Consider the following 72,089-nt stretch of genomic DNA (forward strand, 5'->3'; position numbering starts at 1 on the left):
TTCTTGTAAAAAAAGCATGGTGGTTGTTTTGTGAATCCAACCATGAAGTTTGAAATTTCCATTTTTCAATCAATAATTGGTACTATATTCATCTTTATGAAGGTGCTTCAACGCCGATGATTACATCTACTTCAAGGTCTTTGCGAGTTTTTATGTTCTTTCGATCTTTTACTCAGATACATAAACCGACATACGGGTGTTTATCGGTAATGGATTTTTAGGTTGATGTTAATTGTATCATGTGTAAACCATAATATGCTCAATAACTTGCAATTATTGATGAAATAATCATGCATTGATTGGCTTGATTCTTTGTTTTGCAGCTTCTCGATATGTGTGTGAATGCTAACTCAGGTTATTCCTTCATTTGATAAACCTAGTGTGTTTAGTCTTAAAGAGAAATATTATATACTCACTCAGGTGATGCCTTCATTTCATCTTATGACTTATATTTCATCTCACATCTGTTTTAAGGTTGCTAGAAGTTACATTTCTGGTATAAAGGGTGTCCCTGGTTGTACTTGCATACTTTGTTAGTCAGTATTAGATACACACCATATATAGGTTATGTTGTAATTTAGTTGCTACCTACAGTCAAAGTCAAACCATTCTTGTTCCATTCATATATGTTTTTTTACAATTAAGTTTCATCACGTGCATTGTAGCAATTATTCTAATAAACATTTATGGGTTGTGTTCTTTAATGCTTGCAGATCTCGAAGTGGTGGTTCGATGGACTCACAAAGTGGGAAACGAAAGGAAGAACAAACGAAGAGACCGATAAGGGTAACAAAGTGGGCGTGATAAACTCATTAGGACATCGCTTTATTTATATAAGGGGGTGTCCAATCTTGGGGAACAAGGGTTGACTGTGGACCAGAGTCAATTGCCACATCAGCTGTGACTAGGCAGCCACCTCACTGTTTTTTTTTACTGATTTGTCATAGAAACTTTTTATTACAGGTCAAGGGACCATTTCAACTGGTCAATGTATATGTCGTTCCCTTAATGTACAAAAAAGATTAATTGGGTGACCTTTTAAAAACAAACTTGACAAGTTCGTTAGGATAAGATGACATTTTCCCTTTTCCTATTAACAAATCCACAAGTTCGTGTATCTCATTTCCGACTTAGATATATCGTAATCATAATATCGGTATTTAAATTTACAATTTCGTGTATCATTTCAAGAGATTCTAAGTATTAGATTACACTTTGGATAAGTTTCAACGTGCTCCCAACTTGTTTGTTTCATTGTCACTTTAGCCCAACCAATTTATCGTTTTATTTTAAAATGTTTGTCATCTTATTATTTATTTATTTATATATTTTGCGTATGAAGGGAACCAACTTGTGTTTTACCGCTAATTTATGTAACAAACCCATTATAATCGGTTAGTTTGTTATTTGCCTTTTTTATTTGGCTAGAAAGTGTTGACATGTAGCTTCGTCATTCTAATTTCTTCCCATCTGTCAAACTTTCATCTACATATCAATCATATGGCGGTTGGTTTAGTGATAAACCGATAACAATTAAAAAGTCTTCCCATATGTGGAGATAGAGGCAAGAGAAAGGCGCGCACAAACACACATACACATTGCTGAGTTTCATCCCCCGCCTCCCCATTACCAAAACTCTAGTGCATACAAAGAAGATCAATGGAGAAGTACTTAGGAAACGAGTACACAAGAGACGCATGTGTTTATACACATCTCTTTCCTTTTCAATTTCAGTTATTTCTAACATTTTTCTCAATTTCTCGACGCCTTCCTTTGATTGTGTGTTTTGTCCGTTTAGTTTCTCATCGAACATAATAACTCTATTTCTATTTTAGGTATAAACAAATTGAGATTTTCTATTAGGGATTTTGATCATCAAATTTTACAGAAATGTTTTTCGTTTCATGTTTTAGAGTCCCATGGAAATTTAACTTGAAGTTCGATATATAAAAAGAATCGCTTGATATAAATTATGTGTTCTTTCTGCTTGTCAGTTTTCAAGATGAATTTGGGAATGGTTTCTGGTCGGTGGTCAGCCAACTTCAGGAAAATTGATTATTATGTTCAGAACCGTCAGAGCTCCTCCCATGTGTGTTACTTGAAGGAGGTTAATGTTGTCCAAACACGATGGCGATTGAGTTGAGTTACACACAACAGTGATAAACGACCCCTACAAAGAATCTGGTAACTCCACCCTATACTAGGCTTTTGTAATCGTAGGAGGTGGTGGTTAGATAAGAGGGCGACATCGATGGTGGTTGTCGGAGATGATAACAAGGAGACATTGTTTTTTGAGAAGATTGATCACAAGCAAAGCAATTTCGAGTAGTTGATGATCTACAACGAGTATTTTGGTCTCAGAGTGTGTGAGAATGGTTGTTGACGGTGTAGAGGACATATCTGGTCATCAGAATAGCAAAATAAAGTTCTTACATCGTCGGAACATTTGGTGTCAGCGTTGCTACCTGCAGTGGCAGCCAGGATACAAAGAATCATTGTGGTTCTCGTGTAAAGAACAATATGCAGAGGAGTAAGATGTTGGTGATTTTAGTTTCACCATGTCATTTTATGTAAATTGAATTATCATGTAAGCTAAGGGGCATCTTAATTTGTTTTCTAATATGTGTACGGGTTGGTACGGAGTGCACGCATGTATAAGATCAACTTAGTAGCCGGTTCGACGACTAGTCGGGGGTCTAGAGGCAGCGCCCCTGGGTCCGGGGTTTCCAAAGGGGCAACACCCCTTTGGCGGGGTCTAGGGGCAGCGCCCCTAGCGGGGTCCAAGGGGCATAGCCCTTGGCTGGTGTCCCGCTAGTGTGATATTTCGATTCTTGAGAGTGATTATGGTAAAACTAACGAAACTCGTTAGTTTTGGTAACCCTAAATCCTCATTAAAATCCAGATTACCCTAACTTCCTTCCAAAGGAATCCGTAGCGGCCCAACCCTAATGAAACCCTAATATCGTTTATTATATAAACGACTCTTCTTTTCAGAAAAATGGGACGATCTTAAGCTCTCGTTTTCATCATACTTTCAAAAATCCTCTAGCATACTGGCTTACGATTTCTGTGCCTAGAATCGTAAGTGTCCACTATGATTATCCTAGGATGAATTTCTTGTAACCCAGGCATAGGGTAGAAATATCAGTTCGGAAAGTAATATTACGATCCAAGTTGGTATCCAGATCTCCACCATAAACCCTAAATTTCCCACCATTCAAACTGATATTTACTATTCTTGGAGATGGGTGACTCAATCCGCGAGATGACCACCAAGTTTGCAAAGCTGGAGAAGTTCGAAGGCGTCGACTTCAGGAGCTGGAAGAAGAAGATGCACTTCATGCTGACAACTCTGAAAGCAGCATACGTGCTGGTACTCCAAGACCAGCAGAGCCAGAGGAAGGTGTTGTTGAGACTATTGAAGAGATAAGAAGGAGATAGAAGTGGGACAACAATGACTACATCTGTAAAGGTCACATTCTTAACGGTATGTCTGATGCTTTATTTGATATCCATAGTGAAGCCTTGTGTGCCAAGGAGTTGTGGGGCACCCTTGAGTTGAAGTATATCACCGAGGATTCTTCTAGCAAGAAGTTTCTGGTAAGTAACTTTAACAATTATAAGATGGACGACTCAAGGTCTGTTAGTGAACAATTCAATGAACTCCTTGACATATACAGTTACTTTAAACTGCACCATATGAATACGGATGAGTCCATTGTTGTGTCAACCATCATTGACAAACTGCATCCATCCTGGAAAGACTTCAAACACAACTTGAAACTGATGGGTTTATACAAACAATCCTATGTGTGCATGCAACCCTAGAGTTGGATCTATGTTTTCACTATTAGTTATACAACTTTATGAACACAAAAAGAAACCTAGCATGCTACTATTATTTTTGAAATCCATATAAAAGAATAGAATACATACCTTTTGTTGTTATATAGTAATAACAACTAGTTCCTTGAATTTCCTTAGCTCTTAAAAGCAAGTACCACAATTATAGTACCTCTAATGGCTCACAAACACACTAGGTGAAAGGATGAATATTGTTGAGAGGAGAAAAGGGTATCTTGCCCTAGATTTCGTCCCATTTAGGGTTTCCCAAAGCTTGGATGAAATCTTAGTGCCTTAGGGTGCTATTTATACTTAAGGCTAACTAGGGTTTCCAGGTGTAAACCCTAATCCCTTAGCTTAGGGCCTAAACAAGTCGATGGACTCCTTTCCTTAAGCCCTTGGACGAAAACTCCTAGATCCTTCTAGTATTTTCGTTCAAGCCTTAATAAAGGTGATCCAGTGGCCCAAAGCCTCAACTATTGAATAATTACAAAATGGCCCCTACACTTTCAGTCAGTTCCTTTAATCCCAAAATTAATTCCTAATTAATTTCTGATTAAATACTAATTAATAATATGATTCCAAATTAATATATTAATCATATAATATATTAACAAATCATATTTATACCCTAATTTATTATTCTTAACAATAAACCAGCCTCTCTCCTCAACAATCATCATGTCTAGTCGCCGGTGTGAAGGCAACCCAAAAGGACCATGCACCATCGGGTCAAGTACATACCAAAATAGTTATGGACTTAGACACTAATCCAACAGTCTCCCACTTTGATAAGTCTAATAACTATTCTGCATATGACTTCAGATCCTGGTCTGCAATCGTAGCTTTGAAAAGCCGCTGTCAACTCTGATCTTATCAGAAGCATGTCCTTTAGATAAGGGATCATATATTCCTCCATTCTAGATATCGTATAGACTGAGACATGGATTTAAACCATTCTCTCTATACTGTTCCCCGATTTATGACAAATGATAACAGACTACAATTGAACACATCAAATTAGTCTCAGTTTGGCCAAGCGCTTATGTGTCATCACTAAATCATCGAGGGGCCCATAGATATCGCTTTCATCCTACTTTGGATAAAAGGAACGAATAAACTTTGATTCAGTGCTTGCTTGCACTCACTTACCGAATCACACACAACAATATGTTTTATAACACCAAGTTACTGGTGCGTTTACATATTATCAATGTGTATCCGACTCGCAAGATACAACTCACACATCTCGGTTTCAAGAATATAAGATGTTATCGTCTCACCAATCACTCATGATACAATTCATGAAGTGATCCAAGTGAGCGTGGGTTTAATCCAATGCTCAAATCATATTCATAAGCACTCATGAACGTTGCAGCAAACATTTGCTTATGTTTAATACACTTTAGACAATCCACACACCAATTTACGACAGTCTTCGTTCATACCTACTTCCAACATATGAACCACTGTGGTCCGTTCGAATAATTTGAATATTCTGAAATAATTAATTATTCAGGAAGTCAAAACATGCAAAGTGAAACACAAGAATAATACTAATCCCATATGGCCCCAAACTCTGGGTATAAATAAAAACATTTTATTTAATCACCATATTGATTACTCATTATTTGTTGTTACGGGTAATCAACTTCTTTCTTGAATTATTACTACACTTGTCCCATGCTCTTAGCATGCACACACTGTTTACTTATGGTCCTTACTTTGTGAAACAGATCAAATGAACACATTTCCAATCATACTCATTTCACAACTCCCAATCCTTATCACAAATGTAAGAATATCAAATTCTTGCCACTTATAGAATATGCTAGATTCTAACATTTTATGCAATGATCCTTTCGTAAAGTCATATCTCAAAATCATCAAGACTTGGCCAATCTCTATGATGTCTCTCACTCAAAGTACATTCCTTTGAATATCCTTCTTGCATAAAAGTTTCTAATCTAGACATAGATTCTCAATATTCAGCTCCCAATATGGAAACATTTCCATATTTGTCACATGACAACTTATTCTTAATAGAATCTTATCTATTCATAATAATGTCGATATGGTCCATCCAATACCATACTTCCAACTACTCACAAGCGACCAATTCTCAGCGAGCTTTGGATCGTCCTTTGATAGTTGTTTAATTATCTTAGTCAAAATGGATTCTTGTCCTTTTTCCCTCTTAATGCGCTAGACATTTGGAAAATTTTAGAATGGTCAAATATTATAGCATTTGCAATCGATCCTATACCCGAAGCGTATGAGACACGATGCATAATGTCTTACATAAAGATACGATACTTTATTAATCTGCTGCCATAATATCTTATGTGTCACGTTCTTATAATTCGAATTATGAAGAGGGATGCCATAATCATAATCGAAATTTTGAGAACGCACTATGTATCGTTGACTAAATTTATTAACATTCCACAATCTAAGCCTTTAGATTTGAAATGAAGCATAATATTCTCTCCCTTAATTATAGCAAAACAACTATTTAACCCTTACGACTTTGCAAAGTATAACTCTTGTTTTCTATAATTAATATTGTTAACTTGCAATACTTGCCTTAATAATCATACAATCACAACATTTATGCTCCCACTATCATGATGATTATTATCATATAAGCATAACACTTATGCTCCCACTAGCTTTGACGTGTATTCAGAAACCAACTTAACTTCCAGAAAAACAATACCTATTGAATTTCTTAAGTTCATATTTATAATACCTAATGCTTTGATAATCCTTTATCTAAGCTTCTTAATCTTATACACCTTTGCCTTAGATAGCTCATATGTGTATCTAAACAATTCAGACTAATTGCCAAATCTCACAATTCAAATCATGGAAAGGGATACCGTAACCATAATCGAATTTAAGAATGCAATTTTCAAAATCACTATCTTCTTAAAATCCCTCTTAGTGAAAGCATTTCCTCACAGTCATTTTCATGAAGGAGGGAATCTTATGACACTTAGATTTTAATGGTGTATATGTTCCTATCCATGCGAATTTGTCAAAACCAAAGTTTGCGCAAATCCAAACTCATATGAACCGAACTTTCTCAATCTTGATTTCTTGCCTTATGGTAACACGAGTGCCCACCATGTCTTCCAAGTAGTTAAGCAGCTCACCCTTTCCTATCAATGTACTTTTCATTGATCAAGGTGCTTGCCTTTTATGCGTATAATTGAGAACTCATAGAACTCACATGCATAATTAACTCAATTGGAATGGCATAGAAACAAAATAATGTCAACACGATAGGTTATAAACCTCAAATTGTGTGCTAGTGATGACCGATAAGGTTTATTCTTGATTTGTTCTTGAGACCTTTCAAGACCATTGAGACTCCCACTGACTCCTTGACATATAAGATTCTCTTGTCAATAAACATTTCTCGACAAACAAATATTCAAGAGTTAGTGTAGCTTTTATCAAGACAAAACACTTCACAAAATTGGTCCTAGTTGGTCTTTGTCTTCTCCAAGACATCACAACTTTCCAATTTCAAATGTGCAAGAATAAGAAAACCTTTTCAAATTCCACATTTGATGAATGTTATAAACCTTCTTAAGACTTGTCACTCAATGTCACAATCTTAACTCTAAGACTTGTTTTTGGAACGAAGTATGATTGACTTCTTGATTTAACCATTTCTTCAATTCTTGATTCCTCTTCTCAGACATACAATTGTACTAAGATTCATTTAGAGGATCAATTGAGATACGGTTCTTAATCATAAAGACCTATCATAAAACATAATAAAAGGTACTCTCCCTTCTTCTTAGAATAGAGAAACTTTTATCTTTCTGCCTACTTGATTTTTCTTATCCGTTCTGCTATTGATTGAAACTCTTTCAATCAATTCAGAATTACACTTAATCTTATAAGTATAATCATATTTACTAAACCTTTAGTAAATCATGACGAATATCTTTGACACTCTTGTGGTGGACTTGATCAACACACAACTTTGTGTACTTGATCTCATAGTCCTTCACTTGACATTTTGTCAACGAATTAGTCTAATTTCCAAATATGAAATTTCTCATTAATCATGCAACCAAGTTGCATGATTCCAAGTTTCTGTCCAATTGAAACTTGGGCGATGAGAAACTCTCCCTATTTGGTAAATTCTTGACATTTCCACAAATAACATAATCCATTATTGCTAATAACTGAAACATTCAAACATCAATTTTTCATACACGCCATTGCAAGGATAAATAAATAATATAAAATCAAAATTTATTTTATTGCGGAAAAATTTGTCCTTACAATGCAATTCAATTGAAAACTATGTTAATACATATTTCATAGCAATCTATTCTAACTCCAAGTAGTAGCTCAAAATTCTAATCTTCAAGCAATGCAATCGAAATCCATTTCTTCACAATTAGATTCAGTTCGCGTCTTCCCTTAAGCTTCCTCTCTTTTCTTCAATTCTATAAAACATCAAAATGTAATCTTATCACATCATGTATTAAGAATCTAGAATAAGAACTTAAAAGAGTTAGTTAATGGATTTCTAACTATACTAAAAATTCACAAAACTATCAAAAAAACATATACATATGACAATTCACTTGCAATAACATACTATGAAATGCTAAGGTACAACCTTAAGATGCATCGTAAATAAGTTTTATAACATAAATCATATTTATATCACAATTGTCTAACATATTCACATAATACTTGCACTTGCATCAAAAATCATTTGGCTACAAATATAAATTATGAAAACCAACTGTACAGCCTTACAAATGGCAAATGTACAACTTGAAGATGCATCAGAAAATCTGTTTACTAAAAATATAATGCATGAAAACCAAATATACAGCCTCACAATGCACGATTTATGCATCATGTACTTGTACAATCACATATCTGCAATATACTAACAATACCAAGGCTACCGATGCATCAAAACCACAATGCTACTTATGAAATGCTCTAAATATCGGATATAACTTATACATCTACGAAAATCAGAAAGGCAACACCTTCGATTTATGTTTTTTTTCGTACTTTTTATGAATAAGTCATAAACAAACATACCCTAAACATGATAAATGATGATTATAACACCAAAATAGTAAAGATCTTACCATGTTTTCAGGAGAGTACATACGATCGTCTATAGCTTCCTCTGAGAGACTTGAGAGAGTTTCCCAAACAAAAGTGAAGAAAAATGAGGGTTCTAAAAAAAATTTAGGAATTTATATTCTTAAAAAGAGAAAATTGCAGATGGTCGCAGATGGACAGGGTTAATCTACGAACATACAACTTACAATGCACGCCTATGCTTTAAACGCTTATATATTCAAAGATGAGAAGAGAAAATCGCAAATTACCCTAATCCATCTGGGATTTTAGTGGCTATCTTACATACTTATAAAGCTTGCATTTTCCCTTGAATCTCATGCATTTGAAACCCCCACAATAATTTGCTAAAACCTCATGCATTTGAAACCCCCAAACCTTTTCACCTTCTTAATAATTAATCACACATAATCAATGGTAATTCATATGAGATAATAATTTGCTAAAACCTCATGCATTTGTATGGTATTAGAACATGTTTGAGTTTTTGGGTTTTAGACTTTAGTAAATGGGTAATCCGTTTGATACGTTGGATTTGAACCTATCTTATTTGAATTACCCAAACTCTTATTTTCCTTATTCAAATGTTACATCAATGCCAAACAAAAGATAAATTAATAATATATGCTCATGCATGTTTTGTACAAGCCCCAATCTAAATACAAAATATCATGATCATATAATTAAGTATGTCTTTTATTCCATTTTTGGCTTTATAACAAAAGTTTGTTTACGTGTCGAAGAAAGAAAACTTGAAGATGAATATTTAGGTTGGATGTTTATATAAGATTTGTTTTAAATATATAATAAGCAACGATTATAAATAATAAAATCAAATTACATGGATATGTCATATTATCCATGCAAGTCTTTTTTGAAATGCAAATTGTCTATCTTATCACTTTATTATTTAGTGTATGTTTCAAATTTTAATAATAATATTAAGTGTTTCTTAAAAGTCTTATTTAACTTATTATTAATAATAAGTGGTTTAAAATTAATGAATAACAATTTTAAATGATAATAACATCAAATTATAAACTACATTTAGCTATAAATAAATTGTATTTTAAATGAACATCATTATTGAAATTAAAAAATGATCGCATAAGTAAAAATATAATTAATCAATAATAATAATTGTTAAAAATAATACTAAATAGATAATTATATTTAATTATATTAATAAGGAATGTGGGTTGATGTCAATTAATATTATTGTTCAAAATAATTATATATATATATATATATATATATATATATATATATATATATATATATATATATATATATATATATATATATATATATATATATATATATATTAGTGTAAAAATATTATCTCAAAGTTAATGTCAATAGCATAACCATTTTAAACATATATCTTTTAATATTTTAACAATATATTTTTAAACTTCGCTGCGCAATGCACGAGAATTCGTCTAGTTTTTATAATTATAGGTTATTTTTAGCTATTTTCTGCAAAGGGATTAGAAAATTTGTTATATCTATAATTCAAAACCACCGATTAATTTTAACATAGTCCGTTTTAGCAATCTCTAAATATTATTAAAAGAGAACCTTTAATTCACCAATTAAGCAATCAAGGCCCTTGATTGTATTTCAATCATAGGATTTTCACCATTAGATCAAATTGATGACATCATCTTCTCAAAATAGAATTCAAACATCTAATTATAGAATCTTTAAATTTACCAATTACATTTCAAACACAATTACATTAAGTTATGGAATCCTTAATTATAGAATCTACTCATATTTAATTATAGAATCTATTCGTACTTTCGAAAATATATTTCACAATTCAAGCATAATTACATTTAATTGTAGAATCTTTAAATTCAGCAATTATGTTATCAATTAAAGCATATCATTCTATTTATATATGAGACATCGGTTTCTCCATAAATCTGGCCAAAAACATGAATAACCGCCTCCATCTTTCTCCTCTATTTTTCTCTTAAACCAGAATTCCCTAATCCTCTTCTTCTTCATGTCAATGGTTGTGCTTCAATTGATGTTTTGTGTGTTCATAACAGAATGTAGCACCATAAGGTGGTTCATTTTTCTCCTGGATTCTTAGAATTTGCGTATTGCCTCTTCCTTGCATCTCCAATTATCACACCTCTGTTTTGGCTTCACACAAATCTCTACAAACTAAAGCAAGCATCTCCTTCAAGACATCTTTTGACGATCTATGTCATCATTAACCCTAATTAATATTGTTCATAATTTAATTCCATTATTTATAGTTTTTGGCTTCAAAATTTAAACATGATTAGTTTTTTCTTTAAAAAAAAACTCATTAAATAAGCATATCAATAATTATGTTATCTTTAATATATATTAAAACAAAAATCTTATGATATCATCTGAAACAATCTAGGTCATTGATTGTATTTCAATCTTATGTTTTCCACCCTTAGATCAAATTGGTGACATCATCTTCCCTAAATGGAATGTATTTAATTCTAATAAAAGCTTTCCAATTGTCAAACAAAATTAACTTAAATCCATTGAAATAGAATGTATTTAATTTTAATAAATTTCCCCTATTTTAAATCTTGAATTTTCGGTTATAAAGGTTTTAACATAGTCAACTTTAAAAACATATTACTAAAAACCATTTCAATTAAGACATTAAATATCAACCATTAATATAAATTTGTTTATATTAGCAAACCATTAATATAAAATCCATTTATATTAGGAAACGATTAATTTCTAAATATTATTAAAAGAGAACCTTTAATTCACCAATGAAGCAATCAAGGCCATTGATTGTATTTCAATCATATGATTTTCACCATTAGATCAAATTGATGACATCATCTTCTCAAAATAGAATTTAAACATCTAATTATAGAATCTTTAAATTTATCAATTACATTTCATACACAATTACATTAAATTATGGTATCTTTAATTATAGAATCTACTCATATTTAATTATAGAATCTATTCATACTTTCGAAAATATATTTCATAATTCGGGCATAATTACATTTAATTGTAGAATCTTTAAAATCAACAATTATGTTATCAATTAAAACATATCATTCTATTTATATATGAGACATCGGTTTCTCCATAAATCTGGCCAAAAACATGAATAACCGCCTACATCTTTCTCCTCTATTTTTCTCTTAAACTAGAATTCCCTAATCCTCTTCTTCTTCTTCATGTCAATGGTTGTGCTCCAATTGATGTTTTGTGTGTTCATAACAGAATGTAGCACCATAAGGTGATTACTTTTTCTCATGGATTCTTAGAATTTGCGTATTGCCTCTTCCTTGCATCTCCAATTATCACACCTCTTTTTTGGCTTCACACAAATCTCTACAAACTAAAGCAAGCATCTCCTTCAAAACACCTTTTGACGATCTATGTCATCATTAACCCTAATTAATATTGTTCATAATTTAATTCCATTATTTATAGTTTTTGGCTTCAAAATTTAAACCCGATTAGTATCAAGAAATGAGAAATTGCAACTAACTTCTAAAAACTATCAAGAATGTATAATATATGATGATAATAATGCTTAAAAACACCGAGTTTGGTCTGATTTGAAAAAAGTAATTTTATATGAAAGTAGGATTGCAGTAATACTAAAAGAACCTATATGTTTTTTATCTGATGCAAAAGTGGTCGAAACATACTTCTAAATTGGCAAGAAATAGCAATGACCTTGTAATTCATTTTGAATAACCATTTAATAGATATATGTGAAAGATATGAATACTCAGTAGTTAAGACCATAGACCTTACTCAAACGTCCGCAAATGTCTTGAAGTAAGCATTCATTTTTCAATTATTTTATCATTGTCATAAAATAAAAGTAAAAAATCATCATTTGTTTAAATTGTTTAATTCGTCTCATAATAACAAATAAGTTATGTGCCAATTATGTATTTTGACATTTTTAATGAGTTATGGGCAATATCTAAATTGAGGAAGCATAAATGCTTTTATATTTCTTTGTTAGAGTTTTTTTTTTATATTTAATATTGTATGTGTGTGTGTGTGGGGGGGGGGGGGGGTGTGGTGGGTGGGGAGGAGGGGGTTATGTGGTTCATTTCAAATAAACATAAATAAGTTGCTATTTTTAAAATAAAAAATTCTATTTCGTAATATAATCATAAAATAACAATGTATTTTGAAAGTACATTGTCAAACGTTGGATTATACTTGCGTAGACCCGTTTTGCGCATTGTTAACTATATGTTGCTGTTTCCGGTGTCACAGGTAAAAAAGGTTTAAATGTACTTTGTGGCGATGAAGGTCGTTCAACTAATAAAACAAAAAATATTGTCTACAAAGAGGTCCTTCAACGACTATATATATTTACCAACCTCAGTGTATTTTATACACATTTCAATAATATCAATAATCCTAATTTTTTTTTATAATTTTTTTATAATTGAGACACATGGAAAGTGTTGTGGATCTGACTAAGCTCCTCAGGAAGATCTAACCGATAAGCAACCCGACCCACCCGGGCCAAAACCCTGAAAGGACCAATAAATCTGGGGCCCAACTTGCCCCTCTTCCGGAACCTGATGACACCCTTCCAAGGTGAGACCTTCAGAAGGACCATATCTCCCACCTGGAACTCCAAGTCCGAATGCCTCCTGTTGGCGTAGCTCTTCTGCCGACTCTGCGCAGTCTGCAGTCTATTACGGACCTGCTGGATCAACTCAGTCGTCTTGAGCACCACTTCTGTGCTCCCGATGACCCGCTGACCGACCTCACCCCAACAAATCGGGGTCCTACACTTCCTCCCATACAGCATCTCAAAGGGAGGTCGATCAATGCTCGCATGATAACTGTTGTTATACGAGAATTCCGCTAACGGAAGATACGTATCCCAACTGCCACCGAAATCTAGAACACATGCCCTAAGCATGTCCTCGAGAGTCTGAATCGTCCTCTCGCTCTGCCCGTCCGTCTGAGGGTGGAAAGCGGTGCTGAAATGGAGACGAGTACCCATCTCGTCGTGGAACCGCTTCCAGAATCTGGATGTAAAACGGACATCTCGGTCTGACACCACCGATACCGGCACTCCATGACGTGCCACAATCTCCCGCACATAGATATCGGCTAACTTCTCCACCGATATACTCTCCTGGATCGGGATGAAATGGGCACTCTTCGTCAACCGATCCACTACTACCCATATCGAATCCACTCCTCGTGCGGTCCTGGGAAGCTTGGTGACAAAATCCATGGTGATGTCCTCCCATTTCCACACGGGAATGTCTAACGGCTGCATCTTGCCGTGAGGTCTCTGGTGCTCCGCCTTGACCTTCCGGCAGGTCAGGCATCTCTCAACGTACCAGGCGACGTCCCGCTTCATGCAGGGCCACCAATAATCAGGTCGAAGATCTCGATACATCTTCGTCGCCCCTGGGTGGATAGAGACTTATGAGCCTCGTCCATCAATACTTGCCGTACTCCACCCCAGTACGGTACCCACACCCTCCCGTGAAGCATCAGCAATCCCCGACTGTCATAATCAAACGAGGCTACTCGACCCACTATCCTCTCACACTTCTGCCTCTCCTCCTTGAGGCCCTCCACCTGAGCCTCCTTGATCCGCTCCAACAACGGAGTGATCACTGTCATCCTCAAACACAGATCTCTGATAGGGGCCGCCGACACTTTGCGGCTTAGGGCGTCGGCCACCACATTGGCCTTCCCTGGATGGTAAAGGATCTCACAATCATAATCCTTTAGCACATCCAACCATCTCCTCTGCCTCATGTTCAGACTCGGCTGATCCATAAGGTACCTCAAACTCTTGTGATCCGTGTAAATAGTACAACGACCCCATAAAGGTAATGCCTCCAAATCTTGAGGGCAAACACAACTGCCCCCAGCTCCAAATCATGGGTAGGATAATTAGCCTCGTGAGGCTTCAACTGTCTCGAGGCATAAGCTATCACATGGACTCGCTGCATCAATACTGCTCTTGTACCTGTGATCGAAGCATCACAGTAGACTACGAAGTCCTCTACTCCCTCTGGCAAGGTAAGGATCGGAGCCTTGCACAATCTCTGTCTGAGGGTCTCGAACGCTGCCTGCTGCTCAGGCCCCCAACGAAATACCACCGACTTCTTGGTCAGTCGGGTGAGCGGCACTGCTATCTTGGAGAAGTCCTGAATAAATCTCCGATAATACCCTGCCAACCCTAGGAAGCTCCGAATCTCAGATGGAGACTTCGGGACCTCCCACTGCATCACGGCCTCTATCTTGGCCAGATCTACCAAAATACCCTTTTGGTTGACGAGGTGACCAAGGAACTGCACCCCGCGCAACCAGAACTCACATTTGGAGAACTTTTCGTAAAGTCTCTCCCTCCTCAAAGCCTCCAGCACCTCCCGCAGGTGCTCCTCGTGCTTCTCCTGCATCTTGGAATATACCAAGATATCATCGATGAATACTATCACTGACCGATCCAGCATCGGCCTGCACACGCGATTCATGAGATCCATGAACGCGGCTGGAGCATTGGTGAGCCCAAATGGCATCACCACAAACTCATAATGACCATACCTGGTCCTGAAAGCAGTCTTCTGTACATCCTCATCTCTAACCCGCAACTGATGATAACCGGAGCGTAGGTCGATCTTGGAGAACCAAGACGCTCCCTGAAGCTGATCAAACAAATCATCTATCCTCAGAAGTGGGTAACGGTTCTTCACCGTTACCTTATTCAACTCCCGATAATCTATACAGATACGATGCGACCCATCCTTCTTCCTCACAAACAGGATCGGCGCTCCCCAAGGCGAACTGCTCGGCCGAATGAAACCCTTGTCTAACAGCTCCTGCAGCTGTGTAGACAACTCCTGCATCTCAGGGGGAGCTAGTCGATACGGTGCCTTGGCTATCGGAGCCGCACCAGGAATTAGGTCGATCCTGAACTCAACCTGTCTCTCAGGAGGTATCCCCGGCAAATCCTCGGGAAACACATCCGGGTAGTCTCGCACTATAGGAACATCATCAACTGTCGTCTTGCCCTTCTCCTGGGCATCCAAGACGTAAGCTACGAAGCCGGCGCAACCCTGCTGAACATAGCGCCTCGCCCTTGCGGCGGAACAAAAGGTCGGTCCATGCTGTGGCCTCTCGCCCTGAATCACTAACTCTCCCCCACTGGGAGTGCGAACCCTCACTAGATGAAGCCCACAATCAATCACCGCCCCATTGGGGCTTAGCCAATCCATGCCCACAATAACCTTATTCCCTCGCAGGGGAATAGGTACCAGGTCCACTGAAAACTGCTCATCAAACAACTGAAGGGAACACCCTCTATGCACTCTGCCGACCCTCACGGTCCTATCATCTGCTATCTCAACCTCTAATGGACAATCCAGCTCCCCAGGAGCTCTACTAAATCTCTTGCTAAGCGCAAGTGATACGAATGATCGGGTAGCCCCGGAATCGAACAATACCATAGCAGAAATGCCGTTCATAAAGAACGACCCTAAATAAAACATACAATCATAAGCAATATTCAAACGATAATAATAATAAAGAGATGAAGGGAAGATACATACCCGTCACCACATCAGGAGTCGCTCGTGCCTCCTCTGTTGTCATCTGAAACGCCCTACTCTTCGCCACTGGCGAATCAGCTCGGCCCTGCCGACCATCTGTAATCCTCAAAGTAGCAGGGGCAGGTGCAGCCACCTTCCCTGCTGCGGCTAAGCTCGGACACTGGGGCTTTTTATGTCCCCTCTGATTACACTGAAAGCAAATCAGATCTGATGCTGCAACGGCAGTAGCAGGGGCCGTACAATCCCTACTCAAATGCCCAATCCGACCGCACTTGTAGCAGCCGGAACTTCCTGCCTTGCACGCCCCCTCGTGCAATCTCCCACACTTGCCACATCGACCGTGGCTCTGCTGACTCCTAGATCTGTGATCTTAAACCTTGGGCTTTTTGCCCGAACCGCCTGAACCCGAAACCGCCTCCGGTTTCCTCTTCTTCTCCATCTCGAGATCAATCTCCCTCTCCCGAGCCCTACCAATCATATCTTCCAGCGTTTTATAGCTGGACCGGCTCACAAACTGGCGGATATCGCTCCGCAACATCTCATGATAACGGGCCTTCTTCATTTCCTCATCAGCCACGTACTGAGGAACGAGAAGAGCCCTCTCCCTGAACTTGGCGGTGATCTCCGCCACTGCCTCTGTAGTCTGGGTGAGGTCCTGAAACTCCCTAGCTAACTGCTGCACCTCAATAACCGGTGCAAATTCCGCCCTGAACCTGGTAGAGAAATCAGCCCAAGTCATGGCGTCCAATGCTGCGTCATCTCCAATGGAGTGTCCGACCTCCTCCCACCAATCCCGTGCCTTGTCCTTCAGAAGACAGGATGCCAATCTGACCTTGTCCCCCTCGGGACACCTGCTAGTGCGGAAAGCGTTGGCCATTTCCGCCAACCATCTGGTACTCGCTATGGGGTCCCGCGCCCCATGATAGTCCGGAGCTCCACATGCCCTGAACTCCCTGAAAGTAAGGGTGCGCGACCCCATCATGGCCGCCACCTCGGCACGGAAGGTGCCCAATCTCTCATCCATCAACTCCAGAATCCCCTCCTTGATCGAACCGAAGATCACAGGAGTCTGCTCTAAAATGATGCGCGTAATCTCCGAAGAAAGAAACTCTCGGGTCTGCTCATCCATGCGCTCGTCCCCCGAGCCTGAACCTGATCCCTCCCCGGCACCTCCGCTGCCGACTGCTGGTCTGGAACGCAAAACCACCATTCTGAAACACATCACAACTACATCAGAAAACGGGAATATCTCAAGGGATCATTGATACTACAACTAGCTCCCTGGTCTTGTCTCAGCCTTTCTTGATTCGAGTACGTCTCCTCTGCTTTCAGTAGTACGGGCCCATACTACCTTCCACATCTATCCGTACTTTCTTCAAGAACTGCCTTGATTCCACCAAGTCACTTCTACTACTACTGATCTCTGCTACTCTCATCCTAGGCTTGCCATAGGGAAACCTCAGACTCAACTCAACTAGTCCTCAGCTGCTGAAGGTCTCCTTATAATGCTAATTAGCCACCACCTGAACACCATCACATGTGACGAGGATCAGATAATCCTTCAAGTAAAAGACCCGTCCCTATAACGGTTAGACTCAAACAAGAGCTGCGCAATAGGGCCAGTTCCAGCACTGTGGGATTATTTAACCCTGATCACATGTGGTGTGACGTGTTCACTTAATGGCTAACTCCCATCACTCAGAACCCCACAAAGCACGAAGCAAGCAGCATTCGGATAAAGGAAACATACTCAGGCAGAACTATTCTCATAACGAGAAACTGTACTAGCATACAATGCTAAGCTCATACTATCAGGCATGACCTAAACAGGCTATCCTACTGCTGTCTACTCAATACTAGCATGCAATACTCATACAGTTGTAACACATAAAGCAGGCACATAAGGCATCCTCCTAGATCCTTAGTCCTATACTAGCATGCTGTTCTACTGAAACTGAAACTGAACAAATAACTTGTATGGGTAATTTGGGAGTACATACTTGAGCTCGGCTGATCGCATGCACCACACCTTTATCTCGTTTAAAAATTTCTTTCTTTCTAAGTGCTTTCAAAATTCTTTTAGAAAACATTTTCCTTTTTTTTTAAAAAAAAAAATCTTTTTATCTTCCCCTTAGTTTGAATTTAGATACACCCGGAAGTGTATCCGAATCCCTCAAACCAAGGCTCTGATACCAACTTGAAACAACCCAAAAATACGACCCAAAAATTTCATTTTTCAATATAACTAAAAACCATAATCTGAGTGTCATATCATAAAACCATACGTGATATATCTCAAACATGATAAAAACACTGTGCAGAAAAACTGTCTCATATCTATGACATATCAAAATCAAGAACTAAATCAACTCCTAGGATAAAAGCTGAAGCTGTGGTGTGTGCGATGCCATCATCCCGAGCTCTTCCCTCTACTTGCGGAAGTACCTGAAACCAAAACTGAAACTGTAAGCACGAAGCTTAGTGAGCTCCCCCAAACTACCACATACCATACAATATATATAAAGCACATACTGGGCCTTGCCCACTGCATCAGACCGAAGTCTGGAACTAGCTGCATCGGATCGAAGTCCGGAACTGACTGGGACCTTGTCCCCTGCATCGGACCAGAGTCCAGAACTAACTGCATCGGACCGAAGTCCGGAACTGACTGCATCGGACCGAAGTCCGGAACTGACTGCATCGGACCGAAGTCCGGAACTAACTGCATCGGACCGAAGTCCGAAACTGACTGATCATGGCATAGCATAAAACATAACAACTATTATAATCACATATACTGCATACTGCATCGGAACAGAGTCCGGAACACATAACACAAATATGCTTGAATCACAAAGACATCAAGCACTCTAGCTACTGCATCAGACCAAAGTCCGGGACTACTGCTAATTAAACGGGCCGACATTGTGGATGTAGACCCGTTCCTACTGAAAGGAAACTCACCTCGTGAACTGGCTGCTGTGTGTATGGCTCTGGAAGCTAACTGCTGTTGCTCCGGTATCTCTCCGGCTACAAGTCCATAAACGCACTCAATCAAATACTAAACACTGCACTGGGTAAAATGACTCTTTTACCCTTGGTCAAAGTCAACTCTAGGTCAAAGTCAACTCTTGGTCAAAGTCAACCCACAGTTGACCTGACTCGCCGAGTTGGGCCGCCAACTCGCCGAGTCTCTAATCTCGCTTCTCAATCCTACGCGCTGCTACTCGCCGAGTATGGCATCGACTCTACGAGTACCCTCTCGATCCAAAAACTCAGAAAATCTTCATCCGACTTGCCGAGTCATATGAACAACTCGACGGGTTTTTCTTGAGCTTAAGAAGATTGCCTTGGACTCGCCGAGTTGTATGAACAACTCGCCGAGTCCCTCAATTATTGAGTCTACCCTCAAACTCGCTGAGTCCACTCCACTACTCACTGGTCCCACTCGACACCGCTCAAAAGGAAGAAATCGGGGACTCGCGACTCGACTCGCCGAGTCGTTCTTCCGACTCGCCGAGTCACGGCCATGCAACTATTCTACACTCGATTCTGCTCGAATCCAAAACATACAAATGATAGATCTGAGTCCAATAAGCTGATTTACCACGTAAAGTTTCCAACTTTACGTGTACAAACACATGAACAAGGGAGTAAAGGCTAAAAGATGCTTAAAAGGGGTAGATCTAGGGTTAATATGCAAAATAGCTCCATAAAGGCAATACATCTGGGCTCTACAACTCCTAAATGAACAGATCTAAAGATATCTCGGCATAATAGGGCTTCCATATCAACATAAGGCTTGAGAAAAGCATCAACTAGATCTAGAAAGGGTTTTAAAGCATAAAAGGGAAGGAAATCTGAAGAATACCTCAAAGAGCTCTTGCTTTCCCTTGAATCTCTGCTCTACAATCCTTCTCCTTGCTCCCTTTCTTCTTCTCCTTCTTCAAGCCTTCACAAATGCACACAAGATCACTTAAAACACTCAAGATCGAATTAGGGTTTTCTCACAGTTTTTGAGGGTGAAGGAGACGAGATTGGGGGCTATAAGGTGGCTTAAATAGTGGGCAACCCGGGGATTTAGGGTTTCTCCCAGACGGACAGACTCGCCGAGTCCAGAATGTGGACTCGCCGAGTCGCCAGCTAACACGTGCTCGAAATCCCGACCCTACTCGGCGAGTCAGGCTATGAACTCGCCGAGTCCCTCTTGCAAAACTTCAAAATAAATACCAAGGAATTATCATACCGGAGACGGGTCGTTACAATCTTTTTATTAATTTATTATCGAGGGAACCAACCTATTTGTCAAATTTTGCATTTACACAAATAAAGAAATTTGTAGCTTTTTTTTTTCGTAAATGTTGGTGATTTAATCACCAAATATATTTTAGTGTAACGGATTTAACAAGTGTTTCAAGAAAAGTGTTTTAGTTATAATACAAGTTAGGAGGTGTGGGAGTGCACACTTGTATTTACTAAATATTGTTAGTACCGAACCCTGATCTACTGTGTCAAGTCTGAAAGTTGAAAACTGTTCTCGTTTTATCCGTTGTGTGGATAAGTCCGGGAAACACAACGACTTCATTGAAACACAGAAAAATAGAAATCGATTTCTTCTTCATTCTCTCTCAAAATTGATTCTGTGTTTTGTGCCTAAAATCAGAATTGCTTTTCAAGAATTATCCTAGTTTGGATTTCGTGATACCCAAGACAATTAGGGTCGAAATATCAAACAAGGAAAGTGTATAACACGATTCCTGTTTGTGATCCAGATTTCTTATAACCCAAATTTTCGAAATTCCCCAATAGTAAATGGAATAAGCATACAAGTATTGAAGTAAATATAAAAACATGTTTAATATATAAAGAAACATGAATGTTGTAATATTATCTTGAGGAAAAAAAATCGACCCGTAGTTTTAATTACAAGATGAGGGTGAAAGTGGGAGACATGCATACGGAAATGTCATTTAATGTTAATAATGATGTATGACGAAACCCCTCAATAAGTTGTATTCTGAGCAATTAATCTGTTGCAACTTTTGTTGTTTGAATTTTAATTTATGGCAAAATGAGGTAGAGTGTGGTATTGCTGACATCACTCCCTCAAGTCTAAGAGCTCAGATATAACACAATCGTTGTGATACTCTTGTACGATTTCAGGATTGAAGGTCCTGCTGAAAGCTTCTACCAACCTTTGGCTGTTCCAATGGTCACTATCTCTGTGTGGCAATACTTTTTCAGTTTTCCGACCATAAAAACTGGATCAACGTCCCCAGTGACAGTCAGTGTCTTGTCTTTCATGCTGAAAGCTATGGACTCAACCCCTGTATGTATATATTTCAAAACGAGCTTTAGTCAAACATATGGTTTCACATGAAAATAGAAGGAAAACAAAACAAACATAATATATTATTAACCTGAAAGGCTGGAAACTGCTTTCATAACCTTCCGTTTTCCTTTATCATCGTGTACATCCACTTTGACAACCACTTTCTGCAATTGAATACAAAGTAATAACAATTAATTTAAACGAGGCTAAAAAGAGTAAGCTTGGTACTTTGGTTTTATTTTTGCAGCATGGTTTTAGGCTTTCTTCTGCAGATATAGACAACATATCCATGTTCTCATCTGTAATAGTTAGCTAGGTTCAGCAGCAATTTTATTTTACCTTTCCTAATTTCTTACTTCATTTTTTGGACCATAGGTATATATATGATTCCACGAGTCAACAATCTTTTCAATGACATATCCCATTGAATATGTAGAGAATTAATTCACAAAAGTATTATATGCTGGAATGATATTTTACAAGAATCATTCTTTTATTTTTTTTGAAGTATGTATGCAGTTTCTGTAGAAAATCAATTTTCAGAAAAGTAATTACAATTTTTATAATTATCTAAAATGATTAATGAAACAGATAAGATAATTACTTATGCAGTTCCTATGACAAATTCTGAATCCGGCAACCCAAATTCCCCCTAAAGAGGTAAATGATGGTAGAAGAAACTGCCGACAGGAAATTAATAGGCGTTAAAAAAAAAAAAAAAAATAGCAAAACAATCATACAAAGAGAAAAAACCACTACAGTAGAAGGCAAAGTAGGGGGAAATTCCATAATGGTGGAGTAAGGGTATACCGAGACTAATCGCATTTACCTAATCATAATGTAGAATCAGGGGGAAAGTGGGAGACGGATGGAAATGTTATTTTGTAGACTTTGGTTTTCAAAAACACACGTTATACCACTGGTTATCAAATGAGAACATGCAAAAGAAGAAGTTTCAGAAAGTGAGTTAACACTACAAGAAAAATCCTAAATAGCTACGGAAAATTACACGGAATCAAAATCCGTAGCCATTCTACTACGGAATAGGCTACTGAATAGCTTACCGTAGCTATTTTGTTATGAAAATTGCTATGAAATTGCATTTTGTAGCTAAATCTAGAATAGCTATGGAAGTTGCTATATAATCAAAATTTGTAGCTGATTTACTATGGAATATGCAACAAAATGGCTTGTCATAGCTATTTTGCTACAGAAATAATTACGGAATTGCATTCCATAGTTAAATCCTAAATAATTGTTATAGAATCGAAAGCCATAGCTATTTTACTATAAAATATGCTATGAAATTTTGGTTGTACCTAGTTTGCTATGGAACTGGTTATAAAATTTATATTCGTAGTTACTTGGGTAGAGAATTGGCTACGGAATCAAATCCGTTGCTAGTTGGCTACTAAATATTCCGTGGTCAAGTAGTTATAAAATATATTTCCCTTGCAAAATATATAAAATTGTTTTAAAGACAAGCTAGTAATATATTTAAAAGAAAAAAAGGTATCCATGATAATTTAAAGAGGAAAATGATCAACACAAACTAGTAATTTCAAATAAAGATACTGGACACTTTTTTTATTAATATAATATTACCGTTACTAAGCGATCCAATTATATATATTATTTGTAACTTATATTAATAAAAACTACATATATTTAGTAATAATGAATAATTAATTTATATAATACTTTTAGGAAAAAATTAATTAACTCTTATTAAATTTTTTTGACCTAAACTAGGATCCCCTAATCATCTTCGTGCCCCTGTTCCCCTAGTCTCCACTTCCGCCATAGTCGTAGGACTTTTATCATTTTTCAGATAATTGGCGTGCTCCGTGTGTGCTCTGTGTGCTTCGACATATTCTGCAGTCCTCTCACTCTTCTTGTCTACTCCGGCGCCATGCGCCACCTGCTCCGGAATCAGTAGGTACGTTTCTCGATTCTCCGTCAATCGCTAAGTAATATATTTTGAATCAATACTATATTGAATTTCATTTTTGTTAGCGGTAACTTTCGTTTTTTTATTAGGCTATGATGATCTATATCAATGTTTCATAATGGATGCGTAACAGTGATCACTAAACCTTTAAGTTTGAAGCTTAAGATGTTGCTTATCTGATTTGTGATAGTAAAACATTTTTAAGCTAATCGTACTGTAAGGTTCAACTTCAGATGCAATTTCTTTGCTCATATCATCTCTTTTCATAATAATTTTGAGTTTCTATGAATTTTGTTTCGATTCATCTTGTTTTTGGATTGAAATCATTGTGTGTAGATTGATCTAGTTGTTACAGTAGCTGGCAAAGTAAATTAGCTTATAATTAACCATCAATTTCTTCTTTTTTCAATTTTCAGTTCGGTTGGTGATAATGTTGAAAGGAGCGATTCGCTTTGTTTAATAAGATAGTGCTATTGTTATGGCTAAAGAAGAAGCTGCAAAGCTACTAACGACCTACTTTAGCAGATGTTCGTTTTATCAACCCAAAAGTCAGTTTCTCTGAAATTCTCATAAAAATAAAAATTGGCTTACCTCTAAAAATAATTACAGTCATAGTGGATGCATCAATTAATAACATTGATCCATTGACTTTGTTAAAAGAAAAGAAGTTCTTCAGTAATCATCGGATGATGGATCACTATCATTCTTGAATATAGCATCACATCAACCATATTAAGGTACTAACACATACAAGATTTTGAATTCATGCATTTATCTATTGTAACAAAAGTTTGTATATTTTCTTTAGGCATACATTGATTGTCACTTGTAGATATATGAAAAATATGTTTTTGGCATTAATAGATGTAATCGGAGAGATGGTTTTCAATATACTCTATATGGCATGCATTATTTAAAAGTTAGTGAGAATATTAATAACGCTTACCAATAAGATTTTTCGGACTGTTTTATTAAATTAAGCTATTTGATTTTCAAGAACTGTATGGTAGACCTAGTCCTGTAATTTGCTTTACCTTGAAAGACATGATGGTTCTTGGGTTGGTTATCATGAAGTTGAAAATTTAGCTTCTTTATTTGGAATTTAGCTATGGGTAACACTTATAACTTCACAAATTTGTTATTCATGTGTAAAATTTTTAGCTAAATATGGATTTATAAATACAATATAAGTTCTTACATTTTTTATACTTTGTGTAGACATATGGTTTTGTAATAGGAGTGCATGTGCCAAGTATCTTGGCTTTGCAATAGGAGTGCATGAGTTGGACAGTAGAACTCCATGAATTCTTTGTTGAAAGAGTCAACAAACTTGGTGGTAGTGAAAGTGTGTATTAATTAATGTTTTTGTTGTAGTATTTATTTTACATATAAATTTTAAAAATATTTTTATTAAGAAGTCATGAGTGTATGCTTATAATTTTTGCTGACTTTTGTCTTTAACCTTGAAGGAGCTATACCAAAAGGAGTTTTGAAGCTCATGAATATTGAATGTTTTACAATTCATCATGTGAAAAGTCATCCGCAGGTATGTGAGCAATTGATTGGTTAAGAACTTAATTTGGATATTTATTTATAGTTGTTTCTTTTTTACTCAATCTGGACAATGACTTAATGGTTAAGTTGGAAAATACTTGGTTTAATGTATTAAGACACTATTGTGAAATTTGTCTCTAGAACGTATGGGTAAAATGGTCAATTAGTCTCATCCAGACAAAAATATTCTAACTTTATGTATACAACACTTTATCCAAACTAACATCATTACTCATAAACAACCCCTAAAAAGGAAATCTTGGCCTTTAGAGTGTGACATGTTGACATTTTAGGATAAAGGTGTTCAAAATAGTCGGTTTGACCACCAGAGTCAAAGTTCATCTTTGATGTTTTTGTGTTGCTTTGATTTCAGAAATATAGAACAAACAACATGTACAAACCAAAGATAAAGAGTTATCTGAAGGTAGTAATATTATATCATTATTAGTTGTTTCTTCAAAATATATTTTTTAGAAAAAAAATTCATGATCTTTTGTGGGTTAAAAGCTTTGTGGTCCTTGAAGGCTTGAACAACTTATTATAAAAACAATACAATGTCTATTGTTTTTCTGAACTTGTAGATTGACACTACTTTCTTTATTCTTTTTTTTATCAAGAAAGTTTTAATACTTGGTTTAGTTGACATGTTGTCATTAAAGCTCATTAAAGGGTAGTTTTGTAATTATGATTTAGAAGCGATTTATGGTTTTTTACATGATATGTTTTACCCTTGTATAAACAAAAGCCTCAGTGTGGACTAAGTACAAACTAATAGTAAGTTTATAGACCAAAAAGTGTTTAATATCAACAGTTTGACTCTATAGCACATTTAGTGATCATGTATTTTAGTTTTGACATGTTATTGATATTTGTAATCTTTCAAAATCTATCTTGGATGTCTATAATATTTTAATGTATATCTTATAAACACAATACATATTATTTATAGATTTATACATTTTTGTTTACTGTCTTCAATATTTTGTCTAAGATTGTAGATTCCAAGATGCTTAATGCATTGTTCAACAAAAGTATGAGGACGGTTAACAAAAATACGAGGATGCTCAACAAAACAATGTGAAGATTCAACATAAAAATATGGATGCTCAAGCAAATTTTGAATAACAACTTGCACGAACAATGAACAATGACTTTAATTAATACTTTGAGCTAACAAGTCAAAACTTTTATTAATCAATGATAGAATATTATGTATCGAACAACGTTTTAATTTGTAGTGACTTTTGATTTTGATGTATGTATCTTTTGATGTGTTGGATATTTCTCTTAGTTTCCATAAAAATATTATGTTCACTACAAGAAAAAGACACTTTTACGACTCGTAAACCATAACACTCATTGATTTATGTTATGCAAAAGAGAGTGACATTAAAAAAGTGTCACCTCTTCTATAAATTTAAGGATTTAGGTCACGCATTATTGTGTGCCCTTAAATTAGTGTCATAAGAAAAAAATTAAAAACACGGAGGGCACTATATCTTAAATGTGCATCCTCTATAAGTGTGGCTTTATACTTTTAATAAACACGCATTTAGTAGATAGGGGGAAAATGATATCCCCAAAATTTTGAAAACCCGCCTTGTTCTTTTCTACCTTCTTTCTATCTTTCATCTTCTCAATCGATTCTCCCCTTTCCCTCCTCTCCGATACGCTTCTCCGCTACTCGTGACCTTACTTGTTAATCGTCTCATCGGATCTCTACTCTAGTGGAACTCTGAAAATCAAGAAATTTCAAGCCCTAGTCTCCCTCTGAGACAGAGACGAAAAGAGAAGAAACATGAAGAATACACCTATTATTGTTACGACTTATGATGCTTCTCAAAGCTTCTCAAAGATTTTGATAAGAACACCGACTCAGATGCTTCTTAAAGCTTCTGATAAGCACCCGCCAACTTCGCATATCAGAACATCGCATAATCTTCTGTTTATCCGCCTGTGTTTCTTCCAAAAGGTGTATTTTTCATTCTATAAACCTCACTCCATATCTCGATTTGTATGATTTATAGCCCGAATTTCAATTCCTAGATTTTGCAGATGTTCGCACGCCTTTTTCCGGTCATCCTTCTACCTAGGTGTTGTTTCTTTCATCAGCCCTTCCGATTGGTCGTCTTCTTCATCACCATCTACTCAAAGACTCACTGATTTTGGCGATTATGGCTTCGAATTCAGTTCCATCCAATTCTCCACCAAGTTTCTCAACTGTTCTCCATAAATCCCCCTTTACCACCATTACGTCTGCAGCCACACGACAACCACTCATCGCCATTCGTAAGTCCATCACCACCTTCTGAAGCAGGTTGAAATAGGAACCGACAATGCGAATGATGAAGTTAGAGTGATTCCCAATGTTCAGGTGAGATTATTTCCTTTTACCTATATAAATCTTGATTGTGCTCATTTTCTCCTCTCTCATCCCAACATCGCCATATCAATATTGAAGTGAAATCTTCTACAATTTCTTTAAGGGCTTTCTCTGTCCTGTATCTCTCTTAATCCTCTAGAACACAGCTATCAAAATTTGGCATCTCCAAGTTTCACTGATTAATTTCATACAAAACTTGGAAGCTTTTGAAGATTTAGTGGAGTTTCCTGTTAATCCTTCACCCTCCATAGATAGCCAATGTTGTAAATTTAGTCGTATTTCTGCCTGCCTCTTCTTAAAATCTTGATAAAGTGAGTTAAATGGAGAAAAGAATTGGTAGGGTCATAGACGAATCTTTACAAGGAACCCTGAGATTTTATATCTTTCGTTGAACTGTAAGACCATTTATGTGGCTCTTAAGGGTATAAAAGAGGAAATTTGGTGTATGCATGTCCGATTGCAAAACACAAATGGAAGTTTCATCGTATTATAACTATAAGGACTTGTTTAATTACAGGAAGAAAGGGTTGGATATGTTATCTGAGTTGGATAAACCCTTGCTGGTCTTGTTGTCTCATACATGATACTAAGGGCTGGACTCGAAACTGGTTACCAGAGGTAATTTTTTACTCTTGGATATAAAAGAAAATTGGAAACTATATTACTAGTAGTATTTGTAAGCGTAACTATAGTAACCAAATATCTTGGTGTATATAGTTTTTAGGATTTTTGACAGGCTTGCAAATCAAGCTTTTATGTCCTGTAATTAAGGGTTTATTTTTGCCTTTTTTGTGTGTTTTTCCTTTTTTACCTTTGTAGAACTTCTGTATATAAAGTGGTCTGTATAATCCAAAGGGGACACAGTTGGGGTTTTCCTCACTTTGCCTTTCATCTCTTTCACACGCATTCGTGTTCCTTTTCTTTTATTCTGTGTAAAGTCTTTCATGGTATCAGAGCTTTATCATGGAATCTGAATCAACCATGACTAACGATTCTGGTTCATCACCAATGACTAATTCTCATTCTCTTCCTGTTTTCTACAACCCTAATGCCATCATGGCTCACACCCATCTGACCAAAGAAAACTATGTAAACTGGAGTACCCTCTTCAAAACCCTTCTACGAGCCCACAAACTATTGTTTGTTATCAACACAAACCCGCCCCCCAAAACCCTAGCTGATGGCAAAGAAAACCCAGATCATGGCACATGGAAGAATGCAACAGACCTTATCTGCTGCTGGATAAAAGGCACTGTTACCCCTGCTATTCAACCATACCTGAACTCCTGTGACACTGCTCCTACAGCGTGGAATGTTCTGGCTAAGAGGTTTGGCTTCACATCGGCCATCCAAATTGAAAACCTACAAGACCGCCTTCATAACCTCAAGAAACCAACAGACCTTTCTGTTTTTGACTATCTTCTTCAAGCCAAAACTATATCTGATTCCCTTATTGCTGCAGGAAAACCTCTTGAAGACTACGAACTTATTCAACGAATTCTTGGTGGTCTTGGTGCTGAGTTCAAAGAATTTCTCACCTCCACTTCCTCATCACAAGTTCGACAGTCACTCAATCTCGATGACCTGACAAAATTGCTTCTTAAGGAAGAAATGCTACAGAAAAAATTTGCAATCCCAGTTGAACAGGCCACAGCCCTAACTGCAACTAAAACCTCTTCTTCTCAACCTCAATCATCATCATCATCTCGACCCAATAACAACGGGAATGGAAATCGAGGGAGTCGTGGTCATGGTAACTCTAATTTTTGTAGAGTCGGAAATCAGGGGAAAGGTAATTGGGGCGGTCAACAGTGGAACAACAGTTACAGTCAAAATAGTCGAAATAATAGAGGTGGACGTGGTGGTGGTCGCACAAGAGGTTCGTTTAGAGGAGGAAATCCTCATGGCAGGGGAATTCTAGCCACTCCTTTTAACCTTGGTCACTTTCCTGATCAAAATGCTCCATGCCAATTGTGTTATCAGTATGGACATGATGCTAGAGTTTGTGCACAACGTAACAATGCTGCATACTTCTCACAATCTGAACCATATGTTTTAGACTCGGGTGCTACGAACCACATGACACCAGATCCCTCCAGCTTCTCTGAGTATTCACCATATACAGGTAAAAATTCAGTGACTTTTGGTAATGGTACAAGCTTGCCTATCTCTTACATTGGTAAATCTTCTTTTCTTCATGAAAATCGGTATTTTAAGATGAACAATGTTTTGTTTATTCCTAAGTTGCACAAACCTCTGTTATCCATTCGTCAATTATCTAAGGATAATAATTGTTTTTTTGAACTTGACTGGTGTGGTTTTCGTGTTAAGGACATTCGGACGCGGGAGATCCTTCTTTCTGGTCATAGCTCTGGAGGTCTTTATCAGCTATCATTTAATCCAAATACTTCTCATAGTCCAGTTGCCCTCTTAGGCGAACGGTCAACTCCCAACACTTGGCATGATCGCTTAGGACATCCCTCTTTTAATGTCTTTAAAGTTCTTTGCAGCAAGTTTAAATTACCAATAAATGGCAAACTTTCAGAAACACATAGTTATCATGTATGCCCTATGGGAAAATCTTCTAAATTAGCATTTGTTCCTAGGAATTTTAATGCCCTTCATCCTCTTGACATGCTTCATCTTTATGTTTGGGGTCCTGCCCCGGTTCAGTCTATGAATGGTCATCGTTTTTTATCTATCTATAATTGATGATTTCTCTCGTTATGTGTGGCTTTTTCCATTATTTCACAAATCTGATGTTGCTAATGTTTTTGCCATTTTCAAAACTCAAATTGAAAATCAATTATCTCGAAAAATATGTGCGGTTCATTCTGTTAAGACTGTACAAACTGATGGTGGTGGTGAGTTCACTAGTCGTCAGTTTAAAGCTTTTCTTTCTAAATGGGGAATTAAACATCAACTCACTTGTCCCTACACACCTCAGCAAAACGGTGTTGTAGAGCGAAAACACAGACACATAGTTCAAATGGGTTTGTGTCTTATGACAAAATCAAACACTCCATTTAAGTTTTGGCTTGAAGCATTTAACACTGCTGTGTATCTCATCAACAGATTGCTCATGCGCCAACTTAATTATCTTTCTCCTTACCAAAAGCTTCTCTTACGTGATCCTGATTATCGTTTTCTTAAAGTTTTTGGGTGTTCTTGTTTCCCTTATATTCAACCGTATAACTCCCACAAGCTTATGCCAAAATCAACTCACTGTATTTTTCTTGGATATGATAATACTCGCAAAGGTTATAGATGTTTGGATTTAAAGAATGGTCGAGTTTATATCTCTAGACATGTGGTATTTGATGAATTGGATTTTCCCTTGAAAAATAAAAGTGCAGGTTCTTCACTCGGGCAAACACCACCACCGCAGACCAACCATTTTGTTGAAAACATTCATCACCATGTCTCAAACTCGCAAGCAAAATCACAGCCCGGAATTGCAATAACTCAATCTACTGGGCAGCCCCCTCACACGCCAAGCCCAATATCAGTCTCAAATCCTGTAACGCCTAGTAGGCCCAGCAAAGCGCGAGTTAATAATCAACATACATTTGTTGAACTGACAACTCAATTAAACTTTACCCTAGACAAGTCTTCTTCACCACCAATTACAAAATTCACTCCTGTGGTTTCTTCTTCACCACCCGCCACCCCTCCTTGTTCAGGTCCTACAAATCTAGCCCCTGAAAGTCCAGATATTTTAAATCCAGTCTTCAAGGTCAGACCTGTTGCTGCGATTTACCAACAAACTTCACCACATTCCTTGCCTCATGGTCTGATAGCCACTCAATCAGATGACATGTTTTATGAACCACAGACGTTTAAACAAGCATCCAAATTTCATCACTGGCAACAGGCAATGCAGGAAGAAATTACTGCTCTACACAAAAACAAGACTTGGCGCCTCGTTCCATCTCAGCAAGGTATGAATGTTCTGGGATGTAGATGGATTTTTAAGGTCAAACGCAAAGCTGATGGGTCCTTAGAGCGCCACAAGGCTAGATTAGTGGCACAAGGGTTCACCCAACAGGAGGGACTTGATTATGCCGAAACAATCAGCCTGGTGGTTAAACCATCAACGATCCGTACTGTTCTTTCTTTAGCTCATGCTCAGCATTGGGATATCAAACAACTGGATGTTAGAAATGCATTTCTCAATGGCATTCTACATGAAGATGTGTATATGAAGCAACCCCCAGGTTTCATCTCTAAATCATTTCCAGATCATGTGTGCAAATTGGATCGTGCACTTTATGGTCTCAAACAAAGTCCAAGGGCATGGTTTCAACGGCTTCATGATTTTCTCTTACTCCAAGGTTTTTTTAACAGCCAATCTGACTCATCTCTTTTCATCAGACACACTACGGAGTCTACTACAGTTATTCTAATTTATGTCGATGACATAATTATCACAGGATCCTCTCCCTCTGTTGTTTCATCAGTTATTGATGTGATATGTGACACATTTGATAGCCGACGCCTTGGTGATTTGCATTACTTCTTAGGCATTGAGGCAACTCGTAGTTCTCATACTTTGCAGCTAAAACAGACTAGATATGCTCTAGATCTTTTGGAGAGGTTTAACATGGCTAGCTGCAAGCTAGCAACTACCCCTACTGCTCCTAATTCCCAGTTGTCATTATATGAGGGTGATCTTCTTTCTGATGCTACAGAGTATCGTAGTATGGTTGGTGGCCTACAATACCTTACACTTACTAGGCCAGACATTACTTTTTCAGTTAATCAAGTATGTCAATTCATGCACCAACCTCGCACCTCTCATCTTCAGGCTGCTAAACGCATCCTAAGGTTCATTAAAGGCGCACTACAAGAGGGTTTGACCTTTTACCTGTCATCTACATTCTACATCCGAGCTTACTCTGATTCTGATTGGGCAGGAGACCCGAATGATCGTCGGTCTACCACAGGTACTTGTATCTATATTGGTCCAAATCTTGTATCTTGGACTGCAAAGAAACAATCTACAGTTTCAAGATCAAGCAGCGAAGCTGAATACCGTGCTCTTGCAACTACTACAGCAGAGCTTAGATGGTTTTCATACCTCTTTCATGAACTAAATATTTTTCTTCATCCTCCCTCTCTCTTTTGTGATAATTTATCGGCCTTACATATGGCACGCAATCATGTTTTTCATGCCCGTACCCGTCACATTGAGATCGACTACCATTTCATAAGAGAGCTGGTCACTCGCGGATTTTTAACGTTACATTATATTTCAACAGAGGACCAGTTAGCCGACCTGTTCACAAAAGGACTCTCTAAAGTCAGGTTTAATGCCTTATCTGTCAAGTTGCGCCTTCCTTACGGACGTCTTACTTGAGGGGGGGTGTAAGCGTAACTATAGTAACCAAATATCTTGGTGTATATAGTTTTTAGGATTTTTGACAGGCTTGCAAATCAAGCTTTTATGTCCTGTAATTAAGGGTGTATTTTTGCCTTTTTTGTGTGTTTTTCCTTTTTTACCTTTGTAGAACTTCTGTATATAAAGTGGTCTGTATAATCCAAAGGGGACACAGTTGGGGTTTTCTTCACTTTGCCTTTCATCTCTTTCACACGCGTTCGTGTTCCTTTTCTTTCATTCTGTGTAAAGTCTTTCAGTATTTATAAGAATCAAATTGTTTGTCCAGTATTTTGGAGCTGGTGAATGCTGCAATACCATCTCATCATTTGGACCCAATCAGAAAGACGGTGTTACAAGTCAAAGGAGTGGAGGCAAGTTGACTAACACAACTAAAACTAGTTAATTATACATAATACAAGTAAAATAAATTGTACTTACTGTGAACGGTTTTTCTAAAATCATGACAGGTGGCACCTTGATAGCTTTCAATTCAATCTCTTTATGTGCAATGGGCTACACAATGATTAAAATAATAATAATAATAATAATCAAATGCTTAAACTTATAGATAAAATAATATCATGTGTTGAAGAAAGTCAAGAAAGTCAACTTACATTTCCAAGAATTTGTTGTGTTTGTAAACGCCGAGGTTCACCTAAATTTGTACGCCATGTTATTTGAAGTTTACCAAGGATATTAATACCCTCAATCTGTGTTGGTGTAGATAATTCATCTAATGATTTTAATTGATAAAGATAATTGTGAATTCCTCCACCTTGATAATTGGTCTTGTTGTCTCGGGCATCATAATCTAACCTGTTTGTTGTAGTATACGTACTATGGTCTGACTCGGATACAAAATTCTACACTTTTACAGGGATGCAGACACATTAGGGGAAGGAGAATTGGTTCATATCTCTATCTTGATGTAAAGATCCAGGTGACTGGCCTATCTCGTACTTACTTAATTACACTTACGTACAACATGGATTTTGTGTTGAGCCTCTTCCAACTTCTCTCAGGTATATTTGTTAAGCCTCTTTTTATATGGAAGTAATGTTTCTAATTCTCTAGTGGGTTGCTTCCAGAAAAATACATATCTAAGTCTCCGGATGAGTTTGTGTTTAGAAACGAGTTCATTTTGTTGTAGTCAATGGTTTGGATATCATGGAGAAGCCAACTATTACACATATAGATGATGCAGAGTGGTAACAATATTCATTATCGTTTTAAAAATAATTAATAGTAATACATTTATATTATTATTATTATTATTATTATTATTATTATTATTATTATTATAGATGATGATTCAATTTTTTTTGATGTATGTAGGTTCAAAAGGTTGACTGGTAGAAGTGATGTGGCAGTTTCACCTCGTGACTATAAGTTTTATGCTCTGAGACATAAGTATAGGTGTTTTTCATCCAATTTTGTTTCAAGCATTTCTGGTTTTTCTGTAAGTTTTCTATGCTGCTTTTATTTATTTATATTAATATTGAAGATAATGAATAATGATGATATATTATTGTTTTGAGTTTATACTTTTCCTGGTGCTGATAATTCTTCTCCAATGTCAATTTGCTCAAGGACACCGCTCTCTTACTGAAGTAACATCTTTTACTTTTCACCATTTTATTGATTATATAATTTTGAATAATTATGATAATAAGATTTGGTGAATAATTATTTTCAGCACATCCACATTCCACAAGATGATGAACATCAGCAGACATCATCAAAACAACATATGCAAAGTCTTCCACACCAGGGTCAGTTTCATATTCAATCGCTGACTCATGGTCAACATTGTCAATATTCTCAATCATCACATCTTCCTGAAATTGGGCACACACAGCAGTGCTCTGCCATGTCTCAACAGTTGGCTTGTTTACAACCACTCCACACACCTTGGACCCCGCTTGCATGTACTGGTAAATTTTCTAAACAATGAAGTTTGTCAAACAACATTAAATTATAAGCCCTATTTTTAGGGTTAAAGTCATTTTTTTGAACATTTATCACAAAGAGCATCTATATTGATGATATAATAAATTTGAATTTGTTTAGAAAAGTCTTAGTTTTAACATGGTTACTTAATTAAAGCTAAAAGGTGTGTGGTAGTTGTTTTGACAAATGGGATTTTTACCATTTTTGTCACAATTCACCATTGAGATTTGCCACTGGCAAAATGTGTTGGGGGTGGTGTTTACAGCCTTCAGTCTTAAACATCACTGAATTTAAGGTGATATAGAATTTTCCTACATTATTTAAAAAGAATACAAGGGAGGTGGCATATAGAATTTTCCTATATTATTTTAGATATTATTATTTATTTATTTAAGGTGATGGAAATCAATGAGTCATCAAGGTTGCGTGCTTCAATTACAACAGAAAATCTTCCTGTTAAAATACTTGTTCATCAAATTCTTACCCCTTCTACTTCTGACAGCAACTTTTGTGCTATGAAAAGGAAGGTAAGATATTTTTTTTCATATTATCATGTTGTCTTTTTGTGTGAATATTATAATTTCTTCTTATTGAATTTTGTATGTATATATAACCCATTAACCCTCAATGACAGATAAGATCAAGTTCAATGTAAGTGAAAGATAAGGAGAAAATCAAAATGAAACTACAAGAAGGGTCTGTACCAATTCGACTAGTGATTGGCAGTGAGATTGATGCTTCTGATCCAGCAACTTTTACTGTATCTGCTCCAACATAATCATCAGTTCAACCGAAAGGAAAACGAGAAACCCCCTTGGTATGATTCTGTTAGTAGTTCATTTTATCTTCTACAAGACATTTATTTAACTATGTAATTTACTGCTTTTAGATACCTAGGCTTATGGAGGTGGTAAATGAAAAACTCTTTTCTTTTTTTTTTCTATATTCTGCATGTTTCGCAGCTTTCACGTTCTTCGATTCTTCCTTTTCCATCTCATCTCTTATTCTCTGCTCTCTTAGCATTTGCTCATACAAGTATATATTATAGTAGTATATCTGAGAAAATCTCTCTTGCTCAGCTCTCAATATCTCCTCTCTTTCACTCTGCTCTCTTTTTTGCCTTTCTTGTTCATCTCTTGCTTGCCTTACACTCTCACTCTCTGATGCTCTCACCTCTGCCTCACCAATGGAAATTCCAAAGAACCCTGTTTGCAGCAGGGCTGCTTTATATGCTATCATAGAAGAAGACCGGCCCTGCTGTCCCATAATTTGTAACAATTTGTATTACCATTATTTGATTTTAATAATAATTTGTTTTGTTTTTATTGTTGAGGTTATAGACTGATAGTCTCATGCTTTATTAAATCTGGAGGATCAGGTTTGAAGAGGAAATTACCAGAGGGAGAAGGATCCCATTTGAAAAAGCATATGAAACATTGTTCTCAGGTCCAACACGCACCATTACTTTTAATGTTCATTTTATATTATGATATGTTGGATTCAGTTATGATGTAGTGGATGTATAAGGATAAATTAATCAAACTTAGCACATATCACATATGGTTTAACATGGTTCTTCTACTAATTTTTAGTTCACTGTTTTGTTTTTTTTTTTTTTTTTTTTTTTTTTTTTTTTTTTAACTTATTTATCATATTGGGTAAGTAGAAGAAAATCTGTAAATATATTTTTGAATTTATGCATATTAGAGTATTAGTACAGCAGTCTTAGTGTTTTGCTTCTTAACGTTTCTCTCTCATGACTATTAATCTTCTGATTCGCCTTTTTCTTTAGACATAAAGAAGACGTTCTGAACCCTAACAAAAAGGATTTAACAAAGCTTCCTAGAAACGTGTAAGTTTGTAATTCAACATGTTCGTTACTTTTTGTGTTATATTAATCGTATTTTTATAAAATGATATAAATAGTCGGAATTAAACGGATTTTATTGAATAATGGTATAAAAATATTGCTATGAAATTGGTTACGGAAAAATTACTATGAAATTGGCTATGGAAAAATTGCTACGGAATTGGCTATGGAAAAATCGCTATGGAATTTGTTACGGAAAAATCACTATGAAATTTGCTACGGAAACATTGCTACAGTATTTGTTACGGAAAAATTACTACGAAATTTGCTACGAATGTGCTATGGAACTCAAATTGCAACGAAATAGATGTCGTAGTAACAGACATAGCAAAATTGCTATGGAATTATAATTTCGTAGCTAAAAATTTTGCTACAAGAAATATAGCTACGGAGTCTAATTGAAAATGTGTTTAACGAATTCCATAGTTATTCACCTTTAGCTACGGAATTTCATCTTTTGGCTACGGAATCTTTCCCTAGCTAAATAGAATTTTTCTTCCGGTGTAACACCGATATGTGTGTAGTAAGGCTGCCATAAGATCTCAACGGAAGACTTTGAATCATGTTGTCGGATTGTAAATGTGTTTGAACCATCTTCATTTTCCTTGTCCCAAAATAATTCCGAGCAATCTGTTGTTTTCACCTCATCCCCTTTACTTCCCCAAGGAACAAGCTCACCTCCAATATAACTGTTAGCTGCTAAACCACACAGATGCCCTCCGTCTATGGAAAATGATATCATATTGTATGAAGAATTCAACAATGCTGTGTGCCTCAGTGAACTAAAGGAAACATATCCTATGATTGACCCACTTCCATCATATTTTGGATCTGCTGGTGCTTCACTAGACCCTTGCCAAAGCACGGAGAGAATATATATCTTCATCCACCTCCTGCCTGATGATTATATTTATTTGCGGATGTCTTGCTCTGGTAACAATGCATATTAAGAACCCACAAAAGTCTTTGTACCAATCATATGGAAGATGCAATGTAAATTTTGTCCCCTTAAACAGCCTACCAACATACCCCCTTGGAATCATCTGATATCCAAGATTGACACTGATAAAGTGATCTTCAAGAGCATTTCCCTGCCATGGAAAACACGTTCAATTATTCTGCTTTTTGGGTTTTATATAAAGAGTGAAATTCCAAACGTAAAGGTAAAGTAAACCTGGAGCATGGAGTCTAGTAATATGTCACCAACAAGTGGACCAAGTTTGTTGCCCCCACACAATGAGACTTTCCACAACCACTTACAGTTTGAAATATCTCCAAAGCTTTCAAGTGAGAAACAATAATCCGCTATAACAACAGCTATACTTGATGGCAGCTCCCACAATTCTACAAGTAATTGGCACCATGACACGTCTAGCCATTTGAGCTGAGGAAGTCGCCATCGACTAAAATTTAATCTTGAAAACTTATTTCCTCTTAGATTGAGTTCTTCCAAGTTGGGAAACTCCCAAACAGCAGAGTCAATGTCTTTATCTCTCAGATTGCAGTACCGGAGATTTAACTTTCTTAACCCTCTGGGAAGAAACCGTAACACTGTATTGTTGTTGCGAGGTAAACAAGGCTCCTCTAAACAACATTCTTCTACATCAATCAGGTCCTCTACTGGGTTTCTAATTTTTGTGTCACCACACGTCCAACAAGTAATGACAAAGTTTGAAGAATACTTTTTGTAGGATGCAACTTCTTTCCCATTAATATTCGAATGAAGATGCAGTAAACCGTTCTTTTTCTGTTGGATCCCTGAGAGATTAAAAAGTTCGGGGCAATTTGATAATAAAAGGGTCTCGAGTTTCTTTAGTTGCTTAATCGGTGGAAATATCTTAAGACCAGAACAAAATTCTATAGACAGGAAAATGAGCCTTTCCAAGTTTCCAATCGATGGATGAATCTTTTTTAAACGCTGGCATCCACGAAGAATGAGTCTTTCAAGATTTTGGAATTCTATCAAAATCTGGTGCCATGATTAGGTTATTCAATCTAACAAGTTCCAAGATCTTCAGATTTGGAAGATGCTGTTCCATACAAGTGCAAACAAGTCAAAGTATATCAAGGTAATAAGAGCTTAAAGTAAATTAAAAAATATATACACGTGAAACAAGCCAAAACATATGAAATATATACTAAAAAAATTATACTATTTGCAAAAATTTGGGCTTCGGCCGGCCCCTATTAAAAATGGGTACTGATGCATACACAACAAAAAATTTCCATACAAAAACATTCGACAACTCCATAAAACATAAATTGTTGTGTATGGAGAAAAATTGTTGGATGCGAATCACTTCCCATTAAAAATATATAAAACTGGGACTAAAACATCCGACAAGCTATTTATTTGGTTTCACCCGAAAATCAAAGAACAACACAATCCAAATAACCAGTTTAACAAATGAACTGGACAGGTTATAGTTGACCTGAATCATGAACACTTCTAACTTGACGAAGGGAGATTCCTACCTTACATAATGTGGATCTTTTTTAACAAGCCTTTGATATGTTTTGGTCGTGTTTATCACCACCACAAATGAAGAGGGTTATCTTTTATATTTAATTAAGATTAGTATTTCCTTAATAGTTATCAATTTAATTTTGGTAAGTAGGGTTCGACAAACATTATAAGTATGACGGAATTGAAGAATCGATTGTTGGAACGCTTCCGACCATCTAATGACGGAACTATGATACAACTGGTCGTTTCGGTCATGTTTATCAGCGCCCAAATAAAGAGGGTTATATATATATATATATATATATATATATATATATATATATATATATATATATGGGTAAAGTGAATATACCTAACAACCTTATATAAGCTTAGGTACCTAACTCCATAATACTACATCGGTTTGTATCATATTTACATTGTAATTTCCTAAGGTTCTTAAACTTCAACCCCATAACTTGATTACTTCCAAAATCTTTGGACTTTCACCATTATCTTCCTTCAAATGACGTCTTTCTATCGGAGACCCCCTGGTGGGTTTCATATACTACCGTTACAAATCAAATAGTGTAGGAGGAATATAATAGTGAATGTCTGAAAATCTTGGAAGCAAATCAAGTTAAAAGTTGAAGTTTAAGAACCTTAGATGATTGCAATGGAAATATAATGCAAACCAATATACTATAATGTGGTTACGTACCTAAGCTTATATAAGGTTGTTAGGTATATTCACTTTACCCATATATATATATATATATATATATATATATATATATATATATATATATATATATATATATATATATATATATGGTTAGGTTCATGTGAGACGGCCTAATTTTGTGAGACCGTCAGATGCATTTTTTATTTTTTTTTATTTATTTTTAGTTAGTTCAAGTTCCGAAAATAATATTTAAAAAAAGAATTTTTGGATTTTTCCATTTATTTTCCATTTTAAAATTATTTTTTAGAATATGTCAGTGTAATATTCTATTAGAATATTTCACGTATTTTTCAAAAAAAATGGAATTTATTTTTATTTTTTATTTATTTATTTATTTATTTTTTTAGTTAATTCAAGTTCCGAAAATAATATTTAAAAAAAGAATTTTTAGATTTTTCCATTTATTCTACATTTTAAAATTATTTTTTAGAATATGTCAGTGTAATATTCTATTAGAATATTTTACTTATTTTTCAAAAAAAATGGATTTTATTTTTATTTTTTTTTAATTTTTTTTATTTAATTGAAGTTCCAAAAATAATATTTAAAAAAAGAATTTTTGGATTTTTCCATTTATTTTGCATTTTAAAATTATTTTTAGATTTGGTTTCACAATCTCACAAAATTAGAATGGTCTCAATTGAACCTGAACCTATATATATATATATATATATATATATATATATATATATATATATATATATATATATATATATATATATATATATATATATATATATATATGGGACGGTTCACTTGAGATTCAAAAAAAAGTAAAGATCTTAAGATTCAACCTCAGTCATATATTTCTCATTTGCCACTCTAACGATGTAGCGTACCGACAGCAGCAAGGTATGCCTAACCATAAATGATTATACATATATGTCTATTCACAGACTGAGTAATCATATATGATTATGACAATGGTAGAAGAGGTGGTAGCGACAGAGGTGGCGGGGGTATAAGTGACGGAGGTGATAGTAGTGGGGTCGACTGGTGTCAGAGATGGTGGTAGTGGCAGTTGTGGTGGTGGGGATGGTGTCAGAGGAGAAATGAATGGGTGGCAATATATAATAATTTATGATTATAACAACCTTACCGTGCCGGAAAGCCGGAGGTTTAAAGCGGCAGATGTAAAATATGTGGTTGAGGTTGAATATCAAGATCTCTATTTTATTTTTAATCTTAATGGAACCTCTCTCTCTCTCTCTCTCTCTCTCTCTCTGTATATGTATATGTATATATATATATATATATATATATATATATTAAGATTAGTATTTTCTTAATAGTTATCTTTTAATTTTGGTAAGTAGGGCTTGACAAACATTACAATTAGGACCTTAGGATGGTTTTTATGATTATGGAATAAACATTTTGGGTCTTAGACTTTTAGAGACCCCTGTTTGTCGAATTACAGGAACAGTTTTGGTTTTACTTTGTGTCTTATTTCTGATTTGTATCAGCCTTATGTTTAAAATCAGACTGTTTGATTGTTTAATTGTTTAATTGTGCATGGCAGGTGATGTGGAGCTTACAATTCAATCATCACATTTATTCCTCGAGAGATTTAATATTTCTCAGCAAAAAAATAATATAATCCCATATATAACAATTTGGCGTCTATAAAACTAATAAAAATATAACCAGGTTAAAAACCAGAAAACACGATTATAAAATAAAAATAGAGGTTTACTACAAGTATTGCTTAATGACACCAATGACCATTGACATAACTACGTGCTCATAGCCATATAACTACTTATAATTTCCTCTCTGAATTAGGCAAGTCAGGTCTATAATTCTTCATCCACTTTGTTTTAATTTGTTATTTAGATAGAGTATAAGAATTACCTTATAACCCCTCCAAAGTCGTTTCTTCGAGATGTCATCCAATATCAGACAACAAAGGTTCTCTGGTGGAAAGTTAGTAGGAAATGGACTTGCAAGATCACCTCTCCAATCAATCCACCGGAGGTTTTTCAGGTTTGCAACCGAAGGAAGTTCTACTAGATCATGGCTATTGCATTCAAATCTTACTGCTTTAATCATGTCAAGTTCCTGTAATAGATGCAAAATGATATCAGGATTCTAGAACATCTTCCTTCTTCCAAACTATATATATATATATATATATATATATATATATATATATATATATATATATATATATATATATATATATATATATATAACATGCAAAGATAGCTTAATCATTACCTTCGTCGCATCCATAGCACAAATTTTTAGAACATCTTCCTCCTTCCAAATTCTACTATGTTTTTCTGGATTCTCAGGGTGTTCCCCTCTAACAATGTAGCGTTCCATTTCTTGCAACAGATCATGCATATCAAACCTTCCATCTGAAATTGTTATGAGCGCCTTTTCTAACAACACCTTTATGCCTATAACAGGGTAAAAACCACAAGCATCAAGCATTGCCATTATCCTTCCATTTTTATACCAACCTCTGAAGAAGCATGCAATATCAAGAAACAACTCTTTCTCAACCGGTGTAAGTCCATCAAAGCTGATCTGTAGCTTTTCCACAATATTTGTATCTGGGATCTCTTTCAATCTGGCTATTGCACTCCTCCACTCATTAATGTCTTTTCCACATAGAAAACAACCAAGAACTGTAAGTGCTAATGGGAGTCCACCAGCATAAGAAACCACACTTTTTGAAAGCAGCTCATAATCTTTTTTATGTTTGTGACCACATGGTGCATGCTTGCAAAAGAGCTCCATAGCCTCATCATCGTTTAACAAGCTAATATTGTGTATCTCATCTACTCTGGGCGCAGTAGTTGATATTACATGTACATCTCTTGTTGTGATTATTATTCGGCTTCCTTCACCGAACCAATCATGTGATCCAGCTAAAGCTTTTAATTGGTCAAGCTGATCAACATCATCAAGAACAATCAGCACCTTTCTACAGCATAACCTATGTTTTATCATGTGTTTTCCTTCCTCAACTCTCTCTACCTGCACTATCTTCTCTCTCAAAACACCATAAAGAATTTTTTGTTGCAATTCTTCTAACCCTTTCTTACTTGATTTCTCCCGGATATTTTCTAGAAAGCAACAACCATCAAACTTTCTAGATATTTCCTCATAAACAGAAGATGCAAGAGTAGTCTTACCACCACCTCCAACACCCCATATTCCAATCATCCGCACACCACCTGAACCAATTTGTAACTTCAATTTTAAACTTTGCACACGAGACGCTATTCCAATAAGGTTGGTATTTGTGCTTGGACTTACTAGCTGCAACCTATGTGAAATTTTTTCAACAATTTCTATGATAACCTTTGATTCATGCCTACATGTTGAAATTTGGACATACAACAATAATTAAAACATGCTCACATTACAATAGAGGTAAATTTGCTTTATGCTCCATGCTCCATTAAAATGAAGAAAAGGAGTATTAATCACCCTTTATATTTCTTAGAAGTTGTAAAGTCAATAGCACAAGTAGTTTGTAACTATTTTCTTAGGAAAAGCAAATGATATCAAATAGTTAAAAGTAAAGCAAGATGGGTTTGTTGTTGTAAACTGAAGCAAGGGATTAAATACAGAATTAAAATTAGAATTAGAACTCAATTAAGTCTATAACAGTTCAAGTAGACCAGGATATGCTGGAGTTTTGGTTGAGGTTGCTGCTGATAGAGCACACATGATTTAAGCATAAACAGTGCAGAAAGAGAAAGAAGATTACCCGTTGGCAATGTGCTTTGGTTCCCATCCAGAAATGTTACTTGCATCCACAAGTGCTTTTCTCCATGATTCAACCTTTGTTTTGTTCTCCAACTCATGCTTAACAAATGCTTCTCCATATTTTTGTTTCTGTTTTCGAACTTCAGATGGATCAACGCCATAAAATATGGGTATAACTATTTGGCCTCTCGTATCTTTGCATTTCATGATATGTGCAAGTTCATCTAAGCACCATGAAGAATCTGCATAGTTTTCAGAGAATACGATGACGCCAATCTGTGACTCTTCTATAGCCTTCATAAGAGAAGGATTGATCAATTCGCCCCGAGGAAGTGTCTCGTCGTCTTTGTAAGTGTATATCCCTTTTTGTACAAGAGCTGTGTAGAGATGATCCACAAACGTCTTGCGAGTATCTTCTCCTCTAAAACTTAGGAAAACATCATGATTCCATGATTGAGAAGAAAAGGCCGGAGATGATGATGAAGATGCCATTGGTATGTTGATTTGTTGTGAGAGAATGTATGCAGTTGCAGCACCTCAATGAAACAAACTATGTCTGTAGAAAGAGAGAGAGATGAGTTTCCAAGAAATTTCCAATTAATGAAAGCTCAAGAAATATCTCACCACTTGACATGTTGACTTGTTGAGATAGCTATAATATATACAAACACACACACACACACATATGGAGAGAGAGAGAGAGAGAGAGAGAGAGAGAGATTTGAGTTTCCAAAAGAATTCCAATTTCCCAAAAGCTTTAAAAAAAAAAAGATGAATCGAGTTGATTTCAGATTGATGATATGCCAATATAAGCAAGGCACTTTATTTATTATCCACATTAGCAAAAACTTACATTTTATTCACCAAAATTACCCAATTTGTAATCTAAAACCTTATAAGATGATATTTGGCCCAAGTTGTTGTCATTTCATCCTCCACATCATTTTCTAAGTATACAAAACATGATGAGGAATAAAGTTCTACAATTCAAATTATATTAAAGTTATTAGCATTATTATTGTTATTATGACTAATAATAAAAGGGTTAGATACTTATTTATGCAACGATGTTTTAACTTTTTTAGACCTCATGCAACATTGTTAATTTTAATACAAAATAGACAATAAAGTTTCATGTTAGTGCCAAAACATGCGTTATGATCTTCTAAATCGGTTACTTTTAATTTTTTGGCTCGTAAAAGAAATCCACCTCTCTATCTCTCTATCAAGGAAACGGTGCCATAAAAGTGTTCTTAAATTTAGTAGGAGGATTCATGGTGGGGAAACAAATAGTTGGTGGTACTAATTGATAGCGGGGCATCCCATAACTTCACTTTAATGAAATTTTAGTGGAAAAGGAGGGATTAGCAATCTGGAGTACCCTCCAATGGGAGTGGCGAGACGGTAGAAGGCGAAGGCGTGTGTAAATCCATAAAACTTTGGATGAAAGGGATTTAAATGCTAAACGATTTCTTCCCTCATTGCTCGTTGGCTTGCATTGTCATGGTGATTCAATAGTTGGCTTCATTAGGTTCGATTCAAGTAAAATGGAAAACATAGGGAATGAAGTTCGAGTGGAGAAGTGAACATGTAACTTTGAGAGAGAGCACGTCGTTAAGGAGATCCTTGGTCTCATAAAAAAGTTTATGGAGGGACACTATGAAGAAATGATAGTATGTTCTAAGAGATCGGGGGTATTGGACACATTTGATGAAGTATTTCAAATCCCCAAAGGGTTACCATCCAATCGCGGATGTAAACATGGAATTGTATTGAAGAACATAAAAGAACCATTAAATATCCGTCCGTATTGATATCCTAATTTCAAAAATATGAAGTAGAAAGATTGAAAGAAAGGCTAGTAACAGAGTTGTAAGAGGCGGGAATGATTCAGTATAGATGGGGCGCTTTCTCGAGTCCATTTTTGCTAGTGAAAAAGAAGGATGGGTTTGGAGATTTTGCATCGATTATTGTGCTTTAAATAAATAGGTTCCCAATTAATATAATTGATGCATCATGCATTTATTATTTTCCATTTGTGTAGAGCTATTAGTTGATGCATTTCATCAAACCTTATTTCTCCACAGCTGATGCAAGAGCTGGAACGCATGTGGTAAATCAAGTGGCATGATTTACCATTGTTTGAAGCTTCATGGGAGGATTTTGAAGTATTGGATATGCAATTTCCTCATTTCCACCTTGAGGACAAGGTGAAGGTTTTGGGCTGGGAATTGATAAGCAACAGATACGGTTCACATATTCAAGAAAGCCAAAGGCTGAAGGGGGGTAGATCTGTCATTGTACCATGTCAAATAGATGATAATTGAGGAGGTGGTGACACTTGGTTTAGACCTGAACAGTGCAAGTGAGTGTCAGTTTCAGCTTTTTCGGGTTTGTTAGGAGTGCTGAGAGATGTGTGTGTGTGTGTGTATACGGATTAGAGAGGGGAGAACCACTTTTTTTGTAAGAAACTTTTGGTGGGAGATAGAGAGTCAACCTCTCAGAAAGTTGACAAGTTCTTAGATACAACTAATTTCCTTCTTTTATCCGTTCTTATTCTTTTATCAATTTCTTTCTGCAATTTGCAATCAAATTATATCAGACTCTTTACCTATATATACCAGCGCCATAATCCAGAATGTTTGTAGTTATCTATCAATTCCATCAAAGAACATCATCATGTGAATAATAAACAATTTCCTATAACTTACTATCATTATTCAACTAACGATGCCTAATGTTTCAATTTTGAAACACCGTATCATTCAACATATGTTAACAACAATCTATCATGTGCCTATGGTTTAGGTATTATTTATGTTTTTGAAATAAGACTTGCATCATATCCCAATCCAAAAAGAGTATCTTTGATCTGATTACAATGTTATGCACTAATGATATAATCCCCAATTATCTGGTGCTTAATCCCTCCAATTACATACCCTTATAACATACAAATCAGCATATTAACTTCACAAATTCTTTAATTTAATCATCTAACAATAGGAATTAAAAACTTCACAACGTTTGACTAATTTGGGCCAAAATACGCTTCTCACAATCCAGATCGACTTTTTTTTTTTTTAACTCGTTGATAAAGTTTAATTAAAAACTCATATAAATTTCATTAACACTTCAATTTCATTATCGATGACTTAAACTTCATCAAGTTATCAGTTTGAGCAACGTACCTCAAATTCTCAGCAATACCTAGTAGACTCCTTTTCTGCAGTCAACTTATTGGCAAGCTTATACGTACTTCAATTTTCATAGCGTTCTTCCTCTAGTTTCTTTCAGCGTGGATCGATACCTTTCCTCTAGCGTTTACTTCTTTCTCTCAATTCTCTAGATCAGTTATCGAGGGGATTCAATTAATGAGAAAGTAGTTATAATTTCCTTTATGTATTTACTCAAGTTATGGAGTTTCAATATCTAGTCCCTAGATTTCTGTATTCAACGTTCTCGCCTCCAGAACCTTAAATTTTGATAATATATCCTTAGAATTTTGTTTTGCCCTATCTATCATGCTAATTTGTAAATTATTTATCCTTATATATACACCTCCAAATTTCATTATTTACTCCGGCTCCGAATTTTATAAAAACCAGTATAATTTGGAACCTTTTTTATTTAACTAGGAAAATTTTATGTTTTAGTTATCAGTTGAGACTTAATTTGTTTTATATCAAAATTTTATTTTTTTTATATCGTGCTTGATGTAAAATGTAGTTTTGGTTCCTTTTGTTTACCAAAATTTTAAATTTTGATCCCAGTATTGGCTTTTTTGCTATTAATGGTTCAGGATTTTTGGTAACACTAGCACGGTCGTTCCAATAACTTTTCCAAGCATCGTTTGGCATGAAGCTCGTTTATGAACAAACAATGGCGGAGCTTTATAGGGGGGGGGGGGGGGGGGGTCCCCCCAAATCAAATGTTGAAGCTCCGCCCCTACAAAAAACAATTGAACATGTATGCACATAAAAGAAACTTAAATGAACGAGCATAAATGAAAATAAACGAACAACACAAATGAACGTTTACGAATATAATTAAACGAACGAGACCATTGTTCATTTTCGTTCGTTTAACTAAACAAACGATAATTTTTGTTCAAATTATTGTTTGTTTAGTTAAACAAACGAACATGAACATTGTCTTGTTCGTTTAATTATATTCATAAACATTCATTTGTGTTGTTCGTTTATTTTCATTTATGCTCGTTCATTTAAGTTTCTTTTATGTGCATACATGTTCAATTGTTTTTTATTACATTACTCTATTATATGTTTGTTTATGTTCATATATGTTCAATTATGTTTGTTTGGTTATGTTTGTTTAGTATGTTCACAAACATGAACAAGAAAACATGTTCGTTTGTTCGCCTAACTTAAATGAACATGACCATGAACAAACCCTCATTTGTATTTGTTCAATTCGTTTACAGTACTAAGTACTAAACACCGTTGGTGACCTTTGAGACTATTACCAGCCGTTAAGCTTAATTACTAACATTATGAAAGGACTAAAATGCCCTCAAGCTATATTATGGAAGAAGGTAGATATTGTTTTCTTCTTCCTAACATCATACATTCACACCTCTCAACACCACCATAGGGTTTGATCATTTCCTTTATTATCCACCTCTCTCTTAAGCTCCACTAAAGGCATGTCGACATCACCACTAACACGCCAACCTCTTTCGTCGATATCAACAACAGTCACTGCTACGCCATCTCTGACTCAACATGGTCTTCACCTCACCAAAACCAAACTTGTCGATCCCAATCACCTTCTCCATGTTTTCAATCGATCGATTCATCAAATTGATACTACTCAAACCCTAAAATCTTTCTTTATTCTCACTACGCTTCTCTGTAACTCCAGTTAGTCAAGACATGATAGTATTATGTTGTGGAAAATGATTAGAACCAAGGTTCTGAAAGGCATGAGGTGTGGCGTGGCGGCAAGGCCGAGCTTCAAGCTTAACGAGTTATGGCGAGCCATGGCGTTTTTCAAGGCGTCATGTAAGGCAGCGAGTTTGTATTAATTTATAATTATATTACCATATATATATATATATATATATATATATATATATATATATATATAGAGAGAGAGAGAGAGAGAGAGAGAGAGATTTATATCAAATATAACAAATTTTTAGAAGTGTTACATCAACAAATAATAACCAAAAGTTAACAAAAACACAATACTTGTATGTCCGATTAGAAAAGGTATAAAAAAAGAGCAAAAAAAGTGTCTCAAACGAAAAAACATGCGACATAACACGATCTTTGGTGTTGGGCACTTGATGGCCATGTAAGATCATAAAATTGGAAACTTTATGGTCAACGACATCATTTTGGACTTAGATTTTGAAATTGGACTTAAGGGCTTAAGGATTAAGCTCTTAATGAGTGGATTGGTAGTCAGTTGCGTACGTTGGGCGTACAAGGCGTACGACGTGCGTACACAATCAACAAGCATGTGCCTGGTCAACCATCGAGTACGCTGGACATACAGATGAGTACGTTGGGCATACTCAGTTGGGCTGACTTAGTTGACTTTTTGGAATTTTGAGTTTTACCTGAATTTGAACAAGTTTGATCTAAGGGTATTTTGGGTATTTTGTATTGTGTTTAAGAATTGGTCATTCGGATGGATAGGTGACCTATAGAGGGGTGTTCTCAACCAACCTTGGGCTTTGACTTTTGTTGACTCCGTTGACCGCCGACTTTTGACCAAGTTTGACTTTAGGTCAAACTTGAGGGTTTTAACTGGTGAATAAGATTTTATATGGTTCTGATGTTAGTGGATATGCGGGAGCAAGTAGTGTATCAGGGAGCGTATCACAATGTTCTCGGGTTCCTTCATTTTAGGTGAGTTTCATCTCATTGTACCATAGGTCGAAGGCACCAATGTCAGCCCACTAGTTCTGGTTATATGTTAATAGAAGGATGCCTTACGGACTGTATATAGTCATGTAGGATAGACTGAGGACTCTTGGTCTAGGCTCTCTCACATGTTCCTTGTTTCGTTGTGGTTCTAGAGTAGGACCACATGTCCGGGTGGCTATCTTACCTCTGAGTATATATCGTTATCCATTCTTGGTGCGGTAATATTTAGTATGTTGCTATGTTGTAGTGACCTGCTAGATCTGTATCCTTGTATCGAGTATGTTACTATACTGTAGTGATCTGTTAGATCTATATCTTGGTGTGTAGGATGTTGTTATGTTGTAGTGATATGTTAGATCTGTATCCTAGTATGTAGGATGTTCCTATGCTGAAGTGATCTGTTAAATTGGTATCCTGGTATGTAAGATGCTGCTATGCTATAGTGATCTGTTAGATCTGTATCCTGATATATATGATGTTGTTATGCTGAAGTGATCTGCTCGTTTGCTATGCTAAAAGACTATTATTTAAATAGGAAAAAATTGTGAGCTAGGGGTTGGGGGTGTATTTATTTAAGTAAATAAAAAAATCAAGGGCAAAATAGTCTTTTTAGGTAAGACATGGATCAAACATGTAAAAAAACAAACAGTAGGGACCTTTCGAGCTACAAAACAAGTTAGGGACCAAACACGCAAATTACCCTAAACCATAGGGACCATTGGTGTAATTTACTCTAAAATTAATTTTCGGTGATTTTCGATTCGATCTTCAACGATAGATGATTTTAGTAGCTTGAGACATTCTAAAAGTAATTATGAATATGATATCTTTAATATACATTATAAACATAAGATTACACATAATTGGTCCTTAATACATAGCGGTTCGTGGTGGTTTGACCATCGAACACTGACTAATTTTTACCAATTGTTACAACAGCTGTCACACAGTGGCAACCCTTGCCCACGTCGTGGCGGTCCAATAAAATATATGTGCTTTTATTTAATCCCACGCTGTGGGCATCCCTGCACCATGTCGTGCCACAGGTTTTCCCCCAAAACTCCATCTTTACCTCCTAAAAATATAAAGCTAAACTAGTCTTGAACACAGGTGTTATAAAGGTCATGATTTCTGATCAATATACTTACACAACACTCATAGATGGGCTATCCAAAGCAAAGAGATTGGAAGATTCAAATATGGTTTTAGAAGATATGTATATTACTTTTTTTGTGGCAGATTTTTGTGATGATTAGGAAATTTGTGAGGTAGTGCTGGTTGTGATCGTGGCAAAAAGAGCAATACGGTGGTGGTGTATGTCTACATGATGGGGATTTGGAGACCCTAAAAGCGTTTCAGGTAGCTTCTATTTAAATAATCAATGAACCAGATAACTGTCTTATTTGAACTAATATTATTTTATGTTCAAAACATGGTTTCTACATGTCTCCTACTCAACTATAAATAGAACCTTATACTTTGGAATTTTCAAGTACTCTTTTTTAGATACTAGATCCAAAAATTGATCCTCTCTCGCCTCTCTCTTAATCTTCTATGGTTCTTGTGTTGTGGGTGTGAACCATTAGAGGCTCGCACACAAATAGAGCTTGTTTTCAAAGATAATTCTAGATTGCTTTGTTGGAATCAAAGATTTGTTTACAATAACAAATAAAAGGTATGCAATTTTGTGAATTTTGCTTTCAATTAGGGTTTAGAAGATTTGATGTTCAATAATATGTTGCTTAAATAGTGTTATGACATAGATCAAAGTAGGTTGCACGTACCCTTAAGAATATAATGATTTTTTCGTATTATTACATGTAAAACCTATCAATATCTTATATAAGTTAACAATGACAAAAGTATGATTGAAGTCACCAGATACATTCCTCGTTTGATATGGTCCTAAAACATAAGATTTCATGAATATAGCATATAATATCCTAAAAGGAAATCTATTATAACTTTTCAGATGGTAAAAGTAATATGATTATTTGTTACATGTTTTTTATTCATTTGGTGATGATATTACTAGCTTATAAAAAAATCTATTATCACAATGTTTTTTCAATCTTATTCATACAATAAGGAACAATGCCCAAATTATTCATAAATAAATTTCATTAAAGTATATTTCTGGTATACCCGAAAATACCCAACCCGAATCATCAACCCGGATACCCGAACTATAAGACCCGAATTGTAAATAGTTCATGTTTCGGTTCATATTATTTTATGAAAAAACTCAAATTACCCGAAGCTCGAAAATTACCCAATCAATAGACCTAATTAGCAATAGTGATTAGTAGTAGATAATAAGCAATAAAGAAAGGATAAAACAAGGGAAAATTAGTCCTATGCTAAAAGCATAACATCTAAACTGTTAGATTTAACAATGCAGGGACCACCGGAGGTAACAAAACCCTCCATACGGATCACTAATTCACCCATGACAAAAAGCGAATAGTAGGACCAAAAGCGCTATTTTGGCAAAACTATAAGGACCAAAAATGTGTTTTACTCTAAAATGAATTAAATATATATTAAATAACGGAAATATGACCAGATCTCGTAAAAACGAGGAAGTTCGAGTAAAACGAAAGATGGAAGAAGGAGAATTCATGAAGTAAATCAGTGAATTGAAAATCATAGTACAGTCGATTTAAGTACATGACTTGTAATATTGAGGAGAAATCATTCTGGGTTGAACTGGGAGCCGATTTATTAGTCGAGGTACGTTGATTATATATGTAAAGTTTGCTTAAGTTGTGTTAAATTAATGGTTGTAAGATGATTAGTTGTTGGGATGTAAGCTAAATCAAGACATAGAACTAACTTAGAAGAAAGTTAAGTTGAGATTGTGTTTCCTGACCTAATTTTGTCAATTTCTCGATTAAAATGGGTAATGGTGATTTGAGTGAATTAGGCAATGTTAAGTAATGAAATTGAGAATATTATATATTATGCTAAAACTATGGGATGATGTCAACTTAAATAAAAAAGAACATTCTCATTTTGTAGGTTTTTTTTATCATTATATTAATGTTGGTTGAACCCACAGAGCATGAAAAAGATTTTATGTATTCATTACCTCTTGTGTTATGATGCTTTCCTTGTTTCTTTAATTTTACTTTTTTCTTGCAGGGTAACCCCTTTTTAATTTTATTATGTGTTTTGAGGGTTTTATTGTATATATAGATAAGGACTAACCTTGCCCTTTACTTTATTTGATTTGTTTCTTTAGGTCATTGAAGATGCATCATATATTATACTCATAACCATGTTACAGGTCAGTTTTTTCTAACTCGAGTGGGTGAGTTTTTCTATGTGAACCTTGTAATAGTTGAAAAACACCATGTCTTGTATACACCACACTTTAATAAAATAATCAAATAAACAAACCGAATGTTTCCTGTAATTTACGGAACCCAAGTGTCAAAGATATAACATAAACTTTGGGGGCTACTTTGTGGACTTTAAGAATCATATGTGAGGTGACATATTCACAAGTTCATGTATCATTTAATGTAGTTTTTTAAATTCACAAGTTCCTGTATCATTCCTGACTTTAATACATAAAAATAACAATATAGTTTTAAAATAATGTGATTCAGGAGATTGTAAGTATTAGATTACACTTTGAATAAGTTTTAAAATTAAAAAAAAATATATTTTAGGTATTTCTGTAAATCATTAAATTTCAAAATCAAGTTTATAATCTTTAATTATGACAAGTCTTAAAACCATCATATATATTGTTTTTGTGGGCAAATGCATTTACGTGTGACATGGGGAATTGATTTAGCCAAAAATCACTTTCTTTGATTGAGAGAATTAAAAAGAAAAATAGCCCATGACCAAATCAATACAATTTTGTGGATACAAATCAACAATTGATTTCCATGTCTTATTTTGGTCAATGGAAAAGTAAATATAGATAGACTATAAGCATGCAGTCTTGTCTTGTGGAAACAAATTTTCAATTGACTTCCAAGTCTCCCATCACAATAACTTGTTTCATCACATCACATGCATGGGCAACTTAGTCATCATATTTGTAACTTGTAAATTTTTGGTTATAAGTTAGTTTTTTTTTTTTTTAATTTTTTTTTTCATATACACTCCACAAAATGCAATGTCAAGTCTTGTACCCTTCTCCAGCATACTGTTAGGAACAAGCTAAAAAATCAAAAATTAAAATACGTTTCCTTTCCTTGACACATTAACATTGTTACATCAAATAATACTAAAAACAACTTGTTCTGTTGTATCTAGTTTTTTAATCGTTGAAACCAAAAATCATTTTTATAATATAGAACAATAATTTACAAAAATTTATAATCTATCTTTGATTTCTCAAACACATAAATGCTTGTTTGTCAATATATATTGTGCTTTTTTCAATTCATAAATTGTTAAAGACTTGTGACCAAGTTATTACGTGTGCTATGGGGAATAAACTTGAACCAAAACCACTTATTTTGATTAACAGAAAATTAAAAGTGAACCTGGACCAAAAGAATACAAGTTTTTAAATTCACAAGTTTGTGTATTTTAATTTATAAAAATAATAATATAGTTTTTTATAAATAATGTGATTCAAGAGATTGGAAGTATTAGCTCATGACCAAAAAATACAATTTTGTGGATACAAATTAAACATTGATTTCCATGCCTATTTTGGGGAAAAGTAGATATAGAAAAAGACCAAAAGCATGTGGATAAACTTGTTTCATCACATTTTTTAGAACACTTGAATACTGTAGTAGTGAATGATATACTGCTTAGTTTGCAACTTGTAATTTTGTTGTGATAAATTAAAGTTATTATTTTCATATAATAACATAAGACAAATAAAGAAACTGAATATTCCATGTGATTTAGGGAGGCCAAGTTCTGATACAAGTAATGTCAAAAATAATAATAAAACTAAATGGACCTCATGTGTATCATAAATGTGAACATATTGATTAGTAATCTTGAACACTGTTTTTATTTAGACTTTATAATAATATCAAAATAATAACATGATTTCTAAATAATGTGATTAGAAGCTTGTAAGCATTAGACTTCCACTCATTTGACCTGCTCAACCCATCTAGCAGTTTCATATTTAGCTGCGATTTTAAATTCCCAGTTTATAATTGTAACCATCACTTAAAAATATTTATTATGTATCTATGATTTATCAAAATGGAGATGCTTGTTTGTCAAATACTGCGTTTTATTCAATTCATATTTTGTTAAAAATTTGTGGCGAAATAGAATTCCATGTGCTGTGTGGAATAGTCTTGTCCCACAAACCACTTTTTTTGATTGACAGACAAAAAAAAAAGCATAAGAATATAAGGTTGTGGATACAAATTCTCCTTTGACTTCCAAGTCTTCCAATATTCATTTATGGCTTTATAAATGTACTCGTTGCTTCGTCATAATAACCCATCACTTCTTCATCACAACCCATCTTTCTACTTCAACTTTCTTCTAAACTAAAACTGAGTTAAGGTTGATAATGGGGATCCATCTCATTTTCATATGTGTGTTTTTGTTTGCAGCCACATATACTTGTTTGGGGGTTGGAAATGTTAGTGTCCTTTGCTCTGAGCAAGAGCGACTTGCTCTTCTCAACTTCAAACACAGTATCCAAGATCCTTTTGAAATGTTGTCATCATGGGTTGGAAATGAGTGTTGCCTGTGGGAAGGAATCCAGTGTGACGGTGTCACTGGAAATGTTCAAGGCCTTCATCTCAAAGGAGATTGGCCCTACTCCTACAATTACTTAGCTGGTAACAAGGTGAGTTCTTCTTTGGCAGAGTTGAGGCATCTCAAATACCTCGACTTGAGTGGGAATGATTTCCAAGGAAGTCAGATCCCTGAGTTTATTGTATCCTTGAAACACCTGAGTTACCTGAATCTTTCTTATGCTAATTTTGATGGTATTATTCCTCCTCACATTGGAAATCTTTCTAATTTAAGGGTTCTTGATCTCAGTTCATACGATTCTGAAAACTTTCTGAAGGCAGATGATATGGCATGGGCTTTTGGCCTTTCGTCACTCGAGCTTCTCAACTTGAGTTATGTGGATCTTAGTGGAGCACAAAACTGGGACATGATGCTTCACATGATTCCCTCCTTAAAAGAGTTAAGTTTGTCACATTGTAGACTTTCCAATGTTAATCTTGGTCCTTTTCTTAATTCCAGTAGAATACTTCCTAATATAAAACACCTCGATCTTGGCTACAATTCTTTCAAAGGTCCACTCCCTGGCCTTCTTCAAAACATGACATCCCTAACATTCCTCAGTCTTTCTGGATTTAATCATAGTTTGGCATGGAACTTTCCAAACCTACTAAGCATGATCCCTTCTTTGTCAGAGCTTCATTTGTCAGGTTGTGGGCTGGATAAGACGCATCTATCTTCTCCACATCTTAATTACAGTACACTTTCTAACATCCAGCACCTCGATCTTAGCAATAATCCACTTGGAGGCATATTTCCATCTTTTTTGACAAACATGAGCTCCCTAGAAGTCCTTGACCTTTCAGATACCATGCTGAATTCATCGATTCCTACTATGCCTAAACTTCTAGAGCTTCATCTTTCTTCTAACAAGTTTAAAGAGATTGAGGATGTTGGAATCTGGAGACAGTGCCACCTGAAACAATTGCGTGTGACAAATAATGTGTTCCGTATGGAAATGACTGACCCACCAAAAAACGCATCAGAATGCTCCCAATATTCTTTGGAGTTGCTGGAATTAAGTTGGAGTTTAAATGGTAGAATTCCAGAAACACTTGGAAGACTGGCGAATTTAAGACACCTTGATCTATGGCAGAATGGACTGACTGGTTCAATCCCTGAATCTGTAACAGGATTAAGATTTTTACAAGTACTTGATCTATCTGAAAACCAGTTGACTGGTCTCATTCCAGAATTCCTTGGGAATCTTACCCAACTCGCCCTTTCTTATAACCAATTGAATGGTTCAATTCCAGAATCCCTTGGAAAATTAGCATCTTTAACAGATTTGGATCTAGGATCTAATTTATTAGACGGGACTATTCCAGTTTCGATTGGGCAACTTGCCAAACTCCGTACTCTATCTATCTCTAACAATTCTTTAGAAGGAGCGGTTACCGAAGCCCATTTTGCTAATCTTTCAGTGTTGAAGCTCTTGGATGCTTCTTCTAACAGTAAGCTGACATTGAATGTTTCATGTGGGTGGATACCTCCATTCCAGTTGATATCTCTTAGTCTCAGCTCTTGCAAAATCGGGAATGGATTTCCGCAGTGGCTTCGACATCAGAGGAAACTTAAGAGGTTAGAGTTGTCCACATGGCTGCCGAAGATGCCCATCATTTCTTGGTTAGATCTCTCTCACAACAAACTCAGCGGATCTTTGAAAAACCTTCCTAATGCAGGAAATGGTGATGCATATTGGCCTTTACCTCTATTATTTCTAGAATATAACCTTTTCAATGGGTCGATTCCACGGTCATTATGCAGAAGAACAAATTTGAAAGGGCTTGATCTTTCAAGAAACATGTTAAGTGGGAAAATTCCCAACTGTGTGGGGAATCTGCAGGGTTTGGTTATCATGAGTATAAGCTCAAATCAGCTCTCTGGTGCCATTCCTAGCTCAATTGCTCTTATTTCATCATTATTTTGGTTAAATTTGAACAAAAATAACTTTACTGGTGAAGTTCCTCCAGAATTAGGGAATCTACAAAGTTTGCGAGTCTTAGATTTGGGTGACAATAAATTATATGGAAATATACCCAATTGGATAGGGAAAAAACTTACATCTTTGATAGTTTTGAGGTTACACAAAAACAACTTCACTGGTAGAATTCCTCCATCTCTTTGCAAAAGTTCAAATCTTCAAATTTTGGATCTTGCATACAACAACTTAACTGGAACCATCCCTCCGTGTGTAGGAAACTTAAATGGCATGGTTGTGAGTCACTCGATATATGAGCATTTTTTAGATATCGATGATGATATGAATGTGATTCAGGTCATGAAAGGTGTTGATCTTGAATATACAACAACTTGGAGAATGGTTTATAACATGGACCTTTCAAGCAATAAACTTGAGGGAGAAATACCGGTCGAGCTAACTGCACTTTCTATGTTGGTGGGTCTGAATCTGTCTAATAATCATCTGAGAGGGGGTATTCCAGAGAGCATTGGAAAGATGATGAAGTTGGAAACTCTTGATTTCTCAAAAAACGAGTTGAGCGGGAGGATCCCTTCAAGCATGGCGGCTTTGACTTTTTTGAGCCATTTGAATTTGTCACACAACAACTTGTCGGGTCAAATTCCAATAGGAAATCAACTGCAGACGCTTATTGATGATCCATCAATATATGCTGGGAACAAACATCTATGTGGACCTCCATTGCAAAACACTTGCTCAAATCATCAAGATTCAACAACAACAACAAGCAAGAAGAAACACAAAGCAGCTGATGAGAAGATGGAGGTATGGTTGTTTTATGTGGATATAATGAGTGGTTTTGGAACAGGGTTTTGGGGTGTTATTGGAGTTCTGATGTTCAAGAAGCAGTGGAGACACAAACTTTTCATGTTTGCTGAGGAAACCATGGATAAGATATACGTTGCAGTTGTGGTAAGAGTTGCCAAGTTCAAGAGAGGAAGAGAATAGCTGCATAGATCATGTGGAATGCAAGTAGTTCTTGAATGCATGTTATCAGTGATAGTTTTGCTTTTGAGATATGCTTATTCTAATGTATTACTATTTGGATTTTGTATTTGTATGGCCTTTGTGATATGAGTGTTGTTTAGAGGTGCTAATTTACAAAATTTCTTTTGGATTTGGTATTTATACATGATCAAGTTGTAGATTTAGATTACTATGTATTTGAGTTGTAGATTTTTTTTTTCTTTTTAATTCTCGACCTTCTGCTGCTGCTCTCACTCCCAACATGCGGTTGCATCCCTCAGTTTTCCTCTACATTGGTCCAAGTAAGTAATTAGACTTCTTATGAATAGATTTGACTAGTTATCCTCAAAAAAGCATTTTTGTTCCAAAACAATAAAAAAATTTGTTGCAATATTGGTGGTTATTTTGATGTTTTATAGCAATTTTGGTCATGTTCCAAGTAAAGTTACCATCTTACCCTTCATCTAAAAATATTGTAAGTTTATATATATTAAAATGCCTTTGAACATTGCAGTTTTGGTTATATTTTTAATGGAACAATAAATTATTAAATTTGTCTATTGTATCAGGTGAAAATTACCAATTGTGTTTGGAATCTGCATGAGATTAAGCTCAAATCAGCTCTCTAGTAGCATTCCATGTTCAATTGCTCGTAATTCATTATTATATTGCTTAAATTTCCTCGGGAATTAGGGAATCTATAAGTTTTGGAAGTCATAGATTTGGGTGACAATAAACTCGGTGGAAATATTCCCAAATGTATCGGGAAAAAACTTACATATTTGGTAGTTTTGAGGTTCCACAAAATCTTCACTGGTAGAATTCGTTGATCTCTTTGCAAAGATGGGATCTTGATTTCAATGTACAACGTCCAAAAGCTTACCTTGAACATGGGTGGGTAATAAATTCAATTATGGATAATATTCTGTTCTTCCCTTTCTGAAGTAAATTCGTGATTTTTCTTCACGAAAATCATTTGATTTTGGAATAACTAACAAATTAGCAAATGGGTGCTGTTTTACAAGAAGCAATCGGTCATTACAAGGCCCTTATGACCCAATTAACATCATGAAGAACTAGGTAAGTATTGTATACTAATTCTTGTAAAAAAAGCATGGTGGTTGTTTTGTGAATCCAACCATGAAGTTTGAAATTTCCATTTTTCAATCAATAATTGGTACTATATTCATCTTTATGAAGGTGCTTCAACGCCGATGATTACATCTACTTCAAGGTCTTTGCGAGTTTTTATGTTCTTTCGATCTTTTACTCAGATACATAAACCGACATACGGGTGTTTATCGGTAATGGATTTTTAGGTTGATGTTAATTGTATCATGTGTAAACCATAATATGCTCAATAACTTGCAATTATTGATGAAATAATCATGCATTGATTGGCTTGATTCTTTGTTTTGCAGCTTCTCGATATGTGTGTGAATGCTAACTCAGGTTATTCCTTCATTTGATAAACCTAGTGTGTTTAGTCTTAAAGAGAAATATTATATACTCACTCAGGTGATGCCTTCATTTCATCTTATGACTTATATTTCATCTCACATCTGTTTTAAGGTTGCTAGAAGTTACATTTCTGGTATAAAGGGTGTCCCTGGTTGTACTTGCATACTTTGTTAGTCAGTATTAGATACACACCATATATAGGTTATGTTGTAATTTAGTTGCTACCTACAGTCAAAGTCAAACCATTCTTGTTCCATTCATATATGTTTTTTTACAATTAAGTTTCATCACGTGCATTGTAGCAATTATTCTAATAAACATTTATGGGTTGTGTTCTTTAATGCTTGCAGATCTCGAAGTGGTGGTTCGATGGACTCACAAAGTGGGAAACGAAAGGAAGAACAAACGAAGAGACCGATAAGGGTAACAAAGTGGGCGTGATAAACTCATTAGGACATCGCTTTATTTATATAAGGGGGTGTCCAATCTTGGGGAACAAGGGTTGACTGTGGACCAGAGTCAATTGCCACATCAGCTGTGACTAGGCAGCCACCTCACTGTTTTTTTTTACTGATTTGTCATAGAAACTTTTTATTACAGGTCAAGGGACCATTTCAACTGGTCAATGTATATGTCGTTCCCTTAATGTACAAAAAAGATTAATTGGGTGACCTTTTAAAAACAAACTTGACAAGTTCGTTAGGATAAGATGACATTTTCCCTTTTCCTATTAACAAATCCACAAGTTCGTGTATCTCATTTCCGACTTAGATATATCGTAATCATAATATCGGTATTTAAATTTACAATTTCGTGTATCATTTCAAGAGATTCTAAGTATTAGATTACACTTTGGATAAGTTTCAACGTGCTCCCAACTTGTTTGTTTCATTGTCACTTTAGCCCAACCAATTTATCGTTTTATTTTAAAATGTTTGTCATCTTATTATTTATTTATTTATATATTTTGCGTATGAAGGGAACCAACTTGTGTTTTACCGCTAATTTATGTAACAAACCCATTATAATCGGTTAGTTTGTTATTTGCCTTTTTTATTTGGCTAGAAAGTGTTGACATGTAGCTTCGTCATTCTAATTTCTTCCCATCTGTCAAACTTTCATCTACATATCAATCATATGGCGGTTGGTTTAGTGATAAACCGATAACAATTAAAAAGTCTTCCCATATGTGGAGATAGAGGCAAGAGAAAGGCGCGCACAAACACACATACACATTGCTGAGTTTCATCCCCCGCCTCCCCATTACCAAAACTCTAGTGCATACAAAGAAGATCAATGGAGAAGTACTTAGGAAACGAGTACACAAGAGACGCATGTGTTTATACACATCTCTTTCCTTTTCAATTTCAGTTATTTCTAACATTTTTCTCAATTTCTCGACGCCTTCCTTTGATTGTGTGTTTTGTCCGTTTAGTTTCTCATCGAACATAATAACTCTATTTCTATTTTAGGTATAAACAAATTGAGATTTTCTATTAGGGATTTTGATCATCAAATTTTACAGAAATGTTTTTCGTTTCATGTTTTAGAGTCCCATGGAAATTTAACTTGAAGTTCGATATATAAAAAGAATCGCTTGATATAAATTATGTGTTCTTTCTGCTTGTCAGTTTTCAAGATGAATTTGGGAATGGTTTCTGGTCGGTGGTCAGCCAACTTCAGGAAAATTGATTATTATGTTCAGAACCGTCAGAGCTCCTCCCATGTGTGTTACTTGAAGGAGGTTAATGTTGTCCAAACACGATGGCGATTGAGTTGAGTTACACACAACAGTGATAAACGACCCCTACAAAGAATCTGGTAACTCCACCCTATACTAGGCTTTTGTAATCGTAGGAGGTGGTGGTTAGATAAGAGGGCGACATCGATGGTGGTTGTCGGAGATGATAACAAGGAGACATTGTTTTTTGAGAAGATTGATCACAAGCAAAGCAATTTCGAGTAGTTGATGATCTACAACGAGTATTTTGGTCTCAGAGTGTGTGAGAATGGTTGTTGACGGTGTAGAGGACATATCTGGTCATCAGAATAGCAAAATAAAGTTCTTACATCGTCGGAACATTTGGTGTCAGCGTTGCTACCTGCAGTGGCAGCCAGGATACAAAGAATCATTGTGGTTCTCGTGTAAAGAACAATATGCAGAGGAGTAAGATGTTGGTGATTTTAGTTTCACCATGTCATTTTATGTAAATTGAATTATCATGTAAGCTAAGGGGCATCTTAATTTGTTTTCTAATATGTGTACGGGTTGGTACGGAGTGCACGCATGTATAAGATCAACTTAGTAGCCGGTTCGACGACTAGTCGGGGGTCTAGAGGCAGCGCCCCTGGGTCCGGGGTTTCCAAAGGGGCAACACCCCTTTGGCGGGGTCTAGGGGCAGCGCCCCTAGCGGGGTCCAAGGGGCATAGCCCTTGGCTGGTGTCCCGCTAGTGTGATATTTCGATTCTTGAGAGTGATTATGGTAAAACTAACGAAACTCGTTAGTTTTGGTAACCCTAAATCCTCATTAAAATCCAGATTACCCTAACTTCCTTCCAAAGGAATCCGTAGCGGCCCAACCCTAATGAAACCCTAATATCGTTTATTATATAAACGACTCTTCTTTTCAGAAAAATGGGACGATCTTAAGCTCTCGTTTTCATCATACTTTCAAAAATCCTCTAGCATACTGGCTTACGATTTCTGTGCCTAGAATCGTAAGTGTCCACTATGATTATCCTAGGATGAATTTCTTGTAACCCAGGCATAGGGTAGAAATATCAGTTCGGAAAGTAATATTACGATCCAAGTTGGTATCCAGATCTCCACCATAAACCCTAAATTTCCCACCATTCAAACTGATATTTACTATTCTTGGAGATGGGTGACTCAATCCGCGAGATGACCACCAAGTTTGCAAAGCTGGAGAAGTTCGAAGGCGTCGACTTCAGGAGCTGGAAGAAGAAGATGCACTTCATGCTGACAACTCTGAAAGCAGCATACGTGCTGGTACTCCAAGACCAGCAGAGCCAGAGGAAGGTGTTGTTGAGACTATTGAAGAGATAAGAAGGAGATAGAAGTGGGACAACAATGACTACATCTGTAAAGGTCACATTCTTAACGGTATGTCTGATGCTTTATTTGATATCCATAGTGAAGCCTTGTGTGCCAAGGAGTTGTGGGGCACCCTTGAGTTGAAGTATATCACCGAGGATTCTTCTAGCAAGAAGTTTCTGGTAAGTAACTTTAACAATTATAAGATGGACGACTCAAGGTCTGTTAGTGAACAATTCAATGAACTCCTTGACATATACAGTTACTTTAAACTGCACCATATGAATATGGATGAGTCCATTGTTGTGTCAACCATCATTGACAAACTGCATCCATCCTGGAAAGACTTCAAACACAACTTGAAACTGATGGGTTTATACAAACAATCCTATGTGTGCATGCAACCCTAGAGTTGGATCTATGTTTTCACTATTAGTTATACAACTTTATGAACACAAAAAGAAACCTAGCATGCTACTATTATTTTTGAAATCCATATAAAAGAATAGAATACATACCTTTTGTTGTTATATAGTAATAACAACTAGTTCCTTGAATTTCCTTAGCTCTTAAAAGCAAGTACCACAATTATAGTACCTCTAATGGCTCACAAACACACTAGGTGAAAGGATGAATATTGTTGAGAGGAGAAAAGGGTATCTTGCCCTAGATTTCGTCCCATTTAGGGTTTCCCAAAGCTTGGATGAAATCTTAGTGCCTTAGGGTGCTATTTATACTTAAGGCTAACTAGGGTTTCCAGGTGTAAACCCTAATCCCTTAGCTTAGGGCCTAAACAAGTCGATGGACTCCTTTCCTTAAGCCCTTGGACGAAAACTCCTAGATCCTTCTAGTATTTTCGTTCAAGCCTTAATAAAGGTGATCCAGTGGCCCAAAGCCTCAACTATTGAATAATTACAAAATGGCCCCTACACTTTCAGTCAGTTCCTTTAATCCCAAAATTAATTCCTAATTAATTTCTGATTAAATACTAATTAATAATATGATTCCAAATTAATATATTAATCATATAATATATTAACAAATCATATTTATACCCTAATTTATTATTCTTAACAATAAACCAGCCTCTCTCCTCAACAATCATCATGTCTAGTCGCCGGTGTGAAGGCAACCCAAAAGGACCATGCACCATCGGGTCAAGTACATACCAAAATAGTTATGGACTTAGACACTAATCCAACAGTCTCCCACTTTGATAAGTCTAATAACTATTCTGCATATGACTTCAGATCCTGGTCTGCAATCGTAGCTTTGAAAAGCCGCTGTCAACTCTGATCTTATCAGAAGCATGTCCTTTAGATAAGGGATCATATATTCCTCCATTCTAGATATCGTATAGACTGAGACATGGATTTAAACCATTCTCTCTATACTGTTCCCCGATTTATGACAAATGATAACAGACTACAATTGAACACATCAAATTAGTCTCAGTTTGGCCAAGCGCTTATGTGTCATCACTAAATCATCGAGGGGCCCATAGATATCGCTTTCATCCTACTTTGGATAAAAGGAACGAATAAACTTTGATTCAGTGCTTGCTTGCACTCACTTACCGAATCACACACAACAATATGTTTTATAACACCAAGTTACTGGTGCGTTTACATATTATCAATGTGTATCCGACTCGCAAGATACAACTCACACATCTCGGTTTCAAGAATATAAGATGTTATCGTCTCACCAATCACTCATGATACAATTCATGAAGTGATCCAAGTGAGCGTGGGTTTAATCCAATGCTCAAATCATATTCATAAGCACTCATGAACGTTGCAGCAAACATTTGCTTATGTTTAATACACTTTAGACAATCCACACACCAATTTACGACAGTCTTCGTTCATACCTACTTCCAACATATGAACCACTGTGGTCCGTTCGAATAATTTGAATATTCTGAAATAATTAATTATTCAGGAAGTCAAAACATGCAAAGTGAAACACAAGAATAATACTAATCCCATATGGCCCCAAACTCTGGGTATAAATAAAAACATTTTATTTAATCACCATATTGATTACTCATTATTTGTTGTTACGGGTAATCAACTTCTTTCTTGAATTATTACTACACTTGTCCCATGCTCTTAGCATGCACACACTGTTTACTTATGGTCCTTACTTTGTGAAACAGATCAAATGAACACATTTCCAATCATACTCATTTCACAACTCCCAATCCTTATCACAAATGTAAGAATATCAAATTCTTGCCACTTATAGAATATGCTAGATTCTAACATTTTATGCAATGATCCTTTCGTAAAGTCATATCTCAAAATCATCAAGACTTGGCCAATCTCTATGATGTCTCTCACTCAAAGTACATTCCTTTGAATATCCTTCTTGCATAAAAGTTTCTAATCTAGACATAGATTCTCAATATTCAGCTCCCAATATGGAAACATTTCCATATTTGTCACATGACAACTTATTCTTAATAGAATCTTATCTATTCATAATAATGTCGATATGGTCCATCCAATACCATACTTCCAACTACTCACAAGCGACCAATTCTCAGCGAGCTTTGGATCGTCCTTTGATAGTTGTTTAATTATCTTAGTCAAAATGGATTCTTGTCCTTTTTCCCTCTTAATGCGCTAGACATTTGGAAAATTTTAGAATGGTCAAATATTATAGCATTTGCAATCGATCCTATACCCGAAGCGTATGAGACACGATGCATAATGTCTTACATAAAGATACGATACTTTATTAATCTGCTGCCATAATATCTTATGTGTCACGTTCTTATAATTCGAATTATGAAGAGGGATGCCATAATCATAATCGAAATTTTGAGAACGCACTATGTATCGTTGACTAAATTTATTAACATTCCACAATCTAAGCCTTTAGATTTGAAATGAAGCATAATATTCTCTCCCTTAATTATAGCAAAACAACTATTTAACCCTTACGACTTTGCAAAGTATAACTCTTGTTTTCTATAATTAATATTGTTAACTTGCAATACTTGCCTTAATAATCATACAATCACAACATTTATGCTCCCACTATCATGATGATTATTATCATATAAGCATAACACTTATGCTCCCACTAGCTTTGACGTGTATTCAGAAACCAACTTAACTTCCAGAAAAACAATACCTATTGAATTTCTTAAGTTCATATTTATAATACCTAATGCTTTGATAATCCTTTATCTAAGCTTCTTAATCTTATACACCTTTGCCTTAGATAGCTCATATGTGTATCTAAACAATTCAGACTAATTGCCAAATCTCACAATTCAAATCATGGAAAGGGATACCGTAACCATAATCGAATTTAAGAATGCAATTTTCAAAATCACTATCTTCTTAAAATCCCTCTTAGTGAAAGCATTTCCTCACAGTCATTTTCATGAAGGAGGGAATCTTATGACACTTAGATTTTAATGGTGTATATGTTCCTATCCATGCGAATTTGTCAAAACCAAAGTTTGCGCAAATCCAAACTCATATGAACCGAACTTTCTCAATCTTGATTTCTTGCCTTATGGTAACACGAGTGCCCACCATGTCTTCCAAGTAGTTAAGCAGCTCACCCTTTCCTATCAATGTACTTTTCATTGATCAAGGTGCTTGCCTTTTATGCGTATAATTGAGAACTCATAGAACTCACATGCATAATTAACTCAATTGGAATGGCATAGAAACAAAATAATGTCAACACGATAGGTTATAAACCTCAAATTGTGTGCTAGTGATGACCGATAAGGTTTATTCTTGATTTGTTCTTGAGACCTTTCAAGACCATTGAGACTCCCACTGACTCCTTGACATATAAGATTCTCTTGTCAATAAACATTTCTCGACAAACAAATATTCAAGAGTTAGTGTAGCTTTTATCAAGACAAAACACTTCACAAAATTGGTCCTAGTTGGTCTTTGTCTTCTCCAAGACATCACAACTTTCCAATTTCAAATGTGCAAGAATAAGAAAACCTTTTCAAATTCCACATTTGATGAATGTTATAAACCTTCTTAAGACTTGTCACTCAATGTCACAATCTTAACTCTAAGACTTGTTTTTGGAACGAAGTATGATTGACTTCTTGATTTAACCATTTCTTCAATTCTTGATTCCTCTTCTCAGACATACAATTGTACTAAGATTCATTTAGAGGATCAATTGAGATACGGTTCTTAATCATAAAGACCTATCATAAAACATAATAAAAGGTACTCTCCCTTCTTCTTAGAATAGAGAAACTTTTATCTTTCTGCCTACTTGATTTTTCTTATCCGTTCTGCTATTGATTGAAACTCTTTCAATCAATTCAGAATTACACTTAATCTTATAAGTATAATCATATTTACTAAACCTTTAGTAAATCATGACGAATATCTTTGACACTCTTGTGGTGGACTTGATCAACACACAACTTTGTGTACTTGATCTCATAGTCCTTCACTTGACATTTTGTCAACGAATTAGTCTAATTTCCAAATATGAAATTTCTCATTAATCATGCAACCAAGTTGCATGATTCCAAGTTTCTGTCCAATTGAAACTTGGGCGATGAGAAACTCTCCCTATTTGGTAAATTCTTGACATTTCCACAAATAACATAATCCATTATTGCTAATAACTGAAACATTCAAACATCAATTTTTCATACACGCCATTGCAAGGATAAATAAATAATATAAAATCAAAATTTATTTTATTGCGGAAAAATTTGTCCTTACAATGCAATTCAATTGAAAACTATGTTAATACATATTTCATAGCAATCTATTCTAACTCCAAGTAGTAGCTCAAAATTCTAATCTTCAAGCAATGCAATCGAAATCCATTTCTTCACAATTAGATTCAGTTCGCGTCTTCCCTTAAGCTTCCTCTCTTTTCTTCAATTCTATAAAACATCAAAATGTAATCTTATCACATCATGTATTAAGAATCTAGAATAAGAACTTAAAAGAGTTAGTTAATGGATTTCTAACTATACTAAAAATTCACAAAACTATCAAAAAAACATATACATATGACAATTCACTTGCAATAACATACTATGAAATGCTAAGGTACAACCTTAAGATGCATCGTAAATAAGTTTTATAACATAAATCATATTTATATCACAATTGTCTAACATATTCACATAATACTTGCACTTGCATCAAAAATCATTTGGCTACAAATATAAATTATGAAAACCAACTGTACAGCCTTACAAATGGCAAATGTACAACTTGAAGATGCATCAGAAAATCTGTTTACTAAAAATATAATGCATGAAAACCAAATATACAGCCTCACAATGCACGATTTATGCATCATGTACTTGTACAATCACATATCTGCAATATACTAACAATACCAAGGCTACCGATGCATCAAAACCACAATGCTACTTATGAAATGCTCTAAATATCGGATATAACTTATACATCTACGAAAATCAGAAAGGCAACACCTTCGATTTATGTTTTTTTTCGTACTTTTTATGAATAAGTCATAAACAAACATACCCTAAACATGATAAATGATGATTATAACACCAAAATAGTAAAGATCTTACCATGTTTTCAGGAGAGTACATACGATCGTCTATAGCTTCCTCTGAGAGACTTGAGAGAGTTTCCCAAACAAAAGTGAAGAAAAATGAGGGTTCTAAAAAAAATTTAGGAATTTATATTCTTAAAAAGAGAAAATTGCAGATGGTCGCAGATGGACAGGGTTAATCTACGAACATACAACTTACAATGCACGCCTATGCTTTAAACGCTTATATATTCAAAGATGAGAAGAGAAAATCGCAAATTACCCTAATCCATCTGGGATTTTAGTGGCTATCTTACATACTTATAAAGCTTGCATTTTCCCTTGAATCTCATGCATTTGAAACCCCCACAATAATTTGCTAAAACCTCATGCATTTGAAACCCCCAAACCTTTTCACCTTCTTAATAATTAATCACACATAATCAATGGTAATTCATATGAGATAATAATTTGCTAAAACCTCATGCATTTGTATGGTATTAGAACATGTTTGAGTTTTTGGGTTTTAGACTTTAGTAAATGGGTAATCCGTTTGATACGTTGGATTTGAACCTATCTTATTTGAATTACCCAAACTCTTATTTTCCTTATTCAAATGTTACATCAATGCCAAACAAAAGATAAATTAATAATATATGCTCATGCATGTTTTGTACAAGCCCCAATCTAAATACAAAATATCATGATCATATAATTAAGTGTGTCTTTTATTCCATTTTTGGCTTTATAACAAAAGTTTGTTTACGTGTCGAAGAAAGAAAACTTGAAGATGAATATTTAGGTTGGATGTTTATATAAGATTTGTTTTAAATATATAATAAGCAACGATTATAAATAATAAAATCAAATTACATGGATATGTCATATTATCCATGCAAGTCTTTTTTGAAATGCAAATTGTCTATCTTATCACTTTATTATTTAGTGTATGTTTCAAATTTTAATAATAATATTAAGTGTTTCTTAAAAGTCTTATTTAACTTATTATTAATAATAAGTGGTTTAAAATTAATGAATAACAATTTTAAATGATAATAACATCAAATTATAAACTACATTTAGCTATAAATAAATTGTATTTTAAATGAACATCATTATTGAAATTAAAAAATGATCGCATAAGTAAAAATATAATTAATCAATAATAATAATTGTTAAAAATAATACTAAATAGATAATTATATTTAATTATATTAATAAGGAATGTGGGTTGATGTCAATTAATATTATTGTTCAAAATAATTATATATATATATATATATATATATATATATATATATTAGTGTAAAAATATTATCTCAAAGTTAATGTCAATAGCATAACCATTTTAAACATATATCTTTTAATATTTTAACAATATATTTTTAAACTTCGCTGCGCAATGCACGAGAATTCGTCTAGTTTTTATAATTATAGGTTATTTTTAGCTATTTTCTGCAAAGGGATTAGAAAATTTGTTATATCTATAATTCAAAACCACCGATTAATTTTAACATAGTCCGTTTTAGCAATCTCTAAATATTATTAAAAGAGAACCTTTAATTCACCAATTAAGCAATCAAGGCCCTTGATTGTATTTCAATCATAGGATTTTCACCATTAGATCAAATTGATGACATCATCTTCTCAAAATAGAATTCAAACATCTAATTATAGAATCTTTAAATTTACCAATTACATTTCAAACACAATTACATTAAGTTATGGAATCCTTAATTATAGAATCTACTCATATTTAATTATAGAATCTATTCGTACTTTCGAAAATATATTTCACAATTCAAGCATAATTACATTTAATTGTAGAATCTTTAAATTCAGCAATTATGTTATCAATTAAAGCATATCATTCTATTTATATATGAGACATCGGTTTCTCCATAAATCTGGCCAAAAACATGAATAACCGCCTCCATCTTTCTCCTCTATTTTTCTCTTAAACCAGAATTCCCTAATCCTCTTCTTCTTCATGTCAATGGTTGTGCTTCAATTGATGTTTTGTGTGTTCATAACAGAATGTAGCACCATAAGGTGGTTCATTTTTCTCCTGGATTCTTAGAATTTGCGTATTGCCTCTTCCTTGCATCTCCAATTATCACACCTCTGTTTTGGCTTCACACAAATCTCTACAAACTAAAGCAAGCATCTCCTTCAAGACATCTTTTGACGATCTATGTCATCATTAACCCTAATTAATATTGTTCATAATTTAATTCCATTATTTATAGTTTTTGGCTTCAAAATTTAAACATGATTAGTTTTTTCTTTAAAAAAAAACTCATTAAATAAGCATATCAATAATTATGTTATCTTTAATATATATTAAAACAAAAATCTTATGATATCATCTGAAACAATCTAGGTCATTGATTGTATTTCAATCTTATGTTTTCCACCCTTAGATCAAATTGGTGACATCATCTTCCCTAAATGGAATGTATTTAATTCTAATAAAAGCTTTCCAATTGTCAAACAAAATTAACTTAAATCCATTGAAATAGAATGTATTTAATTTTAATAAATTTCCCCTATTTTAAATCTTGAATTTTCGGTTATAAAGGTTTTAACATAGTCAACTTTAAAAACATATTACTAAAAACCATTTCAATTAAGACATTAAATATCAACCATTAATATAAATTTGTTTATATTAGCAAACCATTAATATAAAATCCATTTATATTAGGAAACGATTAATTTCTAAATATTATTAAAAGAGAACCTTTAATTCACCAATGAAGCAATCAAGGCCATTGATTGTATTTCAATCATATGATTTTCACCATTAGATCAAATTGATGACATCATCTTCTCAAAATAGAATTTAAACATCTAATTATAGAATCTTTAAATTTATCAATTACATTTCATACACAATTACATTAAATTATGGTATCTTTAATTATAGAATCTACTCATATTTAATTATAGAATCTATTCATACTTTCGAAAATATATTTCATAATTCGGGCATAATTACATTTAATTGTAGAATCTTTAAAATCAACAATTATGTTATCAATTAAAACATATCATTCTATTTATATATGAGACATCGGTTTCTCCATAAATCTGGCCAAAAACATGAATAACCGCCTACATCTTTCTCCTCTATTTTTCTCTTAAACTAGAATTCCCTAATCCTCTTCTTCTTCTTCATGTCAATGGTTGTGCTCCAATTGATGTTTTGTGTGTTCATAACAGAATGTAGCACCATAAGGTGATTACTTTTTCTCATGGATTCTTAGAATTTGCGTATTGCCTCTTCCTTGCATCTCCAATTATCACACCTCTTTTTTGGCTTCACACAAATCTCTACAAACTAAAGCAAGCATCTCCTTCAAAACACCTTTTGACGATCTATGTCATCATTAACCCTAATTAATATTGTTCATAATTTAATTCCATTATTTATAGTTTTTGGCTTCAAAATTTAAACCCGATTAGTATCAAGAAATGAGAAATTGCAACTAACTTCTAAAAACTATCAAGAATGTATAATATATGATGATAATAATGCTTAAAAACACCGAGTTTGGTCTGATTT

General features: G+C 35.1%; 2 protein-coding genes across 2 annotated transcripts; one reads left to right on the top strand and one right to left on the bottom strand.

Annotated features, from left to right (window-relative positions):
* Positions 1-37,415: 37,415 nt before the first annotated feature.
* LOC128127749 (disease resistance protein Roq1-like) lies at positions 37,416-44,559 on the bottom strand. The gene is made up of 6 exons (XM_052766432.1): positions 43,898-44,559; positions 42,391-43,498; positions 42,025-42,231; positions 38,154-38,948; positions 37,938-38,070; positions 37,416-37,702 (listed from the first exon to the last, which is right to left on the bottom strand). The coding sequence occupies exons 1-6, from the start codon at positions 44,386-44,388 to the stop codon at positions 37,416-37,418; spliced, it is 3,021 nt and encodes a 1,006-aa protein (XP_052622392.1). The 5' UTR covers positions 44,389-44,559.
* A 10,746-nt stretch (positions 44,560-55,305) lies between these two features.
* LOC128127750 (receptor-like protein EIX2) lies at positions 55,306-58,461 on the top strand. Its single transcript, XM_052766433.1, has one exon. The coding sequence runs from the start codon at positions 55,306-55,308 to the stop codon at positions 58,459-58,461; it is 3,156 nt and encodes a 1,051-aa protein (XP_052622393.1).
* Positions 58,462-72,089: the final 13,628 nt, after the last annotated feature.

The sequence above is a fragment of the Lactuca sativa genome, chromosome 8, assembly GCF_002870075.4.
Source record: "Lactuca sativa cultivar Salinas chromosome 8, Lsat_Salinas_v11, whole genome shotgun sequence".
NCBI lineage: Eukaryota > Viridiplantae > Streptophyta > Magnoliopsida > Asterales > Asteraceae > Lactuca > Lactuca sativa.

Excerpts from the sequence above, each read along its gene's own strand:
- LOC128127749 (XM_052766432.1), bottom strand. The coding sequence starts at position 44,388 with ATGGCATCTTCATCATCATCTCCGGCCTTTTCTTCTCAATCATGGAAT. Across the intron at positions 38,071-38,153 it reads TACTAGACTCCATGCTCCAG|GGAAATGCTCTTGAAGATCA; the intron begins GTTTACTTTACC and ends TTTCCATGGCAG. Across the intron at positions 37,703-37,937 it reads TGATTGGTACAAAGACTTTT|ACGGAGGGCATCTGTGTGGT; the intron begins GTGGGTTCTTAA and ends CATTTTCCATAG.
- LOC128127750 (XM_052766433.1), top strand. The coding sequence starts at position 55,306 with ATGGGGATCCATCTCATTTTCATATGTGTGTTTTTGTTTGCAGCCACA.